Source organism: Mirounga angustirostris, unplaced genomic scaffold (assembly GCF_029215605.1).
Source record: "Mirounga angustirostris isolate CCGP_5_RB_7025 unplaced genomic scaffold, mMirAng1.0.hap1 SCAF_12, whole genome shotgun sequence".
In the NCBI taxonomy this organism is placed as follows: Eukaryota; Metazoa; Chordata; class Mammalia; order Carnivora; family Phocidae; genus Mirounga; species Mirounga angustirostris.
The window spans coordinates 90,549,903-90,621,991 of record NW_026991720.1 but is presented as its reverse complement, the minus strand read 5'-3'; positions in this window follow the sequence as shown (position 1 = coordinate 90,621,991).

Genomic DNA, 72,089 nt, shown 5'->3' with positions numbered 1-72,089 from the left:
ATAAGGCATGCAGTACTTATTAAATCAAAGTTGACCAAACGTCAGAGGGAAAAATTAAGCTTATGTTTGGGAATCCAGTGTCTCAATTTTAAATGTGTGATTGAATGGAATCACTTATCTAGAATGCATTCATTTTGTATTTTGTCAACTATTTACTTTTAACTGTTTGTGTTAATTCCTTAAGCATTTTTCTAGCATACAGTAAGCTTATGATTCTGTGAACAGATTGGCATTTTAATAAAAAGTTTTGTTCACTTGAGAAATAAAATTAACTTCTGATTTTAAACCTATTGGAAATACGGTTGCAATTTACATTCTCCTTGCAATGGTCTACAAAATTAGCTCTGAATAATTTCTTCCTGTTTTGTTATTCCTAGTGGAATTAAACACTTTAAAATACAGAGAATTTAGATTTGACTTGATATTTCAAACTACTTAGAAAATGGCTATGATTACAGGTTGAATAATGGTAATATACATAATTTTGCATGACATGAATAAAAACATCTAGGTGAAATTTCCCAAATCATTTGCCCTTTAAGCAAATGATTACACGTGTTTGGTCTGTTGAGTTATGCAGTCAACTAGAATTAATCATTAACTTGCAATCTTATGGACTTGAAGTAGGAGAAAAATATTTGAGGTTGGAATTTGTTTATATGAATATTTTTGTAAATTGTGGAGTCAGCTTAAATGCCTGAAGTGGATTCTGACACTGACACTTTTCTTCCTCCCTGCTGATTTGATTCACAGGGCCAGTAGCACTTAAGTGGCCACATAGTGAGGTTACAAGCAGTCATTATTAAGGTAAGCAAAGCCTCACTCGTTGCTTGTGGTCAGACATCTGATTTTAATTGTGGGGGAGGTAGATAAACACTGATGCTATGGTGAGATAGAAGCTGGTATGCCATTTCTAAGCTCATTAGAGCTTATAGCTTGCCAGTTTACACATACACACACACAAGAGGGCTGAAATAAAGCCTAGTTTCTGTATTCTTTGTTTCTGTATTCTACTGATAATCTTCTAGAGAGATAAATACAGCCTCAAATGTAACCCTAGATTAAAAAAGCAAAAATACGCAAAGTAAAAATGGACTCGCTTTCAGTTCACATCCCTTCACACCCACCCTCCAACCCCAGCCTCTGGGTCTCACTGGGGCCACATTACTCGGTTATTCATTCCTAAATCACACAGTCCCATTTCTCTACCACTTATTTTCCCTAACTGCACTCTAACCCCTGCCAAAAACAAAAGACCAAAAAAAAGAAATGACATCAAAGAAAACCCCCACAGAGGTTTTAACTTCCTTTTCACCCCACTTTCCATCAAACAAATTCCTTAGAAGTCACATCATGATTAATAATGCTAGTTTTCAGTAGAATTTTTCTACTAATTTAACAAAAATCAGAATATAGAGGATTGAACATCATTCATGCATCTTTGTTTCTTCTGCATTTTATGCTATACTCCTAAAACACAAAAACGGATGTTTGCTAATGTGTCATCACTACATACGAAGCACATCAGAGAAAATTTCGATAAACTTAACTCATTTTATAGTAGACTCACTCAGCTTTACTATTGATGTTATTTTTCAGTAATTTTTTTTCCTCAACCTCCATCAAACTCAGTTTAAACTTACATGCTTACTAAATAGATTTGAATGACTTTTCACTTCTATTTTCTATTTCTTTACACTTTCTGTCATCCCACTACCCAAAGATAAGCCTGCAAAAGGCTTCAAAAGGTTTGGTGATATTGATTACCTCCTATAAATTGAGGAAATAGCCAGGAAATATATTTCATGCCTCATAGCCTTTAAGTAACCACATGCACAACCAACCATCAGTGAAGGAAGACTCAGGATCCTGGAGACAATAGGTCACATGTGGTTACAGGCAGCATTTGAAAGCTCAAACCAGCTTTGAGTTGCCATGGGCAAGCTATTTAACATAAATCTGCTGTACAGATCCCACCTGCTGAATAGGGCTGTTCATGTAGCTCTATGTAAAAGATATCAATGGGAAGCAACTAAACTATTACAAGAGCTAAAATTAAAAACAACAACAACATTTGCCAATATAATGCATGCTTATTCCCATCTTGACATCTATTTCTTGGGGAGTAGCCAGTAAATTTTATAGTATGTGAATTATAGCTCAAAAAAAAAAAAAAAAGCATAGTGCCTGCCATATAGTAACAGCTCCATAAAATGCTATTTTTGATAGCTCTCAAAAGCCAGAACTATTACTCCTATGCAAAAATGACAGCGAAGAAGATTAAATGACAATGAACATGATTTACTTTGAGAGCTTAAGTCATTGTTTAAGAATTTCATTGCGATATTTGAATTCACTTTAACTCTTTGACCAAAATAAGGAACTTAAGGGTTTCCAATAAGGATTCAGTACATGGGTGAATTTAATGAAGCTTTAATGGTTCAAAATAAATTATTTAAGTAAAAATTTATTCAAAAATATTTAAGAACTCTTTTCCCCAAGAATTAGTTAGAAAATTGTTCAAATAGCCAGAATCTATAATTTGCATGTTTTCTTTTTTTAATTTTATTTTATTATGTTATGTTAGTCACCATACAATACATCATTAGTTTTTGATGTACTGATCCACGATTCATTGTTTTTGTGTAACAGCCAGTGCTCCATGCAGTACGTGCCCTCCTTAATACCCATCACCAGGCTAACCAATCCCCCAACCCCCTGCCCTCTAAAACCCTCAGTTTGTTTCTCAGAGTCCATAGTCTCTTATGGTTCATCTCTCCCTCCGATTTCTCCCTCTCATGGTTCATCTCTCCCTCCGATTTCCCCCCCTTCTCCTAATGTCCTCCATGCTATTCCTTATGTTGCACAAATAAGTGAAACCATATGATAATTGACTTTCTCTGCTTGACTTATTTCACTTAGCATAATCTCCTCCAGTTCCATCCATGTTGATATAAAAGTTGGGTATTCATCCTTTCTGATGGCTGAGTAATATTCCATTGTATATACGGACCCCATCTTCTTTAACCATTCATCTGTTGAAGGGCATCTTGGCTCTTTCCACCATTTGGCTGTTTTCTTTTCAAACTGCAAAAGTAATACTTTTGTGTAATAGTGAAATAACATAATGCAGTTCAAAAGTGGTCAAAGCTGCAATGACCCACCCCAGCAGCCAAATCCTATTAACCCACCCCATCGTAAGGTCAGCCCCTGAAGATCTTATTGCGTATCTTTCCACATCCTTATTTTTTCTCAGGCAAACCCATATAGCCATAGATATATCTGTATAGAGGTATGGTTTATTTCCTTTATCCTGAAACAGAATCAGAAGGTACCCATTACTTCTTTCTTTTTTCTGTTTAATACATAATGGACATCCTCGTAAGTCAGTAGGTAAAGACCCATCTTGCTCTAATTTTTGTAAGCATATATATACACATATAATTTCATACACATCATATCCTATTATGGATTCTTCATTAGTAGTCTTTTCTCAACTTTGATTTTCTTTTCTTTTTTTTTTTTTTTTTTGCCAGTAAAATCAAATTTATTCAACAATAGCAGAGAAATGAGGATAGTAAAGTCTGGAGAACAAAGAAGGGGAGCATCCTTTCATAGAGAAAAGGAGGAGATTTGGGGAGTTATTTTGAGCAAAAGTTCATTAGAGGAAAATGAGAGTTTGAAGTATTGGTGGTTTCTGATTGGCTGCAGGTGGTCAAAGTGGTGGTGGCCTCTCATTGGCTGCTTGTGAGGGCAGCTTGCTGTTGCCTGGCCTAGAGGAAATCTTCCTTCTTCCTGCTGGACTATGTAAGACATGATGAGTGGTGCATGCTTGGCATCCCTCCCTTCATGGCTTTCTGAATCAGGTTTGGGTTGTTTCCTTAATACATTTTGACAGAAGTTAGTTGCCAGCCTTATTGTTCCCCTCTTGAAAGTAATCACTCTTTTCTTTCTGGATTCATTTATGATTTTGAATTTGTCTTTGATGTTCTGCAATTTCACTATGGTGTGGATAAACTTGGATTTCACTTTTTTTTTTTTTTTTGGTCTTACCTTAGGCTTTCTGAATCTGAATTCATCTTTCACCAGTTCTAAAAAAAAGTATCAGACTTGTTTCTTCAGACATTACCTCTGCTGTATTCTTTCCCTCCTTTCCTTCTCTTCCCTCATTTAGCAAATTATATGTTTGGTAGAACTTCTTACTTTTTCTTCCACTTTTTTTATTAGTTTATGTTAATCACCATACACTACATCATTAGTTTTTGATGTCATGGAACACTACATCGACTTTGATTTTCTGCTTACCTCACTTCCCCACCCTATCCTTTGCTCTCATTGCCCTTCCCACACCCACATTCTGTATCCTTTTGTAATTCAATGTACCTGCACATTCCATACACCTTTTTGTCACTGTTTATTTTACAAAAGTGGAATATTAAATACTCTTCCTTACAGGTCAATTTCCTCATTCAGCTCATTTTGGAATACCCCCAAGTCCCATGTCAGTTCACATAGCTTAATTATTCCTTAATAATAGTTGCTAATGTTGCATAACATTCCATGAGTTATTTAAGTGTTTTCCATTTGGTTGGCATTCATCTGGCTTCCATTTTACTTTTTTTTTTTTGCCACTTTAAACAATGCTGCAATAATTTTTTATATATTTTCCTTTATATATTCTGACATTCCGACCCATAGGATAGATTTCCAAAAGTAGACTATTGGGCTGAAGTGTATGCAAATTTTTAATTTTAATATGTATTTTTAGTTGTTTTCCAAAAAAATAGTAACCGTTTATATTTCCACTACATCCATGGCATCAATAATAGATATCACTCATTTTCTATTTTTATAGTCATATAGGAGCTGTTGAGAACTGTCACAATTTCTGAATCTTTGATAACTATGAGTGGCCTTTAACCGCTAGAGATGGTAGTGAACTAAGACTCCTTCCTCCAAACCTCACAGTGATCTGTTACAAGGAAAACGTCTTAAACTGAATTTTCCATGTGTGCCTTTATTAACAGTCACCAAAACAGTTTAGCTCTTCCTCTAGACAGTCTAAAATTTCTACTCTTTGTCCTTACCACACTCTGAGAGCCCCTTGCTTTACAGGTTTTCCAAGGGAGATGCAGGAAAAACTTTGGCAACAAGATCGCTTCTTTTTCAATCAGTAAAGATGACAAAATCCTCCATTAAGTGGTTGTGGTGGAAGGGTGGGGCTGTGGTGGGAAATATAGTTATAGCCCTAAATCTCTGTTTGCTGTGGAAGTGTTAGTATGTTGGGCTCACCAGATTCTTATGCCCTATTTGTGGAAGGGCAAAGGAGCCCACATTAATATCCTTGCTGATCACACATCTTGATTATCACTCATTTCACCAATGAAAACTCATATCTAGTCAGCAAATGCAATAATGGAGATTTAGACCACAATTTAAAGTATTTTATATATTCTCTTCTGGAGAGTGGACTTGATAGGGTCTCTCAAAGGCTAACTGACCACCATAAAGTGTGAATTCAGGAGTAGGGAAGCTCAAATGTTAACCAACTTCTCCAGATTGTAGATTACAGATAACTTTAACACATACATTATATTATCCAAACTGGAATATTGTCAAATAAATACAGTATAGCAGGTATAAGGCAGCAGCTTGATGTTGCTGCTTTTCCAATAGCAAGTGACAACAAAAAGCAAAACACATTTCTCTATTTTACTGAATATGCTTCAGTAATTTTAAGGCATCAGTCATGGGGCCTCCATTAGCCAAGACTATAGGAGGAGAGAAGAAAGAAAGACAGCAGCCAGAATATGGCAGCTGAGTGGATATGTTCATAAGCTCATGGGTATAGCATTAATGCTTAGAGAAAAGGCCTTGGGAAACCTATATTTGCAGGTGGGAAGCAAATATGGACAAACTGTGCCTGCATCGTAATGTTTGACGTATTTATCTTCACAACTCCTCCTAATGGTCAAAGCAGTTCATTTAGGGTTCAGAATACTCAAGGCTACACTATAAGTGGTAACAAATATCTTGGACAAATTCTTTTTCCATGGAACACACTCATATTTCTTCAAGGGAGATTCTGAAAACATAGTAACAAAGTTAGAAATAGTTCTACCATTTTTCAAAGTATGGGAAGATGTTCAAAAGACATGTTGATATAATTATGGAACTTAAGTAGTAGGTCTAATATGATAAGCCTTGAGGGTATGCAGGGATGAAATACTTTCCCAAAGATAATGGGATAACTTTGAGTAACAGCCATTTGGTTGCCTTTGTTTTTAACACAGTGGTGGGAGCATGTGATGGTCACTGCAGTTTGATAAATGACCTTCCCATCATCCTCATTTTGTGGGTTTAGGTCGGACACCCATATTGTGACTTGGTTGGTGTGGAGGCTGGTGTTTCACTGTATTTTTAGAATATTTAGCCTATTTAGAAAGTTTACATAATTTTGGTTACAGTGACTAAAATGACTAGGACTAAAATAAGACTGGCTGTTACAAAAACAAACTCTTCTAGTATTCGGAGATGGCAGTGTGTGCCAGTGTTCATCCAGAGTCCTTCTGATTCCAGGTTTGATGCTTAAGATTACAAATAGGGATGCACATGGATGAATGAAAAATACTTTGTCTCTGTTTTTTGTAGGAACAGTTTCTAAAAAACAAAATGAAAAATGTCTGTTTTATCATGCTGCTTGGTCTAGAGTAGAGATGACAAGTAAGTTTCATTCGTCTTGCCAGCTCTGAGGAATTGACAGTAGCTGCCTGGAGCACTCTGTGGAAAAGAATTGGGATAGCGAGTTGGTACCCTGCTAGAAAAGATGCTAAATATTCGTGATAACTGCCCAGGACTGAGTGTGAGAGGAGAGTTGGGACATACGTGACATGTTTGATATTTCTAGACTAATGGGAAGTGAGAGGGGTATGGCCAGATACCTCATATCTAGTTGATATTTCTGGGTAGTTTATATCATACATGAAATCCACTGAATCAGGAATTCTTTGTGGGCTGATTTTTAAAAACCATTCCAATATTTATAATTTATAAAAGTATAAAATAGACATTCACAGCTATTATACATACATTATATGCACACACACGTGTGTGTGTATGATTCTTAAGCACAATAAAGACTGAGTTTTAATTAAATTAATTTTGATTAATTTTAATTTTTTAAGAATGGTGCTTGAAATCTAGTTGAAATGGAGCCACATTTTGCTTAATAGTTAAATAATATACTACAAATATTTTTAAGATGATTTTTTTTAATTTTATTTTATTGTTATGTCACCATACAATACATCATTAGTTTTTGATGTACTGATCCACGATTCATTGTTTTTGTGTAACAGCCAGTGCTCCATGCAGTACGTGCCCTCCTTAATACCCATCACCAGGCTAAGCAATCCCCCCACCCCCATCCCATCTAAAACCCTCAGTTTGTTTCTCAGAGTTCATAGTCTCTCATGGTTCATCTCTCCCTCCGATTTCTCCCTCTCATAGTTCATCTCTCCCTCTGATTTCCCCTCCTTCTCCTAATGTCCTCCATGCTATTCCTTATGTTCCACAAAAAAAGTGAAACCATATGATAATTGATGTTCTCTGCTTGTCTTATTTCACTTAGCATAATCTCCTCCAGTCCCATCCATGTTGATGTAAAAGTTGGGTATTCATCCTTTCTGATGGCTGAGTAATATTCCATTGTATATACAGACCACATCTTGTTTATCCATTCATCTGTTGAAGGGCATCTCAGCTCTTTCCACAGTTTAGCTATTGCGGACATTGCTGCTATGAACATTGGGGTGCATATGGCCCTTCTTTTCACTACATCTGTGTCTTTGGGGTAAATACCCAGGAGTGCAAATGCTGGGTCATAGGGTAGCTCGATTTTTTAATTTTCTGAGGCACCTCCACACTGTTTTCCAAAGTGGCTGTACCAGCTTGTATTCCCACCAACAGTGTAAGTGGGTTCTACTTTCTCCACAACCTCTCCAACATTTTTGCCATTCTAACTGGTGTAAGGTGGTATCTCAATGTGGTTTTGATTTGAATTTCCCTGATGGCTATTTTAATGAGGATTGAAATCATGGGAAAAGTATAAAGAAATGTAAATAGATAAAATATATAAGTGGTGGTCTATATTCAGAGTATGAAAACCAACAAACACCTTTTCTGGCTAAACTTGTATGTATCTTGGTGGTATAAAAAGTTTTAGATACTTATCAATTTATTGTAAATTATCTTTAAAAGATTTGTATTCATGCTGTAAATGATACCTCCTCATGACTTTTGTTTCCAAAATGGAGGTTTTCATTTTCCTTATTGCTCTATAAGCTTATATATAAAGTTTATATATATAAATTTCTAAATATATAAGTATATATTATATATAATATAGACAGATATATCTATATTATCTCTATATAGATATATCTCTATATGTCTCTATGTATCTCTAGAGAGTAGAGTTTATATATATATGTAGAGTTTATATATATATGTAGTTACATATGTATGTTATATATACATATATGTAGAGTTTATATATATAAATTTCTAAATGTATAAATATATATTATATATAATATATATTTATGTAGAGTTTATATGTATATATGTAGAGTTTTTATATATATACACATATATATGTATATGTGTATATAGAGTTTATATATATACACATCTATATGTATATATATGTAGAGTTTATATGTATAAATTTATAAATATTTTATATATAATATATAATATATTTATATGAATAGATATATTTATACAAATATAATTATATACTTATATATAATATTATATATAGATATATATAATATAGAGAGATATAAATATATCCATATATTATATGTAATATTATATATTTATACATTTATTTATATATATATCCTGGATACTAATCTTTTGAGGTCGTATGAATTCAACTATGTTTTTCTAGTTTGTGAATCACTTTTTCATTTTGTTTATGTGACTTTTGTAGACAAGAAGTTCTTAATTTTAATATAGTAAAACTTATTAATCTTTTCCTTATGGTTTATGCTTTTCTGTGTCTTATTTAGGAAATTCTTCCCTTCTCCATGTTGTCATCTGAAAGTTTTATAGCTTTGTCTTCTACATTTAAATCATTAATCCACTTGGATTTTATTTGTAGCAAAATTAGCTGTCTTATTTCCTACATTTTTATAGTAAGTTTTGATATCTGATAGTGCAGTCCCCCTCAACACCATCACCCATTTCCCAATTTTGTTTATGTTTAAGAATTTCTTGATTATTCTTGGATTTTGCACTTTAATATAAATTTTGGGATCAGTTTCTCAAGTTCCACAGTAAATCTTTTTATTCATATGTATTGTCCCATATTTTCTTCTTTTTTTAGTTTTTAATTCCAATATAATTAATGTGCAGTATCATTAATTTCAAGTGTACAATATAATGATTCAACAATTCTGTACATTTCTCAGTGTTCACCACAATAGAGTAATTTTGAATCCCAATCACCTATTTCACCTATGCGCCCAACCATCCCCCCTCTGGTAACCACCAGTTTGTTCTCTATATTAAAAGTCCATTTTTTTGTTTGTCTCTTTTATGTCTGTCTGTTTTGTTTTTTAAATTCCACATATAAGAGAGATCACATGGTATTTGTCTTTCCCTAACTGACTTATTTCCCTTAACATTATACCCTTTAGATTCATCCGTGTTGTTGCAAATGGCAAGATTTCATTCTTTTTTTATGGCAGAGTAATATTCCAGTGTGTGTGTGTGTGTGTGTGTGTGTGTGTCTGTGTATGTAAATATAGACAACTCAATATATGCATACAAACATACATACAACATCTTCTGTATCCATCTATCAATGGATATTTGGGTTCCTTTCATAATTTGGCTATTGAAATAATGCTGTAGGAAACATAGGGGTGCACATATCTTTTTAAATTAGTGTTTTCATATTCTTTACTTAATATCCAGTAGTGGAATTACTGAATCATATGGTAATTTTATTTTTAATTTTTTATGGAACCTCCATACTGTTTTCCACAGAGATTATACCAGTTTGCATTCCCACCAACAGTCACGAGAGTTCTTTTTTCTCCACATCCTCACCAACACTTGTTTCTTGTGTTTTTGATTTTAGCCATTCTGACAGGTGTGAGGTGATAACTCATTGTAGTTTTGATTTGCATTTTCCTGATGATTAGTGATGTGGAGCATCTTTTTATGTGTCTGTTGGTGATCTGTATGGGTCTTCTTTGGAGAAATGTCTTTTCATATCTTCTATCCATTTTTTTTTTAAGATTTTATTTATTTATTTGACAGAGAGATAGAGAGAGAGCACAAGTAGGCAGAGTGGCAGGCAGAGGGAGAGGGAGAAGCAGGCTCTCCGCCGAGCAGGGAGCTGGACATGGGCCTCAATCCCAGGACCCCAGGATCATGACCTGAGCCGAAGGCAACCACTTAACCGACTGAGCCACCCAGGAGCCCCCTTCTGTCCATTTTTTAATTGGATTGTTTGGGTTTTTTGGTATTGAGTTGTATCAGTTCTTTATATGTTTTGGATACTAACCCATTAACCAATATATTCCAAGTATATATACCAAGTATATTCTCCCATTCAGTAGGTTGTCTTTTTGTTTTGTTGATTGTTTCCTTTGCTGTTTAGAAGCTTTTTATTTTGTTGTAGTCCCAAGAGGTTTTGTTTGTATGTTTTTGCTTTTGTTTCCCTTGCCTCTAGATATATGTCTAGAAGAATGTTGCGATGGCCATTGTCAGAGAAATTACTGTCTGTGTTCTCTTCTAGGATTTTTATGATTTCATGTCTCACATTAGGTCCTTAATCCATTTTGAATTTATTTTTGGTGTGGTGTAAGAAAGTGGTCCTGTTTCTTTTTTTTTTTTTTTTAAGTTTTATTATTTTTTTATTATGTTATGTTAATCACCATACATTACATCATTAGTTTTTGATGTAGTGTTCCATGACTCATTGTTTGCATAAAACACCAAGTACTCCATTCAGTACGTGCCCTCTTTAATACTCATCACCAGGCTAACCCATTCCCCCACCCCCATCCCCTCTAGAACCCTCAGTTTGTTTCTCAGAGTCCATAGTCTCTCATGGTTTGTCTACGCCTCCATTCCCCCCACCCTTCATTTTTCCCTTCCTGCTATCTTCTTTTTTTTTTTTAACATATAATTTATTATTTGTTTCAGAGGTACAGGTCTGTGATTCAACAGTCTCACACAATTCACAGCACTCACCATAGCACATACACTCCACAATGTCCATCACCCAGCCACCCTATCCCTCCCACCCCCACCACTCCAGCAAACCTCAGTTTCTTTCCTGAGATAAAGAATTCCTCCTATCAGTAAGATCATATGATACATGTCTTTCTCTGATTGATTTATTTCGCTTAGCATAATACCCTCCAGTTCCATCTACGTCATTGCAAATGGCAAGATCTCATTCTTTTTGATAGCTGCATAATATTCCATTGTATATATATATACCACATCTTCTTTATCCATTCATCTGTTGATGGACATCTTGGCTCTTTCCACAGTTTGGCTATTGTGGACATTGCTGCTATAAACATTGGGGTGCATGTACCCCTTCGGATCCCTACATTTGTATCTTTGGGGTAAATACCCAGTAGTGCAATTGCTGGCTTGTATGGTAGCTCTAGTTTCAACTTTCTGAGGAACCTCCATACTGTTTTCCAGAGTGGCTGCACCAGTTTGCATTCCCACCAACAGTGTAGGAGGGTTCCCCTTTCTCTGCACCCCCGCCAACATCTGTCATTTCCTGACTTGTTAAATTTAGCCATTCTGACTGGTGTGAGGTGCTATCTCATTGAGGTTTTGATTTGGATTTCCCTGATGCCGAGTGATATTGAGCTCTTTTTCATGTGTCTGTTGACCATTTGGATGTCTTCTTTGGAAAAATGTCTGTTCATGTCTTCTGCCCATTTCTTGATTGGATTCTTTGTTCTTTGGGTGTTGAGTTTGATCAGTTCTTTATAGATTTTGGATACTAGCCCTTTATCTGATATGTCATTTACAAATATCTTCTCCCATTCTGTCGGTTGTCTTTTGGTTTTGCTGACTGTTTCTTTTATCTTGATGAAGTCCCAATAGTTCATTTTTGCCCTTGCTTCCCTTGCCTTTGGTGATGTTTCTAGGAAGAAGTTGCTTCGGCTGAGGTCAAAGAGGTTGCTGCCTGTGTTCTCCTTTAGGATTTTGATGGACTCCTGTCTCACATTGAGGTCTTTCAACCATTTAGAGTCTATTTTTGTGTGTGGTGTAAGGAAATGGTCCAGTTTCATTTTTCTGCATGTGCCTATCCAATTTTCCCAACACCATTTGTTGAAGAGACTGTTTTTTGCCATTGGACATTCTTTCCTGCTTTGGCAAAGATTAGTTGAGGGTACATTTCTGGGCTCTCTATTCTGTTCCATTGATCTATGTGTCTATTTTTGTGCCAGTACAATACTGTCTTGATGATGACAGCTTTGTAATAGAACTTGAAGTCCGGAATTGTGATGCCACCAGCTTTCCTTTTCTTTTTTAACATTCCTCTGGCTCTTTGGGATCTTTTCTGGTTCCATACAAATTTTAGGATTATTTGTTCCATTTCTTTGAAAAAAGGGGATGTTATTTTGATAGGGATTGCTTTGAATGTGTAGATTGCTCTAGGTAGCATTGACATCTTCACAATATCTGTTCTTCCAATCCATGAGCATGGAATGCGTTTCCATTTCTTTGTGTCTTCCTCAATTTCTTTCATAAGTATTTTATAGTTTCCTGAGTACAGATCCTTTGCCTCTTTGGTTAGATTTATTCCTAGGTATCTTATGGTTTTGGGTGCAGTTGGAAATGGGATCGCCTCCTTAATTTCTCTTTCTTCTGTCTTGTTGTTGATGTATAGGAATGCCACTGACTTCTGTGCATTGATTTTATATCCTGCCACTTTACTGAATTCCTGTATGAGTTCTAGCAGTTTTAGGGTGGAGTCTTTGGGGTTTTCCACATAAAGTATCATATCATCTGCAAAGAGTGAGAGTTTGACTTCTTCTTTGCCAATTCGGATGCCTTTGATTTCTTTTTGTTGTCTGATTGCTGTGGCTAGGACTTCTAGTACTATGTTGAATAGCAGTGGTGATAGTGGACATCCCTGCCGTGTTCCTGACCTTAGGGGAAAGCTCTCAGTTTTTCCCCATTGAGAATGATATTTGCTGTGGGTTTTTCATAGATGGCTTTTATGATATTGAGGTATATAACCTCTATCCCTATATTCTGAAGAGTTTTGATCAAGAAAGGATGCTGTACTTTGTCAAATGCTTTTTCTGCATCTCTTGAGAGGATCATATGGTTCCTGTTCTTTCTTTTATTAATGTATTGTATCACATTGATTGATTTGTGTATGTTGAACCAACCTTGCAGCCCAGGGATAAATCCCACTTGGTCGTGGTGAATAATCCTTTTAATGTACTGTTGGATCCTACTGGTTAGTATTTTGGTGAGAATTTTTGCATCCATGTTCATGAGGGATATTGGTATGTAGTTCTCCTTTTTGATGGGGTCTTTGTCTGGTTTTGGGATCAAGGTAATGGTGGCCTCATAAAACCAGTTTGGAAGTTTTCCTTCCATTTCTATTTTTTGGAACAGTTTCAGAAGAATAGGTATTAATTCTTCTTGAAATGTTTGGTAGAATTCCCCTGGGAAGCCATCTGGCCCTGGGCTTTTCTTTGTTGGGAGATTTTTGATGACTGCTTCAATTTCCTTAGTGGTTATAGGTCTGTTCAGGTTTTCTATTTCTTCCTGGTTCAGTTTTGGTAGTTGATACATCTCTAGGAATGCATCCACTTCTTCCAGATTGTCTAATTTGCTGGCATAAAGTTGCTCATAATATGTTCTTGTAATTGTTTGTATTCCTTTGGTGTTGGTTGTGATCTCTCCTCTTTCATTCATGATTTTATTGATTTGGGTCATTTCTCTTTTCTTTTTGATAAGTCTGGCCAGGGGTTTATCAATCTTGTTAATTCTTTCAAAGAACCAGCTTGTTGTTTTGTTGATCTTTTCTACTGTTCTTTTGGTTTCTATTTCATTGATTTCTGCTCTGATCTTTATTATTTCTCTTCTCCTGCTGAGTTTAGGCTTTATTTGCTGTTCTTTCTCCAGCTCCTTTAGGTGTAGGGTTAGGTTGTGTATTTGAGACCTTTCTTGTTTCTTGAGAAAGGCTTGTATTGCTCTATACTTTCCTCTTAGGACTGCCTTTGCTGCATCCCAAAGATTTTGAACAGTTGTGTTTTCATTTTCATTTGTTTCCCTGATTTTTTTAAATTCTTCTTTAATTTCCTAGTTGACCCATTCATTCTTTAGTAGGATGCTCCCTAGCCTCCATGTATTTGAGTTGTTTCCGACTTTCCTCTTGTGATTGAGTTCCAGTTTCAAAGCATTGTGGTCTAAAAATATGCAGGGAATAATCCCAATCTTTTGGTATTGGTTGAGACCTTATTTGTGACCCAGGATGTGATCTATTCTGGAGAATGTTCCATGGGCATTGGAGAAGAATGTGTATTCTGCTGCTTTGGGATGGAATGTTCTGAATATATCTGTGAAGTCCATTTGGTCCAGTGTGTCATTTAAAGTCTTTATTTCCTTGTTGACCTTTTGCTTAGATGACCTTTCCATTTCAGTGAGGGCGCTGTTAAAGTCCCCCACTATTATTGTATTGTTGTCGATGTGTTTCTTTGCTTTTGTTATTAATTGCCTTATATAATTGGCTGCTCCCCTCATGTTAGGGGCATAGATATTTACAATTGTTAGATCTTCTTGTTGGACAGACCTTTTAAGTATGATATAGTGTCCTTCCTCATCTCTTATTATAGTTTTTGGTTTAAAATCTAATTTGTCTGATATAAGGATTGCCACCCCAGCTTTCTTTTTGTGTCCATTAGCATGGTAAATGGTTTTCCACCTCCTCACTTTCAATCTTTGGGTCTAAAATGAGTATTCTGCAGACAGCATATCGATGGGTCTTGTTTTTTTATCCAATCTGATAGCCTGTGACTTTTGATTGGGGCCTTAGGCCATTTACATTCATGGTAACTATTGAAAGATATGAATTTAGTGCCATTGTATTGCCTGTAAGGTGACTGTTACTGTGTATCGTCTGTGTTCCTTTCTGGTCGATGATGCCTTTAGGCTCTCACTTTGCTTAGAGGACCCCTTTCAATATTTCTTGTAGGGCTTGTTTTGTGTTTGCAACTTCCTTTAGTTTTTGTTTGTCCTGGAAGCTTTTTCTCTTTCATTCTATTTTCAATGACAGCCTAGCTGGATATAGTATTCTTGGCTGCATATTTTTCTCGTTTAGTGCTCTGAATATATCCTGCCAGTCCTTTCTGGCCTGCCAGGTGTCTGTGGATAGGTCTGTTGCCAATCTAATGTTTCTATCATTGTAGATTACATATCTCTTCTCCCGAGCTGCTTTCAGGATTTTCTCTTTGTCTCTGAGACTCATAAATTTTACTATTAGATATTGGGGTGTTGACCTATTTTTATTGATTTTGAGAGGGGTTCTCTGTGCCTCCTGGATTTTGATGCGTGTTTCCTTCCCCAAATTAGGAAAGTCCTCTGGTATAATTTGCTCCAATACACCTTCTGCCCTTTTCTCTCTTTCTTCTTCTTCTGGGATCCCAATTATTTTAATGTTGTTTCATCTTATGGTATCACTTATCTCTCGAATTCTGCCCTCGTGATCCAGTAGTTGTTTATCTCTCTTTTTCTCAGCTTCTTTATTTTCCATCATTTGGTCTTCTATATCACTAATTCTCTCTTCTGTCTCATTTATCCTAGCAGTTAGAGCCTCCATGTGTGATTGCACCTCATTAATAGCTTTTTTCATTTCGAGTTGGTTCAATTTTAGTTGTTTTATTTTTCCAGAAAGGGTTTCTCTAATATCTTCCATGCTTTTTTCAAGCCCAGCTAGTATCTTTAAAATCATCATTCTGAACTCTAGTTCTGATATCTTACTAATGTCTGTATTGATTAGGTCCCTGGCAGTCGGTACTGCCTCTTGTTCTTTTTTTTTTGAGGTGATTTTTTCCATGTTGTCATTTTGTCCAGAGAATAGATGAATGAGAGAACAAAATGCTAACAGGGTATCAACGACTCCAGAAAAATATACACTAAACAAACCGGAAGAGACCTGAAACCAGGGGAAAAGAAAGGGAAAGAAAGAAAAAAGAAAAAGAAAAAAAAATTAAAAAAAAAAACAAAAAACAGAATATGATCAAATATGATCAGGCTGGTGCATAGATCAGTGCCACACACTAGATTTTGGGCGTATTTTGGTCTGTTAGAAGAAAGTGCTTCCCAAAATTTTAAAGAAAGAAAAACTTATATATGTACAAATAAGGGTTAATACGATGAAGGGGTGGAATATGACTATAAAGGTGAAAATTATAAAAGATTTTATAAAAAGAATTGATAAGAAGTTGGTTGAAAAAGAAAGAAGAGGGTTTAAAAAAAAAAAGGGAGAGAATGTGACCACACAAGAGACTAGAACAAAGCCATACACTAGAGATTTAGGGTATATTCTGGTCTGTTAGAAGAAACTGTATCCCAAAATTTTAAGGGGAGAACAACTTATACAAATATACCAAAAATAAGGTTAACTACTATGAAGGGATAGAATATGACTCTGAAATAGAAAAATAAAAAAGATTGTTTTAAAAAACGATTTGATAAGATGTTGGTTGAAAAAGGGAAAAAGAAAAATTAAAAAGAAAATTAAAAAAACTAACTTTGAAAGACTAAAGAATCATGAGGAAAAAGCCATGAATTCTATGTGCTATATTCCCCTAGGGCTGGAGTTCTGCCATTCTCATCCATCAGTATACTTGGTCTTGGCTGGTTGTTCTTGCTGATCTTCTGGGGGAGGGGCCTGTTGCCATGGTTCCCAAATGTCTTTGCTGGAGGCAGAATTGCCCAGCTCTTGCCGGTCCGGGCTAAGTAATCTGCTCAGGTTTGCTCTCAGGAGCTTTTGTTCCCTGTAAGCTTTCCATACAGCTTTGGAGGATGAGAGTGAAAATGGCGGCCTCCCAATCTCCACCCTGGAGAAGCCCAGAACTCGGGGCCACACTCCTCAGTGAGCCCCCAGAGAAAAGCAATCAATCACTCCCGTCTCCCCAGTCTCTGGCTGCACTCCATGCTCACCTAGCCTGTGACTGAGTGTTTCTGTCTCTGGCACCCGACCCCGTGTGGAGTCTCCAAACCCAGCAGATCCCTGTGGTGAGCTCCCGTGCCACTCCTCCCGGGGGAGGTAGGGGAGTCTCCCTGGATCTGCCACTTGTTGGGTCCCTGCTGGAGGAACAGTGGCCCAACTGTGCCTCGGATCACCGTTTATGGCAATCCCGAGCTAAGAGCCCACTCTTCAGCTCTGTCTCTGTAGCCAGCTTCCCCACTCTGATACCTGGGAGCTCTGCTGCACTCAGGAACCCCCCATCTTCCTGTGACCCCGAGGGTCCTGAGACCACACTGTCCCTGAGAGGGTTCCAGCTCCCCGCTTAGCCACTGGAGTGACATTCCTCAGTGGAGCTGACTTCTAAAAGTTCAGATTTTTGTGCTCTGTGGCTCTATCACTTGCCAGAAGCGGCCATCGGAGGTCCCCTCCCCCGCCGTCTATCTTCCTGAATATCGCCTGAGATTCACTTCTCCGCACGACCTACCTTCCAGAAAGTGGTCGCTTTTCTGTTCAGAGAGTTGCTGCTATTCTTTTCTTTGATCTCCTGTTGAGTTCGTAGGTGTTCAGAATGGTTTGATCCCTATCTAGCTGAATTCCTGGGACCAGTCGAAATTTAGGTCTCCTACTCCTCCACCATCTTGCTCCTCCTGAAAGTGGTCTTTACATGTAGCGGTCCAGTTTTCCCAGCACCATTTATTGAAGAGACTGTCTTTTTCTCAATGCTTATTCTTGCCTCCATTGTTGTAGATTGACCATATAATCATGGGTTTATTTCTAGACTCTCTATTCTGTTCTATTGATCTATGTGTCTATTTTTGTGCCAGTACCATACTATTTTGATTACTACAGCTTTGTAATATATCTTAAAATCTGGGATTGTGATACCTCCAGGTTTGTTTAAGATTATTTTGGCTATTCAGGGTCTTCTATGCTTCCATACAAATTGCAAAATTATGTTTTCTAGTTCTGTGAAAAATGCTATTGGTATTTTGATAGGGATTGCATTAAATCTATAGTTTGCTTTGGGTAGTATAGATATTTTAACAATATTTGTTCTCCCAATCTATGAGCATGGAATATCTTTCCTATACAATAAATCTTATCTTGGTCTGCCTGGGTTTTCTTGGGAAATAGACTCTGAGATGGGGATTCATGTGCAGGAGCTTATGCCTTGCTGTCTATACCTGAGAAGGAGCAAGACAAGCAGGATGGGGCAGAGGAAGAAGTTTAATTGTGGTTTAGCTTGTTAGAGGCCTCAGGGGATATCATAGGGAGCCCTGGAGCTAGGGTGTCCTTCAGAGATATCCCAAATTGAGGTAAAGGAACCAGGCCTTTTAATGCCCACATCTACCAAATGTTGCACATAGACTACTTATGCAAAGGGAATATAACATTGGGTAAGGCAGTTCCCTTCAGCCAAAAGCAATTCTTACAGAGAGAGCCAATTATAAACTGTCAGTGCTCAATACTCCAGCAGTGTGGGGGAATGAGTGCCTTTGTGGTTTTAGGTAGTATACTTCAACATCCACTATAGCTGAGCCCTTTAAGGATTCTGCTTGTCCTCTTTTCTGAGGGAATTCCCAAAAGGAAGACTAATGAAATTGACTATAGACTGTGCTAATTATTCAACTATTTAAGTTACTTGAAGATGTAACTTATAATTCCCTTTCTCCACCATCTTTTCTAGATTCCTCTCCTCCTCTGCTAGCACCTCTGCTAGTCTAGGTGACTTACGGAAAATATCACTCAGACCCTTATCCATAAATATTTGAGACTGTGATTATCAAGGCCTTCCTAGGACGTGGCTCCTATGCTTGTCCATTTACTGTCAAAACTGGGTAAGTGGGTTGCAAAAGATTATAGAGTGTTTTACCTAAGTGCAAACTTGTTCTTTCTTGAATGTATAACAGCAGCCCTACCTCCTCCTGAATATGATTAAAGTTGATTATGCTTTTTTCTTGTCTGCTGTTGTCTTGACACAAGAAGTCAGGAACTGGGCAGTAGCCATAGTTTAAAGTTGAATTGAACTCTAGCTGTTTGTTTTGTAATGGAAACTCCTCCTCTGGGAAACAGAAACTCTAGACCTACGAGTTGCAGAGATATATTATGGAAGATGGCATTCCATCATTTGTAGGTATCAACTTCAAGTTCATGCCTCAGCTGTACCTTCAAAAGGCCATTCAGTTGCTCTACTAGACCAGTCTATTCTGGAGAGTGTATTTTGTGATAGGACCCATAGATCCCATGGACATGTGTCTACTGCTGTAAAGTTGAGCCCTTGGTCCAAGACAGTATTAGGTAGTATTCTCTGTTCTGTGCTGCTCAGTCACTGTGAGCCTTCAGCTGTGCTGGCCAAAGTCCTGCAGGCAGGAAAGGTAAACTATACCCATAATATATATCAATTCTAGATGAGATAAACCGCTGCCCCTGCCAAGGGTGAAAGTGGTCCTGTGTTAGTTTTCTAGGGCTACAGTAACAAATTATCACAAACTGGACTTCTTAAAGCAACAGAAAATTATTCTCTCCACAATTCTGCAGGCTACAAGTCTATAATCAAGGTATTGCAGGGCCATGGCTCTCTCCTATCTTCTTTTTTTTAATTTTATTTTATTATGTTATGTTAGTCACCATACAATACATCATTAGTTTTTGATGTGGTGATCCACGATTCATTGTTTTCATATAACACCCAGTGCTCCATGCAGTACATGCCTTCCTTAATATCCATCACCAGGCTAACCCATCCCCCACCCCCTCCCCTCTAAAACCCCCAGTTTGTTTCTCAGAGTCCATAGTTTCTCATGGTTCATCTCTCCCTCCGATTTCGCCCCCTTCATTTTTCCCTTCCTTCTCCTAATGTCCTCCATGCTATTCCTTATGTTCCACAAATAAGTGAAATCATATGGTAATTGACTTTCTCTGCTTGACGTATTTCACTTAGCATAATCTCCTCCAGTCCCATCCATGTTGATGTAAAAGTTGGGTATTCATCCTTTCTGATGGCTGAGTAAAATTCCATTGTATATATGGACCACATCTTGTTTATCCATTCATCTGTTGAAGGGCATCTCAGCTCTTTCCACAGTTTGGCTATTGCAGACATTGCTGCTGTGAACATTGGGGTGCATATGGCCCTTCTTTTCACTACATCTGTGTCTTTGGGATAAATACCCAGGAGTGCAACTGCTGGGTCATAGGGTAGCTCTACCTTTAATTTTTTGAGGAATCTCCACACTGTTCTCCAAAGTGGCTGTACCAACTTGCATTCCCACCAACAGTGTAAGAGGGTTCCCCTTTCTCCACAACCTCTCCAACATTTATTGTTTCTTGCCCTGTCCATTTTTGCCATCCTAACTGGTGTAAGGTGGTATCTCAATGTGGTTTTAATTTGAACTTCCCTGATGGCTAATGATGATGAACATTTTTTCATGTGTCTGTTAGCCATTTCTTTGTCTTCTTCAGAGAAGTGTCAGTTCATGTCTTCTGCCCATTTTTTGACTTGATTATTTGTTTTTTGGGTGTTGAGTTTGAGAAGTTGTTTATAGATCTTGGATACCAGCCCTTTATCTGTAGTGTCATTTGCAAATATCGTCTCCCATTCTGTTGCCTCATTGTTTTGTTGACTATTGCCTTTGCTGTGCAGAAGCTTTTTATCTTGAGGAAGTCCCAAAAGTTCATTTTTTATTTTGTTTCACTAGCTTTTGGAGATGTATCTTGAAAGAAGTCGCTGTGGCTGCCGTCAAAGAGGTTATTGCCTATGTTCTCCTCTAGGATTTTGATGGATTCCTGTCTCACATTGAGGTTTTTCATCCATTTTGAGTTTATCTTTGTGTATAGTGTTAGAGAATGGTCAAGTTTTATTCTTCTGCATGTGGCTGTCCAATTTTCCCAGCACCATTTATTGAAGAGACTCTTTTTTCCATTGCATATTTTTTCCTGCTTTGTTGAAGATTATTTGACCGTAGAGTTGAAGGTCTATATCTGGGCTCTCTATTGGTTCCATTGGTCTATATGTCTGTTTTTGTGCCAGTACCGTGCTGTCTTGGTGATCACTGCCTTGTAATATAGCTTGAAATCGGGCAGTGTGATGACCCCAGCTTTGTTTTTTCCCAACATTTCCTTGGCGATTCGGGGTCTTTTCTGATTCCATACAAATTTTAGGATTGTTTGTTCCAGCACTTTGAAAAATGTCATTGGAATTTTGATCGGGATGGCACTGAAGGTATAGATTGCTCTGGGTAGCATAGACATTTTAACAAATGTTTATTCTTCTGATCCATGAGCATGGAATGTTTTTCCATCTTTTTGTGTCTTCAATTTCTTTCATGAGTGTTCTGTAGTTCCTAGAGTATAAATCCTTTACTTCTTTGGTTAGGTTTATTCTGAGGTATCTTATGGGTTTTGGTGCTATTGTAAATGGAATTGTTCTTCTAATTTCTCTTTCTACAGTTGCGTTGTTAGTGTATAAGAAAGCAACTGATTTCTGTGAATTGATTTTGTATCCTGCCACATTACTGAATTGCTGTGAGTTCTAGTAATTTGGGGTTGGAGTCTTTTGGGTTTTCCACATAAAGTATCATGTCGTCTGCGAAAAGAGAAAGTTTGACTTCTTCTTTGCCAATTTGAATACCTTTTATTTCTTTTTGTTGTCTGATTGCTGTTGCTAGGACTTCTAGTACTATGTTAAACAATAGTGGCGAGTCTCTCTCCTATCTTCTTGTGATTGTTGGCAATCCTTCACGTTCTTTAGTTTATGGCTATATAACTCCTAATCTTTGCCTCTGTCATCACCTGGCCATCTTACCCCCATGTGTCTTTGTCTTCACATGTGTTCTCCTCTCTGTGTCTGCCTCTGTGTCTCTTTTTCTCTTCTTATAAGGATATCAGTCATATTGGGTTAAGGACCCACTCTACTCCACCTCGTCTTAACTTACCTCTTAATTACACCCTCAAAGACCATATTTCCAAACAAGGACACATATACAGATACCACATGTTAGAACCTCAACATATATATTTGGGAACCACAATTCAAGCCACAACAGATCCACTGTAATCAATTTGCCTCCAAGTGGCTGCTTGTTCCTCATGATATGTTCTCCATGAATTGGGGGTTTAGGATAGCTCTCTGTTGCTAAAAGGTTGAACATCTGGTAGCAGCAGTAGCTTGCCCACCCTTGGTGAGTAAGAGCACTTGGTGTTGGACCCATGCACAGCCTCCATCCCTGCCACCACAAACTACTTCATTCTTGAGTCCATTACACTAGCACTGAGGTGACCAATGGCAGAGGCTGGCTGGGTCTGTTGTTTACACCATTCATCTGTTGGCCATTAGCATTTCTTATATTGGAAATGCTCACTGATAGGTGTTATCATGTGAATTTAAAATACCATGTACAGGGGTGCCTGGGTGGCTCAGTCAGTTAAGTGGCTTTGGCTCAGGTCATGATCCCAGGGTCCTGGGATCAAGCCCCGAGTTGGGCTCCCTGCTCAGTGGAGACTCTGCTTCTCCCTCTCTCTCTGCTGCTCCCCCTGCTTGTGCTCTCTCTCTCACTCTCAGATAAATAAATAAAATCTTTAAAAGATAAATAAAATTTAAAAATTTTTTAAAAATACCATGTACCTAAGGCAAAGATACCTCATCCGACATAGCACCTGTGACTGGGAGTACCCCTTGGTTGAGTTTGCAGTGGACTATTGTCATCCACCAAGATCCATCTAGTTTTTGTAAGGACCACAAAAGTGAATTAAATGAGGGTATGGCAGGGGTGCCTGGCAGCCTCAGCCAGTTAAGTGTCCAACTCTTAATTTCTGCTCAGGTCATGATCTCAGGGTTTTGAGATTGAGCCCCGTATGGGATTCCACTCTCAGCAGGGATTCTGCTTGGGATTTTCTCTCTCTCTCCCTCTCCCCCTTCCCCCATAAAATAAATAAATCTTTAAAAAATGAGTGTATGGCAGAGACCAGCAACTCTGCACACTTTAGGACTTTAAGGGCAGCACTCATGTCTGGCATCCGCCCTCAACTCTAAGACACAATATTGTTTGTAAGTTGTTATTTTGGTGGGAGAAAGGAGAGAACATTCAGAGGTTTCAACTTGGCCTTCTACAGATCAAAAAATAGAGTGAAGGTTAAGCCAACTACCAAGTACACTGTTTCCATTTTAAATTCAGGACTGAGAGAAATGATCACTGACTGAAAATCCATAGACTCAGTGGACACTCTGTGAGCTGGACCTGGGTCAGGATTCCTCTTATTACTTAACTTTTGTATACCCTCATCCCAAGAGGAGAACTATTTACCACTTCATGTCAACTCAGTCCCTGTGCCCAACATTCCTCTATATGTTTGGGTTTTCTCCTTACCCCACTGGTAAATGGCTTTTACATCTTTTGAGGCAAGACTAGAAAAATGACTACTGAGTGCTGTGGTGGTGTAGGATCCTATCTTCTAGTCACCCAGCCTCTACTTAAGCCCAATATGTCTGGGTCAGAGTAGTGTCCATCTCTTGGGCACCTAGGAAGACTGTTTTCTATTAAATATCTCCGTGGCTGCTCCTGGCTGTCACTGTAACCTGCCATTGTTTGTGGTAACTGTGCCCACCTCCATTCTGATGGTTAAGCCACACCTCATGGCCTCTAGTATTTTGGGATCATCCCCATTGTTATATGTGAGCCCAGGTCTGTAATGACAACTTCAAGCTTAAAGAGAAAGAGCTCCTCAGTGATGCTGGTGTCTATCTCATTAGCACATTCTTTATTGTTCTAATAAATGGAGTGTCCTCCAGACCCTCCTGTAGAATAGTCAGCTGATAGGATTTTTGGTCTTTATACTATATCTACTTTTGAGTGTCTACTCCTGTGAACTTTTGACCACTTTCTCCACTTCCTGCTATGGCAATTCTGGCACATCTACCTCACTTGGTAGGTGTTGTTGGTTTTTCTAGGCATCCAAGAATTATCCTAGCTGTGTATTAACATTGTCTCCTAGAGTCCTTGTTAAGGGATTAGGTTGTCTAAGGTAGAAATGTGTTCCCAAATTAAAAAACTCTCTCTTATCAAATTCTATAATCTGACTCACTTGATCCAGCACCTTCAGAGTCCAGTTCCATGGGTCTTCTACCACCTCCTACTGATACATCCTGACTTGGCCCTGCAGCCCCACAGTGCCATCTACAATCATTTTCGTGATTTTTATTGGACGTTCACTGCATCTATAGCTATTTTATAGCTATAAAAATATTTTTTAAATCGTGTATGCATAATAAATATTTTTATCAAAGTATAATTAACATGCAATGTTATAGTAGTTTCAGATGTACAACATATCAGTTCAACAATTCTATACATTACTTAGTGCTCACCACGATAAATGTAGTCATCTGTCACAATACAACATTATTACAGTATTATTGACTACTTTCCCAATGCTGTACTTTTCATCTCTGTTACTTATTTATTTTATGACTGGGAGTGTGTACCTCTAAACCCCCTTTATCTATTTTGCTCAGCTTCCCACCCTCCTCCCCTCTGGAAGCCACCAGTTTATTCTCTGTATTTAGGAGCCTTTTTGGATTTTGTTTGTTTGTTCATTTGTTTTGTTTTCTGGATTCCATGTATAAGTGAAATCATATGTCATTCATCTTTCTCTGTATGACTTATTTCACTTAGCGTAATCCCTCTATTTCCATCCATGTTGTCACAAATGGCAAAATCTCATTTTTTATAGCAGATTAAGGTTCCATTATATATATATAATATATACTAAATCTTCTTTATTCATCTATCAGTGGACACTTGGGTTGCTTCTATATCACAGCTATTGTAAATAACACTGCAATAAACATAGGGGTGCATATATCTTTTCAAATTACTGAATTACTGGATCATATGGTATTTTTATTTTTAATTTTTTGAGGAAACTTTAAACTGCTTTCTGGAGTGGCTGCACCAATTTCCATTCCCACCAACAGTGCACAAGTGTTCCCTTTTCTCGACATCCTCAGCAACATTTGTTATTTCTTGATACTTGCCATTCTGACTGATGTGAGATGATACCTCATTATGGTTTTGATTTACATTTCCCTGATGATTAGTAATGTTGAGCATCTTTTTGTCATCTGTATGTCGTATTTGGAAAAATGTCTATTCAGGTCCTCTGTCAGTTTTTTAATCAGATTTTTTTTTTTTTTTTTGGTGTCGAGTTGTGTAAGTTCTTTATATATTTTGGTATTAATCTCTTATCAGATATATCACTTGTAAATATCTTCTTCCATTCACTAGGTTTTCTTTCTGTTTCATTGATGGTTTCCTTTGTTGTGCAAAATCTTATTACTTTGGTGTAGTCCCAGGAGTTTTATTTCCTTTATAAGGATAAGAAGACTTATCCATAAATATGTCGCTAAGGGTGATGTCCAAGAGATCACTGCCTATGTCTTCTCTTAGAAGTTTTGTGATACCAGCTCTCACATTTAGGTCTTTATGGATATTGAATTCTTAAATGCTTTTTCTTTTTCTTTTTTTTTTTTTTTAAGATTTTATTTATTTATTTGACAGAGAGACAGCGAGAGAGGGAACACAAGCAGGGGGAGTGGGAGAGGGAGAAGCAGGCTTCCCGCTGCGCAGGGAGCCCGATGCGGGACTCGATCCAGGGACCCCAGGATCATGACCTGAGCCGAAGGCAGTCGCTTAACCAACTGAGCCACCCAGGCGCCCCTTAAATGCTTTTTCTGTATCTATTAAGGTAATTATCTGTCTTTCTCCCTTTAACAACTTGATAAATTATATTAATTGATTTATTATTAAACCAACATTGCAACCCAAATATTAACTTTCCTACCTTATGATGTTTTCACTTCTTATATCTTACTATACACAGATTGCTAATATTTTATTTAATTAGTAATATTTTGCATTTTTGTTCAAAAGTGTAGTTGTTATGTAATTTGTATAATTTGACTGTTCTGGTCAGGCTTGAACATCAAAATGCTCATCATAAAATGAGATGGGATGTATTTTCTCTTTCTCTATTATCTTGGAAGAGTTTTGTGAAAGACTGAAATTATTTTTCCCTTGAATGTGTGGTAGAACTATTCTGTAAAGTTGTCTGGGTCTGATGTTTTCTTTGTGAAACAATTTTTATTGACTTTGAATCATCTTTACTCAAGGAAAATTGGTATTTTCTGAGACACTAATTCACTGGCAGGTGAATCATAATAGTTTTACTTTACCAAATTATACCAACATCATTATCTACGGGAGAGAATATACTTACTGAATTTCCACCAACAGTGGTTAGAGATTACTGAATATTTCTGCTTCTATAGCAGAATTCCTAGCATCTTATTAGAAATTACTTGACAGGGGACACCTAGGTGGCTCAGCCCACTAAGTGTCCGACTCTTAATCTCAGCTCAGGTCTTGATCTCAGGATGGTGAGTTCAAGCCTTGCACTGGGCTCCACGCTGGGCATGGAGCCTACTTAAAAAAAAAAAATCATTTCACAATGACAGACAAATGTAATTACTAAGAATTTCAGAGAACAGGATTCTGATAACAAATATATAATAAAAATATAAGTAACATACAGGGCTCAGAGAAGATACATCTATTTTTAAATTATGTTCAATTAGCCAACATATAATACATCATTAGTTTTTGATGTAGTGTTCAACGATTCATTAGTTGCATATAACACCCTGTGCTCACCACCACATGTACCCTCAAGATACATCTATTTTTTATCAGAAGAGAATAAAGAAGGATACATATAGTTAATAGGTGCTTTGGAGCTTGGGATCCTAGAGAGGGACAACCATGGTTAGTAAGCCAACTCTGCCACTTCTAGCTGCCACTTACTAGTGACCTTCAGAAACTAGCTTCCACATCTGTAAAATATGGATAATAATGGTTCCTATCTCAAGCATCATTTTGATGATAGCTACTAGAACGTAGTAAGTGCTTAATATATCAATTACCCAGAACAAATAAGGAAGTCATGTTATAACTATATTCTGAAAGACAAACAAAATGACAGTGATGACAGGCAAGTAGGATGGTTAAGGAGGAATGCTAAGTTGGGAGTAGAACATCATTTCCAAAAGTATTCAGGATCAAGTTGCAGTTGGACAACAAGCTTTAAATGGGCCAAGTTGTCTTGATTATGTGGATTTCCAGGAGCACACAACTGGATGGATCTGAGATTTGGGATGGTAGAGTGAGCAGTGTTGAGGGTCTGTATAGGGAACTCCCAGGAAGGGAATGGGCAGTCAGTTGTTTCATTCTTCCCAATTTATTATCCAGTAGTGCTTTTCAAGGACACTGCAAAATTCTATTGTGAAGAAAAATGAAAACTTAGTCTATAGACAACTCAAAATAGGTTATGACCCAGAGTGGTAACATTTTAGGAAGAAAAAGTAACCATTAACTAACTAGTAAGAGAAGTTACCCAGTCAGAGGTCTTAGCTATTTAAGGTCTTAGCTAGGTCCCTCATCAAGGTCACCTGTTTCTTTGACATAACATTAAATAATAGGTCATTGTTTTGGGGTCCAGGACCCAAAAATGCTACCATTTATTGCTAAACCACCTTAGTTACTTTTTAAAAACCTACCTGTTACCTCTTAGTGGATGTCTTAACCAATTATGGATGCTGGCCCAAAAGTCAGGAGAGAGTCTAAGGGAACCTAACAATTTTTGAAAACATGATGTTAACATCATGTTACTCAAAATCAAATGTATTGTGGAAAAAAGCTTATGTTAGATCCTCTGGGGTCATGGGTACATTGTGATATTTTAGAACCTATTAATGTGACTTTCTTTTTTTCCTTTGCTTTTCCTTGTTCATGAATTTCCCCAATCCATCTATTACCTTGGAGAATATTAGGATGGTTGTGATGAAACATTCATCAAAAACAGTGTTCAGCACTGACTTCTAAAACAGACTCCTACAGCTGCCTGGAAGAGCATATCAGTTAATCATAAGTATTTGGTAGATTATCTTAGCTGGGAGAGAGAAAAAGATGGAGGAGGTAGGATGGATGCCTATGATGGACCTTCAAAACTTGGAGGAAAGGAGCAAAATCAGTATCTAAAGTCTGCTCAGCCTTTGCTCCATCAGCACCATATAGCACCATGGAGTCCTTTGTGAGCTGACCTAAGGATGTCCATGGGTCATCCTTCCCTTCAGGTAAGCACCCACTGCAAGGTGACTATATTGCCCATTTATTGTCCAACAGGACAATGCTTCCTATGTCCTATTTTGTGCAAAATATTTGAGTGCGTGGTTTTTCTCTTATTCTTTTACATGATAAAGAAGGTCTACATTTGAATATGTCACTCAATGTGCATTAGGTACATTGTACACCAGGAGATAGAAACCACAAATATGTCTGTCCTATGTCCTTGAGAATCGTATAGTACAACTGGAGAGTCTTACCCAATACTTTCCACACATGCAGCCGGCACTGGAAAAACAGGAGACAAGAAGATTCAAATCACTATTTGCTTCTTGATTCTTCCTGACATACATCTTAAATCCAAATCACCATTTTCAAAAAGGCACAATCTATAAATGCCTTCTCCTCATGCCTTTTCAAGAATATTGCAATAAAGGGTAGAAAGAAAACGTATAAAGAAGAGTAATCAGGACAGAAGAAACAGAACCCGGGCCTGCATCTATAATTTATTCACCACGTGGTTGGTCAAAGCCACAGCTTTGAGGAGAAAGACAAAGAGGAAGAATACTCTAATTTTACCAGGGCTAAAATCATGAAAGTGTCTCCTGCTGAGGAAAAAAAAAAAGGAAGGAAGGAAGGAAGGAAAGGGAAAAGGGTGGCATTATATCTTACTTGCTAATTTGTAAGTGCAATTAAGGTTAAAGTCATACTTCCCTTCACAAGAAAACATGACCAAAGGCATTATGAGCAAGAGAGCTTTGTTTGTAAAGAACTTTTCAAGATGCTGTTTTTCTCCTGGAAAATGTGGTTTATCTAATTGACGGCTGAGGAAAACCATCTTTTTAAACTTCCCACTCAGTGAGTCAGCCCGGGGTGTGTCTGCCTTGTAGCATCCTGTGAGATCCAGTAATCTAAAGTGGCATGACCGATGCAGCCCCAACCTCATGCGTCAAGCGAAGCTACCGGCGCTGGGAAACCAGAGGGAGCCCGGTTTTCTAAACAGAGTGGTTTACAAAATTGCATGTTATGAAATGGGGTTTCATCCTTTAAAGATCATTGCCTATTTTTAAAAGAACCTGTTGAATGATTCCTCTCAACACCCAAAGGTCTACAATTGGTAAAGGCCAGGTAATTACTCCAACTGAAGGGCAAGGCCTTAGGGTTTATTCATGTTTACCTGGAAGAGAATTTCCATGACACCACCAGCTGCATGATGTGGAGGCGAAGTGGAGAATTTGGACAAGTTCTTTTTCAAACATAACTTGAGACACTGATAAAGCATTGTGAATATTGAGGCCAACTACTATTGAAATACCAAAAACTGAGGGAAAAAATTCAATAGTCACCTAAAATGCTGCCCTGTACCATAACTTTCTTTCCATAAGAAGAGATGTGTGTGAACAGGTGATTTAGTGGTGCTTTTGAAGAGAGCACGGAAGATAAAGGGTTTGAAATAATGTCACCTTTGTTGAAAAATATTCTACCTTCTCTATTATAGATAGGCCAAAATGGGCATTTACCTAGATATGATAAAAAAGAATGTGACAGGATTGGATTTGGGATTCTTTAAATTTTATCTCATCAAACTTCCAGAGTTAGTTTTTTGCAAGAAAATGTAGAAGCTGTAAAATGAGCAAGCAAATTGTAAGTGTTACCTCAGACAGAAGAGCCTTTACTCAGATCTTCAGGGATCAATATATGACATATATTAAGATCTTGGGAAGAATAGATGGGACACCAGATAATGGAGGTGCCTAGGGTTGTATGGGATTTTTATTTGGCGGAAGCAACAATGTCTACAGATTTACTTTAGCTTTTTAAACTTTCCTTACATGATTAACACTAAGAAAAAATAGACTCCAGGTAACACAAAGGTAGAGAAGGAAGTGAGTGGCGATACAGCAGTATTTTAGATAAAAGAGGTATGGCAGGAAAAAAGCTTAACATCGGAATGAGCTAAATAAGATTATCATGACTTTAGATTTCCAGGAGCCTTATCAAGAAATGTGAATTATGTGCCCCTACCCACTTTTGGCAGAGGTTTCAGCATATTGGGGTGTTTAGAATGATCACCACATTATAGATCTAGGAGGATTCTCCAGAGGTTTGAGCCTGAGAAAACAGATGTTTCTTGGTTGTCTGGTGTTTTCCTGACTGCTCATTAGCAACAGTGTAATTTTCACTGCTCTACAGCCCAGGAAACATCACAATTATATCTCTAGATCATGATGATCAGCTCTGGTCAGCTCCAGATGGGAAAAATCATGGCCACCCATGAGAGACTGTGAAGTCCTTCTCTATTCATAGTAGGGTCTTAGAAATGAAGACAAAGGACTGATACACCACCCTATTGTGGCTACTAAAAGAATTCCTTTACGACACTGAGTATCTAATGAATCCTTTATGCTAGTTTTTGGACCTCTTCCTTAATACTTCTAAAAAGCATTATCACTGCAGATTCTCTAATTTTCTCCTCTTTCTTTTTTAAATTTCAGCTTTATTGAGGTATAGTTGTATATAAAATTATGAGATATTTAAAGTGTGCATCATGGTGATATATGTATACATTATGGAAAGAATTCCTCCATCTAGGTAATTAATACATCCATCACCTCACACACTTATCTTTTTATTTTTTTTAAGACGCCACATGTGGGACACCTGGTTGGCTCAGTCAGTTAAGCGTCTGACTCTTGATTTCAGATCAGGTCATGATCTCAGGCTCCTGAGATCAAGCGTTGTGTCAGGCTCTGCACTCAGTCCAGAGTCTGCTTGAGATTTCTCTCTCCCTCTCATTCTGCTCCTCCCCCAGCTCTCACACTCTAAATACATACATACATACATATGTACATACATACATATGTATATACATACATACATAAAATCTTCTAAAAAAAAGATTCCACATATAATTGATACCATGCAGTATTTTTCTTTCTATGTCTGGCTTATTTCACTTGGAATAATGCCCTCAAGGTCCAACCATGTTGTCACATATGCCAAGATTTCCTTCTTTTCATGGCTGAATAATATTCCATTATATATACCACATCTTTCTTAGCCACTCATCTGTTGACAGACACTAAGGTTGTTTCCACATCTTAGCTACTGTGAATAATGCTGCAATAAATATGGTATATATTTTCAATAACTTGTTTTTACTTCCTTTGAAAGTATATCCAGAAGCGGGCTTACAAAATTATATGGTAGTTCCATTTTTAATTTTTTGAAGAACCTCCACACTGCTTTGCAAAGAGGCTATATCAATTTATGTTCCCATCAACAGTGTACAAGAGTTCCCTTTTCTCTCTATCCTTGCCAACATTTGTTACCTCTTGTCTTTTTTTTTTTTTTTTGATGATAGCCATTCAACCAGGAGTGAGGTGATGTGTCATTGTTTTGATTTGCATTTCCCTGATGGTTAGTGATGTTGAGCACCTTTTTATGTACCTGATGGCCATTTGTACATCTTCTCTGGGAAAAATGTCTATTCAGTTCCTCTGCCCATTTCTTAACTGGTTTGTTTGTTTTGCTATTGTGTTATATGAGTTCTTACATATATTGGATATTAACTTCTTATCAGACATATGGTCTGCAAATATTTTCTCCCATTTGGTAGTATGCCTCTTCATCTTGTTGATGGTTTCTTTTGCTGTGCAAAAGCTTTTTAGTTTGATGTAGTTTCACTTGTTTATTATTGCTTTTGGTGTTAAGTCCAAAAAATCATTGCCAAGACAAATGTCAAGGAGTTTCCAATGTTTCCTTCTAGGAGTTTTATGAGCTTAGTTTTTATGTTCAAGTATTTAATCCATTTTGAGTTGATTTTTGTGTAGGTATAAGATCATGGTTCAATTTCACTTTTGCATGTGGCTGTCCAGTTTTCTCAACACCGTTTGTTGAAGAGATTATCCTTTCCCCATTGTATACTCCTGACTCCTTTGCCATAAATTAATTGACCATATCTGTATACATTTATTTCTGGACTCTATTCTGTTCTATTGATCTCTGTGTCTATTTTTATGCCAAAATCATACTGTTGTGATTACTACAGCTTTGTAGTATAGTTTTAAATCAGGACATGTGATGTCTCTGGCTTTGTTCTTCTTTCTCAAGATAGCTTTGGCTATTTGGGGTCTTTTATGGTTTCATACAAATTTTAGGATTATGTTTTTTTATTTCTGTGAAAAATGCCATGGGAATTTTGATAGGAATGCACTGAATCTATAGATTGCTTTGGGTAATATGGACATTTTAACAATATTAATTCCTCCAATCCATGAACACAGAATATCTTTCCATCTATTTGTGTCTTCTTTAACTTCTTTCATCAATGTCTTATTGTTCTCAGTGTACAGACCTTTCATTTCCTTGGTTTAATTCATTCCTAGGGATTTTATTCTTTTTAATGTAATTGTAAATGGGATTGTTTTCTTTTTTTTTTAAGATTTTATTTATTTATTCATGAGAGACAGAGAGAGAGAGAGAGAAGCAGGCTCCCAAGGAGCAGGGAGCCCGATGTGGGACTCGATCCCAGGACCCTGGGATCATGACCTGAGCCGAAGGCAGATGCTTAACCATCTGAGCCACCCAGGCGCCCGGGATTGTTTTCTTAACTCATCTTTCCAATAGTAATTGGTGTATAGAAATACGACTGATTTTTGTATATTGATTTTGTATCCTGCAACTTTACTGAATTTGTTTATTAGTTCTAACAGTTCTTTTGTGGAGTCTTTAGGTTTTCTATATATAAAACCATGTCATCTGCAAATAGAGTCTTACCTCTTCCTTTCCAATTTGGATGCCTTTTATTTCTTTTTCTTACCTAATCATTCCAGCTAGGATTTCCAGTACTCTGTTGAATAAAAGTGGTGAGAGTGAACATCCTTGTCTTGTTCTGGATTTTAGAAGAAAAGTTTTCAGCTTTTCCCTGTTGAGTATGATATTAGCTGTGGGCTTGTCATAAATGGCTTTTATTATGTTGAGGTATGTTCCCTCTATCAGTTTGTTGAGAGTTTTTATTATAAATGGCTGTTGAATTTTGTCAAATGCTTTTTTTGCATCTATTGAGATGATCATATGATATTTATACTTCATTTTGTTAATGTGGTGTATCAAATTGACTTATGGATATTGAACCATCCTCTTCTATTTTTTGGAAGAGTTTGAGAAGGACTGGAATTAATCTTCTTTAAATGTTTGATAGGATTTACCGGTGATAACATTATTTAAAAAAATCAAAACAAACTAAAGTGAATTTTATTAGACTCACCAGAGAACTAAGGTCACAGAGCAGACTGCCACTCTAAGACAGAAATCTTGAGAGACAGGTGAATATAAAGAATCACAGCTGAAACCAACTCTCTAAGAAGAGAGCTGTATGCTACAGCTGTATGCTAGTAACAAGATCAAAATGTTAATTTTAACAAATTGCTGGAGGCTGAGATGAACTAGCATGAGAGTTAAAAAAATAAAAAATCCTGGCAGTCCAGTCTTAATGGCTTCCCCCACACTTCAGGAGTTTTAACTCCAGGATCTCCCCAAATTTTGCACAATGAAGATTTGACAAGAAGAATCATATAATATATTCATAGATGAAGAAAAAGCATTTGACCAAATTCAACATGCATTCATTCAGTAAAAAAAAAAAAAAAAGCAACAAACAAACAAACAAAAAAACCTTTCAGCAAAGTAGGAATAGACAGGAACATCCCCAGCTTGATAAAAAAACATTTACCAAGATCGTGGCTCACCACATCAGAAACTAATGATGTATTGTATGGTGACTAATATAACATTAAAAAAAAAATTTACCAAAAAAAAAAACAAAACCCTACAGCTAATATCATACTTAATAGTGAGAAATTAAATGTTTTCCTCCTAATCAGGAATGAGGTAAAAAATTTCTCTCACCACTTCAATGTAGTACTAGAAGTCCTAGGTAGCTCAATAACACAAAGAAAGAAAAGTATATCTATTGAGAAGGAAGAAATAAAACTGTCTTTGTTCACAGATGACATGATTGTCTCTGTAGAAAATCCAAAAAAAAAAAAAAAAGAAAGAAAGAAAAGTCCTAGCACTAAGAACTGGTTATAGCAAGTTTGCAGGGTACAAGTTAATATGCAAAAGTCAATTGTTTTCTTATATATCAGCAATGAACAATTGGAATTTGAAATTAAAAACAATACCATTTATAATAGCACCCTAAAATGAAGCACTTAGATATAAATCTAAGAAAATATGTATAAGATCTCTATGCTGAAAATTATAAAACTCTACTGAAAGTGTTTTGGGGCATCCACAATGTCAATATCTATAAGCATTTTTTTTCTTTATCTAGTCATAAAAAATCATCCCTAAAAATAAAATTTTCAATCCTCTATATACAATGTATAAGGAGAGATAATAGATCCTGGTATGTAGTCAAAGAGAAGACCTCCAGGTTTCACCATTCATCATGTTAACTTTCATTTAAACCTCCTGTTTTCTGTACAGAAACTCACTTTTCTTTGACCGTGGCTGGGGTGCAATGGTCTAAAACCTATTTGGTTCATTCTTTCTAAAGAATAAATATCCAGGGGGTGCCTGAGTGGCTCAGTTGTTAAGCGTCTGCCTTCGGCTCAGGTCATGATCTCAGGGTCCTGGGATCGAGCCCCGCATCAGGCTTCCTGCTCCGCGGGAAGCCTGCTTCTCCCTCTCCCACTCCCTCTGCTTGTGTTCCCTCTTTTGCTGTGTCTCTCTCTGTCAAACAAATAAATAAAATCTTTAAAAATAAATAAATAAATATCCAGTCCCCTGCTCGGTTGAAAGATACCGTTTTAGACTGGATTCCCCCAAAAGAGGAGACTAAAACTAAGGCATAAATAAAAGGTTCAGAAAACAAAAGTATTATGGGACTCAGGCAAGGATACAGGAGAATAATAAGCAAGGATGAAAATATAAATTGGACAATTAATAGCAAAAAAGCACATCCAATACACCAAGGTTAGACTTAATGATGAATTCTTTGTAATGTTTATGCAATAATTTCAATGTTGAGGGGCGCCTGGGTGGCTCAGTCAGTTGAGCATCTGACCCTTGATTTTGGCTCAGGGCATGATCTCAGGTTCATGAGATTGAGCCCTACATCAGTCTCCAGTCTCAGTGCAGAGTCTGCTTGAGATTCTTTCCTTCTCCGTCTGCCCCTCCCCCCCATTCAAGCTCGCATACAGTCTCTCTCTCAAAAACAAATAAATTCTTTTATTTTTTAAATTTTATTTTATTATGTTATGTTAGTCACCATACAATACATCATTAGTTTTTGATATCAACTGCATCAAAATAAAATCTTAAAAAAATAATTTCAATGTTGAAAATGTTGCTGAATATAAAAATCTGGAAGTTTCCTACTTATTTCATGAAGCTGGCACAAATGACATAAAGGAAGCTGGATATTAAAAGAATGAAAATATGAGGGGCACCTGGGTGGCTCAGTCGGTTAAGCATCTGCCTTCGGTTCTGATCTCATCCTGGGGTCCTGGCATCTAGCCCTGCATCAGGCCCCCCACTGAGTGGGAAGTCTGCTTCCCCTTCTCCCTCTGTCCCTGCCCCCAACTCGTACTCTCTCTCTCTAATAAATAAATAAAATCTTTTTTAAAAAAATAATGAAAATATGGGCGCCTGGGTGGCTCAGTTGGTTGGGCGACTGCCTTTGGCTTGGGTCATGATCCTGGAGTCCCTGGATCGAGTCCTGCATTAGGCTCCCTGCTCGGCGGGGAGTCTGCTTCTCTCTCTGACCCTCTCCCCTCTCGTGTGCTCTCTTTCTCATTCTCTCTCTCTCAAATAAATAAATAAAATCTAAAAAAAAATAATGAAAATATGATTATGTAAAGATTTACTACTAAAATGGTTTAGGATTAGGAATTTAGCACAATGTATAAGTCAATCAAGATCCTAAAAAGGCCTTTGAGGGCGCCTGGGTGGCTCAGTTGGTTGGGCGACTGCCTTCGGCTCGGGTCATGATCCTGGAGTCCCTGGATTGAGTCCCGCATCAGGCTTCCTGCTCGGCGGGGAGTCTGCTTCTCCCTCTGACCCTCCCCCCTCTCATGCTCTCTCTCATTCTCTCTCTCTCAAATAAGTAAATAAAATCTTTAAAAAAAAAAAGGCCTTTGATAAGACAAACATTCCTTTTGTAAACTTTATACAAAATGAATGGAGAGCTCTTTTCTTAACATGATAAAGAACCAGTCAACATTTAATATTATCCTTAACAATAAAATATTGGAAATATTCCCATTGAAGGTTGGAATAAAATATGAATGCAGGCCATGACTAAAACTTGATTTGGGTCTGGGAATTCTGAAGAATTCGTGGATTCTTAATCACTACGTTATTAGAAGGTAACTGGAAGGTAATCAGAAGTGCCAGCTTCTTCTGATCGTGTAATTACTTTGCTGCTTAGGAGCTCATTTTCATTGAACCAGATTCTGTGAACTCTCCATAGCTTTCTAAAAGTACAAAGGAAAGGGGTGACATTCAGAAATTTACCAAAGTGCTGTTTACAGAGTAGAGTAGAAGGTCATCATGTGTCAAGACTGAGAGGCTAGCCACAGTAATTCCATGATTGTTGGCTTTATAAACACACTCCAAATAGCTCCCCAAGCCCTACTGGGAACATGATTAGAGGCATCCCCATGTGATAGAAAAGCATTCTTCATTGGAGTTGTGACTTGTGGGTAGTTTTCATGTATGCTTAAAAGAAATTCTTAGGGGAATTTTTTAAAGGTAGAGTAGGGAAATATTAATGCCTCTTTCAGTGGATTTAAATATGAGTTGTCAGCAAAATGGAAACAAGATCTGAAAACCACTATCAGTAGTGGACAGATCATGAGATCTTTGAGTTAGGAGCTCTATGTTCAAGACCAACCATTATTTGCTATCTAATGTCAGATAATTAAGTTATTGCCCTTTCTTGGAGGGGTTATCAGGTAAACATTTGCCTCACAGAATCTCTAGAATCAATGGGAAGAAAAGGCTCCTCTAACTGAAACTTTATATGCTCATATTTCTGAAAAAAAAAAAACAAAAACAAAAACAGGACACTTCTCATCTGAAATGTTTTCTTCTTTGTCACCACCAATGTTAACAGAGTTTTCAAACTTTTGGGAGTCCTGGGTCAGAGCTAGGTCTGCTGAGGCTATAGAAGTCTGTAGTGTAAGATCACAAGGTGCTCTGCCTACCTGGATGGACTAAGATCTATAAATTAAGGAGGAAGGTCTTTGGGTTAAGCAATAAATCAAAGGGCATAATGATTGTGTACAGGTGGACGCACTGACACCACAACTCATAGGTTGGGCCCATGCTAGATTTTTTCCATGAAGTCCAACAGTCCTTAAAGGAATAGTGATGATTACAACCACCATTTATTGGACTGCCATATGAGAACTTTTAGCTTCAGATCCAGTCCCTTCAATTCTGAGTTTCATGCTCTGAAACCCTAGTAGATGTGGACCATCCACTGAAATTGAAGAGTAGAGACAGAACACAGGTCATGTGGATATGGCGTGTGTAGACCTCTTCACAGGGAGAACTAAAGAAGCATGAAGCATAAAAATAGTTCTAGTTAAGTATATCCAAAAGATTCTATTTTGAATATGAGACTATTTCTGTGAATTAATATGTTAATTTTTGTATGCCATCTTAACAACTCTGCCAACCTCATTTCCAAACTATAACCACAGTAGCAAGATTTAGGATGCATAGGCTGAAGTCTAAAATGTGAAATATGACATACTAACTTAAGAAATTTTTTTAGAGGTCACATTTAGTTAGTACTGTCTTGGTTGATATATTGTATCCTGAATGGCTTTTTTTTAACTTGGGTAACAATTTCTTTTTAATGATCTTTAGCAATTTGCTCAAGGTATGGTTCACCTAGACTTTTAGTAATGCAGAGTAGAAAATGATCATTCAACACTTGCTGTAGAGTGGTTAGGGCAAACAGTATGAAATGACTCCAGAAGGCAATTTTACTGTGAAGATCATATTGAATAAACAAACTGCCAAGATCAATTAAGTCAATATATAACAGACAATGTCAAGCTGTGTATAGTTTTGTTTAAGTTAAAGTCTAGGAACGTATTTACACCAAAATAAAATTTTTACACGTTTGTCCATTGCTTAGTTTACTTTGATCTATAGAGACACAAATTATGTTTCATGTTGCTATAGTCCCTTTTAAAAAATCAATGTACAATGAAGGGGGGGAAATCGGAGGGGGAGACGAACCATGAGTGACTGTGGACTCTGAAAAACAAACTGAGGGTTCTAGAGGGGAGGGGAGTGGGGGGATGGGTTAGCCTGGCGATGGGTATTAAAGAGGGCACGTTCTGCATGGAGCACTGGGTGTTAAACGCAAACAATGAATCATGGAACACTACATCAAAAACTAATGATGTAATGTATGGTGATTAACATAACATAACAATAAAAAAAATGTACATGAATATCTCTGCGGAAGTCTTTCTCCTACATGGACCCCCTAAAATATTTCTGTAGAAGTCCTTGACCCTAAATTGAAGCAAACTGTAAACAAAATAAAGATATGTAAAGCCTAAAAAAAATCAATGTACATATAAATTTAGTAATATGATATCCATTCTTTCTAAATGTTATTTTATACTGTTCTAATTGAAGTGAAATCACTGCATCTTATTTTCAGTATTAACATTCCTCCAGAAGGTATTTTAATTTCAAAATCACCTGCGTATTACATATGTATGTATGTATATACATCTTCCATTCTGTACTTAATGTTTCAGTAATTCTCTCATATAATAGAAAATGAGGTACTGTCCTACTTTAGTAGACTGAGAAAGTACCTAAATATTCATTTTGAGGCTGCTAGAATAATTTTTAATTATTTTTAATTTATCAAGATTTTAAATCATAATAGATTTTAAGTAGTTAAATTCAAGTGTGCAGTGAGTGTTACTCAAAACCACTGGAATTTGTACATCTATAGGAATAAAATACCCACAAGTTAAAAATACTTTTCCTTTATTTTTGCTCAGATTTTTAAAATTGAAAAAAAATATTGGCCTTATTCACAGAAAAAACACACACATGCATCATGCTTTCTTTGTGGTAATTCTATAATTAGCATATTTTACTCTGAATTCTGGGTGCATTTTATTCTTTAACTGACTTTAAATAAAACTGTTTATCACAAATATCCACATTAACTCAATTTACAGTCAATTCAGATGTTTCCCACTATTTTCCAGATATTTAATTTCATTTATAGACTCCTTGTATCTTAGGGGTTTTCCACACCATAGTTTGTAGCAGACAGATCATTTAACACCAACAACAGAATGCTACATCCTAGAATTAAACACTACTAGTTTTATTAACTGCTGGCACTCAATATTCTTCATACCGCTTTAGTTCTCTTACATGGTCAGGGCCAGGAGCCCTGGGAGGGAGCTACACTTCCAAGACTCCCTTACCAACGGGGTATTGAATTTGTTCAAGATTCCACCAATGAGATATACTTTCATGCTCTACTCTGTGAGCATGCGTGAAGGTGTGGATTTCCCAAGCATGAGTTTTTGTAGCAGTTTCTGCATTCTACTGCCATTCACCATTCTAGATGCCATGAAGTAGCTCTGAAACCTGTGGCAGATTTCTGCAGATTGCTGTGTGGGTGGCAGCAACTCTCTCTCTCTGTAGCAGCAAACCTAAAACCACCAACTTTTTCTACTTTAGGCTTTCATTGGTTTCATAAGCACTTAATTCTAACCCAGAGTAGTTTTTTTTTTCCTTGTTAAACACTAAACAAAAGTGACCATGAAAATACTACGTACTGAGTAACATTTAGTGCTAGAGAAGTCGATCATGTGAAACAGCAGATCAAGTTAAGGCAGAGAGAAGCTAGCAGACATGGAGAGTTTAGAGTCTAGAAGTCTAAGGAAAAATTGGGGTGGTGAGCAAGGTCAGTACACTCTGATCCAGTAGAGGTAGTTAGTTTTCTATCCATTTATACTGTATGCAGCATATGGACTGCCCATTATTATAGAAAATAAATGCCAATAAGTAAATTCCACTTAATTCCATGGGTGAGAAAAAGGCTTAGTTATCCTCCTACTTCTGTTAGTTCCCAGATTTCCACTCAGTAGGTCAATCACATCCCCCCCCCATCCATCTGGCAGCATTTTTCACTTAATAAGTCACTTAATAAGCAAGTCACTTAATCTGAAGGTGATTCCCACCACCTAATCAGGGATTTGTGATTATCAAATGATTTCTGGTATGTGAAAGTGCCCAGCATAGAGCAAATCCAAAGCAAGACAAAACTACTCAGGAAACCTAAGCAGGTAAGTTAATTTAGTTAACCTAATGAATGCTGGGTTTTATAGGGAATTCCACGACCTTGAGGAACTAGGAAATCCAGATCTGGCTCTTGTCACTACTTACAGTGTAGAAAGCAAAACATTCAAATAGTTTTAGCTTCTAGAACTAAAATGTCAATTTTTTACTTGCAACTGACTCTGGCATGCAACACTGTTCACTTCATTCTTGCTTTTATGTTGTGTCATGTTATTAAAAAAATATTGGACTAAGACAAAGTACATTCCACCCTATCTCTCCAACTGAATGCACTCATAAAACTTGTACAGAATGTCTGCAGCAGCTATTTGAAGATACTGAAAGTAGAAAATAGCAGGGAGATTGGGGAAGACCAGAATTTGAAACACTACAAAACCAGTAGTGAGTTTACCATTTTTTGTTTTCCACTATCCCACAGTCTGGACTCAAGACAGCCTGAAACCCAGAGGTGGATGTTGACACAGAGAGAGCTACAGGAAAAGTCCTCCAGTTCTGGTCTAAGACATGAGAAATGGATGTCTGAGAGCTCAGAGGGAGTTGAGAAAATCCCTTACTTTTCTTTCGGTTTTATTTTTTTTCTCTCACACCCCATCTCTATGGCATTGGCAGTAAGGACAGCCACAGCAGCAGAGGCCTGCAGGTGCCTTCAATTCTGAGGGAAGAGGATGTTAACTCTCCAATGAGAAGACCCATGGCTTCGAGGGAGTGAGGTGAACTCTCATTGCTTTTTTCTTCTTCTCTGTTCTCCTACCTCTTAGCTGAAATACAGGTGTAGCTATGGAAAGTGTGCAGCAGAGCAGGGCGGATAAAACCCTAGATTTCTGTCTGGAAGACTGAAAAAGGGAGCCACAGGAAACCAAAATGTGACAGATAGGTCATGGAGGTAGAGGAGCTTGGGTAAGTGACCCCTGTAAATTTATAAACTCTTGGGCTCACTCCCACCCTGCACATACATGAATCTGATTTAAATAGCCCACCAACAGTTCAGTTAAGAACTGAAAGAAGAGATAGTCCACTGCCCATGTCCCAGATTGGCCACTGGGTGGCACACATTCAAGACAGATCTAAAGAGCTTTGCAAAGGCTTTATTTATTTATTTATTTTAATGATTTGAGATCTTTATTCCATGGAAATTGTGTGTTAAAAATTATTTGCAGAACAAGGGAAGTGCTATGTGTAGTGTGAGAGAATTTTGGATTTTGCCACTACTGCTTTGTAGAATAGCACTGATCCCCATTAATGGGGATTTCTAAAACTTAAACACTGCCAGGAAGGGTGCTTGCTACTCTTCTTGGGACTGCTTCTTTCTTTCTTTCTCTCCTTTCTTTCTTTCTCTCCTTTCTTTCTTTCTTCTTTCTTTCTTTCTTTCTTTCTTTCTTTCTTTCTTTCTTTCTTTCTTTCTTTCTTTCCTTTCTTTTCATTCTTTCTTTCTTCTTTCTTTCTTCTTTTTCTTTCTTTTTCTATGTTATGTTAGACACCAGACAATACATCATTAGTTTTGGATGTACTGATCCATGATTCATTGTTTGCATATAACACCCAGTGCTCTGTTCAGTACATGCCCTCTTTAATACCCATCACCAGGCTAACCCATCCCCCCACCCCCCTCCCCTCTAAAACCCTCACTTTGTTTCTCGGAGTCCATAGTCTCTCATGGTTCCAACACCTGTGTCATCTCAGCACTGGCCTCTGTTGTCTTCCCATGTGAGTTAAACAGGATAAGCCAAAAAAATCCACACCTAGGCACAACATAACCAAGTTTTGTAAACTAAAGGCAAAGAAAATGTCTTGAAAATAGCCAGGGATGAACAGTGCATCATATACAAAGTAACAGTAATTTTAATAATTGGATTTCTCATCAGAAACCATGGAGAAACCACAAAAAAAGTGGCCCAACAATTCTTAAGTGCTGAAAGAAAAGAACTGTCAATCCAGAATTCTACATGCGCAAAAATATCTTCCAGGAATGGAGATGAAGTAAGGCATTGTCTGCTGAGAGAAAACTAAGAGAATTATTACTGGTAAACCTGCACTAAAAGAATTGCTAAAGAAAATTCTTCAGATAAAAGGAAAATAATAACAGAAGGAAACTTGGAACTACAGGAATGAAAGAAGAGCAACAGAAATGGTACATATCTGGGTAATTCTAATTATTTCTCTTCTCTTGAGTTCATTCAAACATGTTTGATCGTTGAGAGCAAAAATTGTAATATACATCTCTCTCAACTTATGATGGAGTTACATCCTGATAAACCTATAAGTTGAAAATATCATAAGTCAAAAATGCATTTAACATACCTAACCTACACCACACATATAACTGCTTAGCCTAGCCTACCCTGCACATATTCAGAACACTTACATTAGTCTACAGTTGGGCTAAATCATCTAACACAAAGCCTATTTTCTGATGAACTATTGAATATGTCATGTAATTTATTGAATATTATACTGAAAGTGAAAAACAGAATAGTTGTATGGTTATGGAATGGTTGTAAGTGTATTGGTTGTTTACCCTTGTGATTGCATGGCTGACTGAGAGCTGTGGCTTGCTGCCACTGCTCAGCATTATGAGAGAGTGTTGTATCATATATTACTAGCTGTGAAAAGATCAAAATCCAAAATTCTAAGTATGGTTTCTACTAAATACATACTACTTCCACACCATCATAAAGTCAAAAAATTGCATGTTGAACCACTGTAAGTGACAGACCATTTATACTGTCTGATGGAATTTTCAGTATGTATAGATATAATACAAAAGACAACTACAATGTAAAGAGAGGAGGGTAAAACCCATATTATTGTATTGTTTCTACTTTTTACTTGATGTGATAAAATACTAATTTTACGTAGACTTTGAAAAGTTAAGTATGTATATTATAATCCTTAAACTAGCCAATAAAAAATTCTATATGAAGAGACATAGTAGAATTTACAATACGTAGAATTAAACACCAAAAAAAATTCACATAACCCTAAGGAAATGGAAAAGAGGAAACATGTAATAAAAAGGTAACAAACAGAAAATAAACAATGAAATGGCAAAAATACCACCATTATATTAAATGTTAATGGTCTAAGCACACAAATTAAAAGACAGAGATTCTCAAGGTGGATAAAAATATGTGACTCAATACTATATGCTGTCTATAAGAAACTTCAAATACATAGGTTAATAGTAAAAATATGGAAAAATAATATCATGCAAAATCCTAGCTTCAATGGGAAGATGTTGTTTCTAGTGAACAATAGCCTTCAAAGAGCTTGGGGATAAGAAGATGGAAATAGCAGGAGCTCCAGAGGTTGAATGGTTAGTGAGAGCCATGGTCGAAGCTGAGATCGCATAAAACTATGACCCATCACCTTATGCTATAATTACGTGGCCATGTGAAGCTGAAAGCTGGCTGAAATAGATGGTTTAGCCGTGGTCTCCAGAGAGTAAACCAATTTGGACTTATTCCCACCATCTCATCTTTCCAAAAGATTGCCCCCTTGAAGATAAAAAACCTTTATTTCCCCCAAGATTTGAAAAACTAGTATATCCATGGAGAAAAAAATGCTGTTGCACCCAGTCCCCTTCACTCCTGCCACACTGAGCCTATCATGTCTGTTTGCGTAAGGCATTTCATTTTAATATGGCTTCCCTCTGCAGAGGCTGTGCTACCTCTTTCCTGAAGTTTATTGTTACCATGCTTTGACTCCATTCCCCTCTATATTTTTGTACCTCATAGTTACACCTCTATCTTCTAAGGAGAAAGGCCACTCTGTATTAGTGAGAGAGCACAGGACCCTCTTAGGTCCTTTCCATCTTCCTCCCCAAAATGTCTTGTCCTAGGTCTTGCCTCATTCAAGATTCTAGGAATGATAGGCATTTTAAGCAGTTCAGAGTAGAATATCAGTGTGGTAACTGGGGTAACCTTCTACTCTCACAGGGCAACTATTCCTGAAAACATTAGAAACAAAACACAAGAGGCACCTGGGTGGCTCAGTCAGTTAAGTTTCTGCCTTCGGCTCAGGTCATGATCCCAGGGTCCTGGGATCGAGCCCCGCATTGGGCTCCTCCCCGTTGTATTCTCTCACTGTCTCTCCTTCTCTCTCTCTCAAATAAATAAATAAAATCTTAAAAAAAAGAAAGAAAGAAAGAAAGAAAGAAAGAAAGAAAGAAAGAAAGAAAGAAAGAAAGAAAGAAAGAAAGAAGGAAAGAAAGAAAACACAAAACATGCTTCCTGGGGAGGAGGAGAGAAGCCTCAGCAAGACCATTCCTAGTTCTGACATTCTTCACAAGGTCCAAAAGCTGGGACACAGTTTAGGTTTAATGGGAGTAAAAGAATGAATGGCTACAGAAAAACAAAACCATACAAAACAAACAAACAAACAAACAAAAAAACCCGATATACTTAAGAAATGCTTTTGCTAGCGATCTGAACTGTTAGGAGTTCTTAAGGTTTGAGCTTGAATAAAATTTTGTCAGAGATGTTGGTAGAAATCATAAAGATGAAAAAACTTACATCAAAACAAATTAACCAGCTAATAAAAAAACAGCATTAGCATGGACTCTTGCTTTTTCCAATGACAGTTTTACTAAAAGCATTGGTCATTTAGACATGGAAAGTAAAGTAAACTACCTGCCCTTTCTAGCCATTTGTACTGACATTACCCTGATTGGAGCCTCTAAGCTTCTGGTCCAGCCTTAAGATCCTGGCCTGAATTTTTACAATTATAGGGCTGGATATTTGGAAGGGAGTGAGGGAGAAGGTCATGAGCTGTACACATAGTCTCAAAATTAATCTTCTTAAAAACTCATTAATTCCTTGCTCAACTCCCACTGGCTTCTCACTGAACTCTGAAGAATGCCTATATTCTTTAAACTGGCTTTCCCCCAAAGCAAACTGGTTTCACTGTCCTTTGAGGAGGTCATGCTCGTTTGGAAGTTTGTTCTCTGTTTCCCCTCTATTCCCCCCAACTTGGAGAATCTGGTTTTCCTTTGTCTTTCCCCAAATCTTATCCATTCTGCTTCTTTGAAAAGTTGACCTCCTCTACACTGAGTCACAATATTTTTTCTTTCTTGTTTTTTATAGCACTGGTATATACCTGCCAAAATAGGAGGCACAGACTGTCTAAGGTTAATTACCTATTGTCTGTGTGTATCTTGGGTCTGCAAGTGGATTTTAAATCCTTAGAAGCCATGAGCTCTGGCTTACATTTGTTTTCCTATTACTAAGGCAAAATAGTTGAAATTTATCTTAACAAAGTTCAAAAGCAAATGTGATCTTATTTGTGAATACTTTTCTAGCCCATAAATCATAGTGTTCTTTTGAATATGCACATTGATGCTACTGGCATGCTTCTACCTTGATCAAAATGCATGCTCCATATGCAGAGTAAAAGCAATGATTTTCTTATTAAAACATGGAAAGTTGACACTATGACCATGTCATGGCTACTATCTGTGATTAAATGGAAAATTACAAGTATAGATAAAGACTTTTGGTGAATAGACTTTTTATTATGAACAGCTGCTAATCCTCTCTTAATAATTGCCAATAAAATTTTCTATATTCTTGTAGGCATTTTAGTTGACAGATAATATGCCGAATAATTTGCTGCGTGGATTGCATCAGATTTGAATTACTACCTTAAGATGTCTATTGGTTATACGTAAATCCAGTTTTGTTTGTTTGTTTGTTTCAGGGAAACATTTGTATGAATGAGCTTTTAATAAAAATGGATGCTTTAATTAAAATGCTAATTATAAAATATTAGACATTATAGAAAGATGTACAGAGTAAAAAGCATCCTTCTCCTCAACCTTTGCCCCAGAGGCAACCACCATGAAGAGTTTAGCACAGGCACTGACAAGCTACAGCCTGGCACCTGTTTTTGTAAATAAACTTTACTGGAACACAACCATACCTGTTCACTGATGTGTTATCGAGGCCTGCTTTTGTAGTACAATGGTGAAACTAAGCCGCTGTGACAGACACTGTATGGCAACGTCTAAAATATTTACTGTCTGGCTTTTTAAAGAAAAAGTTTGTCAACTCCTAATTTAATATGGCTTATACGGTTCTAGATTTTCTACATATGTGCAAATATGCATATGCTTTTTAAAAATCTTACTGATGTGTTACAGGCATACTAAAATCTCCACAAATGATTGTGCAACTTGGTGAATTTTCAGAAAGTGAATATCCCCAAATACCCAGCACTCAGTTCAAGAAACAGAAGATTAACAGCACCTCAGAAGTCTCCCTCATGCTTCTTTCTTGTCACTACCATCCCTTAATGGTAACTTTATCTTGATTTCTAATCGTGTAAGTTAATGTTGCTGATTTTGAACTTATCTAAAGTGGAATATAGGGGCACCTGGGTGGCTCAGTCGGTTAAGCATCTGCCTTCGGCTTGGGTCATGATCCCGGGGTCCTGGGATTGAGCCCCACGTCGGGCTCCCGCTCAGTGGAGAGCCTGCTTCTGCTTCTCCTTCTCCTCCCTGCTCATGCTCTCTTTCACTATCTCTGTCTCTCTCTCTCAGATAAATAGTCTTTAAAAAAATAAATAAAGTGGAATATACATGATGTGTTTTGGACCTGGCTTCTTTTCTTAGCATTATGTTTTAAGAATCATCCATATTTCTGCATATGGTAGCATTGTTCATTCCCATCACCTACAGCATTTCATTAGGTAAATATGTCACACTTACCCATTCTATTGTTACTGGACGTTTGTGGCATTTTCAGTTCCGGGTTATTTTAAATAATGCTGAAGTGAACATTTTAACATGTCTTTCAGTGAACATATCCTGGCATTTCTCACACATGTGTTTCTGAAACTGTTACATAAAGCAGTTCTGTAACTACCTTCTATGTCAGGCCACATAGAATTGCCTTATTTTGTTATTACTGAATAATAGTTAAATATATGATATTCTATACCATATTTCCCTCTTGTTGGTCATTCAGTAATGTGGCAGAGACTGCTAGTTGTTTCCTTAAGTCCATTCTCCTTTCTTTGTATTCTCACTTTTTCCTCCACATTTTTAGCTAGGCACTTGACTTCCCAGAATAAAGATTATAATGTCCAGTCTCTCTTCCAGCTAGATGTAGCCATGTGACTAAGTATTGGACAATGTAGTGTAGGTATAGCATCAAATAGCAGATTGTAGGACCCTTTCTAGGAGACAGAATGACTATACGTGTACCTCTGCCTTTCTACCTCCCTTCTTCCATCCTGCTGCCTATAACTGCATGTTGCCATCTTGTATCTTGAGGTTGAGGCCCACCCAGTGGGGCCACAAAATATAAGGAGTCTGGTCCCTGATATGATCAAGAATTAGACTTACCCTGGGCTGTCTACCTGGGCTTTTACATGAGAGAGAAATGAATGCTGGTCTTATTTGAGCTACATTTGTTTTTCTGCCACTTATAACAAATGAATTATAACAAATGCAAGTTAGTTTCCAATTTTTGTTATTACACATCATATGACAGTGAACATCTTTCCACATATCTTTATACTTTTATGCGTCTTATGTAGGAAAAATTACTAGAGGTGGAATTGCGAAGTTAAAAATTAAGAACATTTTAAAGTATAGATACTGCCAAATGTTCTTCAAAAATGTTGTACCAACTACATTACCACTTACATTATGAGTGATATTTCCTCACTGTCAACTTGCCAAACCTCTTTTTTTTTTTTAAAGATTTTATTCATTTATTTGACAGAGAGAGCGAGAGAGCACAAGCAGGGGGAGCAGTAGAAGGAGAGGGAGAAGCAGGCCTCCCGCTGAGCAAGGAGGCTGATACGGGGCTCAATGCCAGGACCCTGGGATTATGACCTGAGCCAAAGGCAGACGCTTAACCATCTGAGCCATCCAGGTGCCCCTTGCCAAACCTCTTGTATTAAAGAATCAAAACAAAGCAAAAAAAAAAAAGTGATATACTTGGATTCCTCTCTCTTTTTTTTTTTTTAATTTTCTGTGTATGTATTACTGATTTTTGATTTATGGTTACCATTAGGTTCATATACAACATCTTATGCATATCACAGTCTACATTAAGTTGATGGTCACTTAAGTTTGAACACATTCTAAGGGCACTAAATTTTTACTCCCCAACCATGTTTTATGTATATGATGTCATACTTTACATCCTTTTATTTTGTGAGTCACTTGACTGATTTTTATAGATTAATTGATTTTTCTGCTTTGTGCTTTAACATTCATACTGGTTTTATAAGTGATTTATTTCCCACTTTTATTATGTTTGCATTTACCTGTGAAATTTTTTCTTTCATAATTTTCTTACTCCTAATTATGGCCTTTTCTTTCCGCTCGAAGAATTCTCTTTAACATTCCTCATAAGGCTAGTTTAGTGGTAATGAACTCCTTTAACTTTTGTATGTCTGGAAAACTCTTTATCTCTAATTCCATTCTGAATGATAATCTTGCTAAGTAGAGTATTTCTGGTTGCAGGTTTCTTCCTTTGAGTACTTTGAATATATCATTCCACTTGCTTCTGGTCTGCAATGTTTCTGCTGAAAAATCAGCTGAGATCCTTATGGGGTTTCCCTTTTATTTAACGGTTTTCTTTTCTCTTGATGCTTTTAAAATTCTCTTTTTATTACTACTTTTTTGCCATTTTATTTATTACTTGTTTTAATGTGGACCTCCTTGGGCTGATTTTGTTGGGGGCTCTCCGTCCTTCCTGGATCTAGAGGTCTCTTTTCCCAGGTTAGGAAAATCTTCAGCTATTTCTTCAAATAAATTTTCTGCCCCCTTCTCTCTCTCTTCTCATTCTGGGATCCCTATAATGAGAATGTTATTACACTTGATGATGTTGCTGAGTTCCCTTAACCTATTCTCATTTTTTATTATTCTTTTTTCTTTTTGCTGTTGAGCATGGTTGCTTTCCATTACTGTCTTCCAGCTCACTGATCCATTCTTCAGCCTCCTCTAATCTGCTATTGATTCCCTCCAGTGTATTTTTAATTTCAGTTATTGGTTATTCATCTCTGATTGGTTCTTTTTTGTATTTCCTATCTCTTTTTTGAAGGTCACACTGAGATCCTCCACTCTTTTCTCAAGTCCAGTCAGTATCTTTATTACCATTACTTTGAATTCTTTATCAGGCATATTACTTATCTCCATTTCACTTAGCTCTTTTGCTGTGCTTTGTCCTATTCTTTCATTTGGGGCATATCCCTCTGTCTCTTCATTTTGTCTAATTCTCTGTGCTTGTATCTATGTGTTAGGAAAGTCAGCTATGTCTCCTGGTCTTGAAAGTAGTGGCCTTATGAAGAAAAAGATTCTGTGGTGCCCTGTAGCATAATGTCCCCTGTTCACCATATAGGTGCTTTAGAGGTGTCTCCTTTGTGAGTTGCATGTGCCACACTGTCTGGCTGAGACACATTTGCCTTCAGTCCAATCTGTCGCAATTGCCCACTTTGCCTTTAGTAGGCACACTGGGCAGGTTTGGTCCCTGTGCTGTTCAGGGGCCAGTCTTGGATTGCCATGGGTTTGTAGTTGTGTGGTATTAGCAATGAGACCATATGCCTGTCCTCAGGCTATCTGCCAGGTCTGAAATCACACCAAACTTCAGGACACTCTCCCTGCACTGTCCCCTCAGAGGCTTTCATTCATGGGTAAGGCCTGCAGTCAAATCAGATGCTTGCCTCCAGTCCATCTGTTGGGGCTGTAGCATCATGGACCTATAAGGTACTCTCCCTGTCTTGTCCCCAAAGAGGCGTTTGTTGATGGCCAAGGCCAGAAGTCAGACCAGATGCCTGCCCACTGTCTGACCACTGGGGCTGGAGTCACCCCAAACCACCAGGCTCTCTCCCTGTGCTACTCCCTGAGCGGTTTTTTTGGTGGGTGGGGCTGGCAATCCAACCAGATGCCTGTCCCCAGTCTGTCTGCTGCAGCTGCAGTTGCACTGGTGTGTGTGGTTATCTTCCCTTCTCTCCAGGGCAGGAGCTACTTTGGAGAGATGCCTCCTGAGTGGGGCATGCTGGATGGAGCAGATCCACAGAAGAATGCCAGGGCAGGGTGTATGGTGTTAGCAAGATCAGTGGGGAGTGTCACTGCTGGTTTCCACAAGTATCCAGCCATCTAGGCTGGGGATGGGAGGTAGGGGAGGAGAAATGGCATCCACCAGTTCTTTTGTTATTGGAGAAGTCTCTGCCAGAGATCCCTGCCAATCCAGGGAATGTTCTGAAATTAGTAAATAAATCTTCATGTATACCCCCAGGCACTTTTCAGACTGCTGCTTTTATGCTGTATCTTGGCAGGGTTATTTGTTATACTGGCTCTTAAAGGGTGGGGATTCAGTTTCTTATCACTGTCTGGCACTCCCAAAGCTAAGTCCACTGATTTTTTAAAGTACCTGGGTTTAAGCCCTGATGGTTTCCAAAGCCAGATGTTATGGGAGCTCATCTTCTCAGTGTAGGTCCCCCCACACCTGGGGTGCCTGGGGTGGGGTCTGCTCCTCTCTCCTCTCCATGCTTGTGGAGTCCCTCCCATTTGTGGTTAATCTGTCCAGGAATATGGTTCCCAACTGAGTCTCCACCCCATCTACCCTTTTTCATGTGGCCTCTCCATGAAAAAGTCTGTCCTGTCAGTCTTTGGGTTGTTTTCTGAGTTAATTGCACTGCCATGGCTATTATTATAAAGGTGTGTCCATGGGATGAGGGGACCCTGCTACTCTAACATCTTCCCAGAATTCTGAAAACTGAGTTTTGTATTATCCTTTTATCTGTTCCCTTAACTTACTGCTTTTTTTCACAGTCTGGCAAATAATCAGTGGCAAATAATTGGCAAATAATTTGTTTAATTCTAATATATACCTTATTTTTCTTGTCATATTACACTGGGAATAAAACCAGAACAATATTGAATATGAGTGAAAGTAGTCATAATTTTTCCTCTTACAATGGGAATTCCTTTAGTAATTCACCATTAAGTATGATGTTTAAAGCAAGCTTTTATTCAGTTTTAAATCAACATAAGTTTAAAATGCTTAGTCTTACTTTAAAATGTTATTTTTAAATATAAATAAAAAGTGGTTTGTCTTTAGTAGTAATGGGAGAATTTCCTGTACTTGGGGTTGCTAAGTAAACAAAGGGGCCTTTATAAAACCTGGAAGTGAGGACACTTTCACTGGCTCTGAGTTTTAGAATGCTTAGTGAGTGACCTAATTTTGGGATGGTTTACTTTTGAGATCCAGCAGGAAATAATTCTGAAATGTACACCCGTTGTACAATGTAATGTCTCTGTTTTAGGAGGGATTGTTTAAATTACAACATTATTTGACAACAGTTTTACTATATGAGGTATGTTTTTAAAATAAATCTAAGACCTGGCTAAAGCATGTTAACAATATATTCTTAATAATCATATATTAATTATTTATAGTTTACTTTATTATTTTTAGTTTATTTTTTAGTTTAGCAAGAGACTACCCAAAACTAAATCATCTGGGTTACCTAATGTATCTTATTACTAGCCCAGTTACCCAGAAGCCTTAGTCAACTTTGTTTCCTTTTCCTCTTCAGCCCACATTCAGAATGTCATTAAGCTCTCTCATTATTTTCTTTTCTCCATTCCTACCACCTTAGTTAAAGCTTTTATGTCTCAACCATGCTTCCCATAAAGACCAATAAAAATGGTATAAATAATAGACACAGGCTCCCATGTCTGGCCTCTGGGAGAAAATCTAACTCAGTAGGCCCAGCATAATGCTATCAATTGGTAGAGTGCTTAGGCCATCTTGAAAGAGCCTAACCCAAGTCTTGAGACAAAAATTGAAAGTCATTATACTGGGATATACTGTAGTACTCAATAGTCTAGAAAACTCTGCAACAGAAAGCAATGTGATTTGGAAATTGCTTTGCAGTCACAAAGAAAATATTTTGTCCATTCGAGGGATGTTCCAAGCACTACTTTGTGTCTTCCCCTTGCTGCATAACCCTTTCAGGTCAGCAGAAAGGTCAAAAAACTGGCCAGAGTTCAGACTGAACATGCTTTTGAGATTTGTGAAAAGGAGAATTCAGATCTAATGTCTGTAAGAACAGACCTTAGACATTCTGGCCATGATTCATTTGTTATTGATACCATATGATTGCAATGACATTCAGTGTTGTAAGGGCAATACTTGCTGCCAAGACAGAAAACTTGTATGGAGTTTTCTGGTTTTGGCCACTCATGTAACAAAGATGTAATTTTGGTTATTTTCATTTTTTATTCCTCCAAGGGCCTTGTCATTCCTCCCTTCAATCTCCACCTATTTTATGTCCAAATGGTCAAGATAAAACTTTTTAGATTTTCAGAAACTATCTCCCTTAAGATTACAAGAATATGGAAAAAAAACCATTTGTCCTCTAATTTATCATACAGGTAAAACTTTATTTCTTATTTTTTCTAAATTGTACCACCAGAATATAATTTTAAAGTTCTAATGGTTGAGAAACTTGCCCATAGAATTTGTTTGCTGCTGATGCTGTGGGGGTCTCCTCCTAATCCAGCTTACTCCATTTCAGAGATGGAAAATGCTTTTGTTTTCCCCAGGAGATGTAAGAGTAAGTTATATTCACTTACTAAGGATAAATGAAGTACTTAGAACCATCTAGCCCTCTAGTGGCAATGATTTACTGAATTCCATTAGTTGAAACAAGCAACTCTTGGCACATACACTTATGCCAGCAGTTGGATTATTCCCTGATGCTAATGTTTTGACTTTGGTAACTAATAGTCAAATTAATCCTTACTTGTTATTCAGATGGCTTTGTATCCTTCTGAGGGCCACAATTATCATTTGATTTTTGTCACAAAAATCCTAAATCTTCATGTATATCAATTCCACCACAAAATCAGGAGATGGGGAAAATGAAAGGTGGTCCAGGGCGCCTGGGTGGCTCAGTTGGTTAAGCGACTGCCTTCAGCTCCGGTCATGATCCCAGAGTCCTGGGATCAAGTCCCACATCAGGCTCCCGGCTCAGCAGGGAGCCTGCTTCTCCCTCTGACCCTATCCCCTCTCATGCTGTTTCTCTCTCTCTCTCTCAAATAAATAAATAAATAAAATCTTAAAAAAAAAAAAAGACAGGTGGTCCATTGTTGGACCACTGGGTGGGTGTATAGAATTTGGATGGGCCTCTCCTCTGATTAACCATTTTGCTACAAGGGATAAGGAGACTGCTACTTCTTGGGAGTATTTGGTAAGGGTGGAAAATTATCACATCACATTTTATTACAATTTTGGGACTATTTCTAAAGAAGTTCTTTAACAAGAAGTAATGTCCTACCAGTGTCCTTTATATGGATGAGATAAGGGAAACAATTAATACACAACAGCCTCTTCTTGCTAGCATCCAAGGACATGAAATCTGGGCAGCATCCCAGACCCCTCCCTCTCCCATCCACATTTAATCAGTTACTTCATTATGTTCCTATTGACCACACCCACTACCCATGTACATTGTGGAAATGTTAGAAAGTAGAGATAAGAAAAGACAAATTCACTTATCTCACCACTCAGATGATTTTAAGTGTTGTACAGAGTCAAGCATTTCTGTTCCAGTTACTATTGCAAACCATGTGTTTATCACGTGGGAGCTCAGCAAACCACCCCAAACTTAATGGCATATAATTGTATTAAAAATAACGATTGTGGGCGCCTGGGTGGCTCAGTTGGTTAAGCGACTGCCTTCGGCTCAGGTCATGATCCTGGAGTCCCGGGATCGAGTCCCGCATCAGGCTCCCTGCTCGGCAGGGAGTCTGCTTCTCCCTCTGACCCGCCTCCCTCTCGTGCTCTCTCTCATTCTCTCTCGCAAAAAAAAAAAATAAATAAATAAATAACGATTGTATTCACAGATTTTTGTCAGTCAGTAATTTAGTCCAGGCACAGGGAAGACTGCTTATGTTTGCTACACCATGTCTGGGGCATTAGCTGGGAAGACTCCAAGATTGGGATAAGTTAACAGCTTATCATCTGGATACATCTTCACACAAACATCTGGCGGTTGATGTTGCTTATTGGCTGGGCTACTGGACAAATTACCTATGCATGGCCTCTGCATGTGGGCTAATTTGGGCTTCCTCACAACATACATAGCAACTGGGTTTTAAGAATACCCATCATAAGAAGGCAAGGCACAAGTTTAAGACATTCTTATTATCTCGCCTCAGAAGACATATGGCATCACTTCCATTATACTCTATTGGCTGAAATAGTCACAAAGTTCTGCCCAGCTTGACTCTACAAGTATTTCTTTGGGGGTTCAGAATAAGAAGACAGAAAGCTTCTTCCTATTCATCTCTCATTCTCAGAGGATGTTTTATGGTATATACAAAGGAAAATTCAGGGATATCGTCCTATTTCCCAGGAACCAAAAAAGAGACCATAAAGAAGGAGTTACTGGTATCTCACTATAGCAGTCATAAAAGTACCCTGGAGCGGGGCACCTGGGTGGCTCAGCCGGTTAAGTGTCTGCCTTCGGCTCAGGTCATGATCCCAGGGTCCTGGGATCGAGCCCCGTATCGGGCTCCCTGCTCCGCGGGAGGCCTGCTTCTCCCTCTCCCACTCTCCCTGCTCGTGTTCCCTCTCTCACTGTGTCTCTCTCTCTCAAATAAATAAATAAAATCTTAAAAAAAAAAGTACCCTGGAGCAAAAATAACTCAGGCAAAATTACTCTTCCCAGACTGATTTGGGAGATGGCAGATAGGACATCAGGCAGGAGTGCCTCTGTTGCTATTGACTACAAAGCAACAAGTTTGAAAAGTCTAACCATGTGTTTATCACATGGGAGCTCAGCAGTCACTCTCACAGTCTTGTGGATATTTGGAGAACAAGTCTTGTGCAGAAGGCCCAAAAACCAAAGAGACAGCTCTTCAGATCCAGCTTACTGGGGATATCACTCAGACAAGATGCGCAGAAAATCCAGGTTTATCAAAGGACCAGAGGCCTTTAAATCACTTCCTACAGAAGTCATCATGAACAGCAACAAAGCAGCCTCAGTTCTTTAATCCCACAGCAGGATTCAGGAGCACCTCTTATCCCTGGGGGTTTAAGAGCTATGCAATCTCAGAATGTAAGTACAGGTGCTTAAGCCAACCAGGGAGATGGTTATAACACCTATGTCAGGGTAAAAACTACATGTAAGCGTCTGTGAGGTCCTTGAGTGGCCATATGATGAATAAGGCAATAGTTATCCTGGAGGAAACTCTGGACTAGAGAATGGCAGGTGGATTAGAAACACTAAAGATAAAAAGAGAAGGCAGAAAATTTTTCTAATAATAATCAGGCCATATTGTTTTGCACAGTTCCAAATAGGCAGACTTCAGTTACCAGTTTAGTTAAATGATACCAGTCTCCCAATATCACAGTTCAGATTCCAGTTACCACTCTGAGTAATTGCATAAAGTAGAAATTTCTCTGCTATATTGTCAATACAAAAATCACTACATATTAATAAATGCATATCATGATCATGACCAAACACATCATTTCTTGCAGAGTCTATCCATGATTGGCCACCACATATTTATTAATATATAATAATAATTATTATATTCACACAGATAGCAAAGCATGCTGTTGTGTTGCCTCCTTGTCTTCCAGGGATAAACCTATATAATGTTTGAAAAAAATGGATACCCAAAAAAGGAAATTGGCTAAGACAGGAAGTGCAACAAAGAGGCAATTGATAAAACTGCAAGTGAAATTCAAATTGAACATAAATGGAGATATGGAAGAAATCACTGTCTGTGGGAATTTTGACACTGCCACTGTTTGAGAGACTCCCATATGTGCAACCAGAAGAACTCAGTAAAGGCAAACTTAGTGACACAATGAGGATGAAGATGTCCCAGAAGAAAGCATACTGGGAAAAAGAAGAACAAAATACAAAAAAACTTGCTTTGAAGAAACTCCAGAGGTATTTCCTGAAGCTGAAAGTTTGAAAGCCAATCTAAATTTAGAAAGGAGTATGAGAGCTCACGAAGGCTTAATGATGATGCTCACTCAATACTGTATGCAATACAGTGAGAACAATGGGGTAAGCACTGTTTATACTACTCAGTAAGATTTCTACACAGGAAAAAAAACACTTTATTGCTAAGTATTTCTTTTTTTTTTTTAAGTTTTGTTAATCACCATACATTACATCATTTGTTTTTGATGTACTGTTCCACGATTCATTGTTTGCATATAATGCCCAATGCTCCGTGCAGTACATGCCTTCTTTAATACCCACTACCAGGCTAACCCATCCCCCCACACCCCTCCCCTTTAGAAGCCTCAGTTTGTTTCTCAGAGTCCATAGTCTCTCATGCTTCATCTCCCCCTCTGATTCCCCCCTTCATTTTTCCCTTTCTGCTATCTTCTTTTTTTTAACATAATGTATTATTTGTTTCAGAGGTACAGGTCTGTGATTCAACAGTCTTACACAATTCACAGCGCTCACCATAGCACATACCCTCCCCAGTGTCTATCACCCAGCCACCCTATCCCTCCCACCCCCCACCACTCCAACAAACCTCAGTTTGTTTCCTGAGATTAAGAATTCCTCATATCAGTAAGATCATATGATACATGTCTTTCTCTGATTGACTTATTTTCCTCAGCATAATACCCTCCAGTTCCATCCACATCGTTACAAATGGCAAGATCTCATTCCTTTTGATGGCTGCATAATATTCCATTGAGTATATATACCACATCTTATTTAGCCATTCATCTGTCAATTGACATCTTGGCTCTTTCCATAGTTTGCCCGTTGTGGACATTGCTGCTATAAACATCGGGGTGTATGTACCCCTTCGGATCCCTACATTTGTTTCTTTGGGGTAAATACCCAGTAGTGCAATGGCTGGGTTGTATGGTAGCTCTAGTTTCAACTTTCTGAGGAACCTCCATACTGTTTTCCAGAGTGGCTGCACTCCCACCAACACTGTAGGAGGGTTCCCTTTCTCTGCATCCCCGCCAACATCTGTTGTTTCCTGACTTGTTAATTTTAGCCATTCTGACTGGTGTGAGGTGCTATCTCATTGAGGTTTTGACTTGGATTTCCCTGATGCCGAGCAATGTTGAGCACTTTTTCATGTGTCTGTTGGCCATTTGGATGTCTTCTTTGGAAAAATGTCTGTTCATGTCTTCTGCCCATTTCTTGATTGGATCATTTGTTCTTTTGGTGTTGAGTTTGATCAGTTCTTTATAGATTTTGGATACTAGCCCTTTATCTGATATGTCATTTGTAATTATCTTCTCCATTTTGTCGGTTGTCTTTTGGTTTTGTTGACTGTTTCTTTTGCCATACAAAAGCTTTTTATCTTGATGAAGTCCCAATGGTTCATTTTTGTCCTTGCTTCCTTTGCCTTTGGCAATGGTTCTAGGAAGAAGTTGCTGTGGTTTGAGGTCAAAGAGGTTGCTGTCTGTGTTCTCCTCAAGGATTTTGATGGATTCCTGTCTCATATTCAGGTCTTTCCACCATTTGGAGTCTATTATTGTGTGTGGTGTAAGGAGATGGTCCAGTTTCAATCTTCTGCATGTGGCTGTCCAATTTTCCCAACACCATTTGTTGAAGAGACTGTCTTTGTTCCATTGGACATTCTTTCCTGCTTTGTCAAAGATGAGTTGACCATAGAGTTGAGGGTCCATTTCTGGGCTCTCTATTCTGTTCCATTGATCTATGTGTCTGTTTTTGTGTCAGTACCATACTGTCTTGATGACGACAGCTTTGTAATAGAGCTGGAAGTCCGGAATTGTGATGCTGCCAGCTTTGCTTTTCTTTTTCAACATTCCGCAGGCTATTTGGGGTCTTTTCTGGTTCCATACAAATTTTAGGATTATTTGCTCCATTTCTTTGAAAAAAGTGGATGGTATTTTGATAGGGATTGCATTAAATGTGGAGATTGCTCTAGGTAGCATTGACATCTTCACAATATTTGTTCTTCCAATCCATGAGCATGGAACATTTTTCCATTTCTTTGTGTCTTCCTCAATTTCTTTCATGAGTATTTTATAGTTTTCAGAGTACAGGTTCTTTGCCTCTTTGGTTAGATTTATTCCTAGGTATCTTATGGTTTTGGGTGCAATTGTAAATGGGATCAACTCCTTAATTTCTCTTTCTTCTGTCTTGTTGTGGGTGTGTAGGAATGCCACTGATTTCTGTGCATTGATTTTATATCCTGCCACTTTACTGAATTCCTGTATGAGTTCTAGCAGTTTTGGGGTGGAGTCTTTGGGGTTTTCCACATAAAGTATCATATCATCTGCAAAGAGTGAGAGTTTGAATTCTTTGCTGATTCAGATGCCTTTTATTTCTTTTTGTTGTCTGATTGCTGTGGCTAGGACTTCCAATACTATGTTGAATAGCAGTGGTGATAGTGGACATCCCTGCCGTGTTCCTGACCTTAGGGGGAAAGCTCTCATTTTTTCCCCATTGAGAATGATACTCGCTGTAGGTTTTTCATAGATGGCTTTTATGATATTGAGGTATGTACCCTCTATCCCTATACCCTGAAGAGTTTTGACCAAGAAAGGATGCTGTACTTTGTCAAATACTTCTTCTGCATCTATTGAGAGGATCATATGGTTCTTGTTCTTTCTTTTATTAATGTATTGTATCATATTGATTGATTTGTGGATGTTGAACCAATCTTGCAGCACAGAGATAAATCCTACTTAGTCGTGGTGAATAATCCTTTTAATGTACTGTTGGATCCTATTGGCTAGTATTTTGCATCCATGTTCATCAAGGATATTGGTCTGTCATTCTCCTTTTTGATGGGGTCTTTGTCTGATTTGGGGATCAAGGTAATGGTGGCCTCATAAAATGAGTTTGGAAGTTTTCCTTCCATTTCTATTTTTTGGAACAGTTTCAGAAGAATAGGTATTAATTCTTCTTGAAATGTTTGGTAGAATTCCCCTGGGAAGCCATCTGGCCCTGGGCTTTTGTTTTTTTGGGAGATTTTTGATGACTGCTTCAATTTCCTTAGTGGTTATAGGTCTGTTCAGGTTTTCTATTTCTTCCTGGTTCAGTTTTGGTAGTTGATACATCTCTAGGAATGCATCCATTTCTTCCACATTATCTAATTTGCTGGCATAGAGTTGCTCATAATATGTTCTTATAATTGTTTGTATTTCTTTGGTGTTGGTTGTGATCTCTCCTCTTTCATTCATGATTTTATTTGGGTCATTTCTCTTTTCTTTTTGATAAGTCTGACCAGGGGTTTATCAATCTTGTTAATTCTTTCAAAGAACCAGCTCCTAGTTTCATTGATCTGTTCTACTGTTTGTTTTTTGGGTTTTTTGTTGTTGTTGTTGTTTTGTGTTTTTTTTTTTTTTTTTTTTGGTTTCTATTTCATTGATTTCTGCTCTGAACTTTATTATTTCTCTTCTTCTGCTGAGTTTAGGCTTTATTTGCTGTTCTTTCCCCAGCTCCTTTAGGTGTAGGGTTAGGTTGTGTATTTGAGACCTTTCTTATTTCTTGAGAAAGGCTTGTATTGCTATATACTTTCCTCTTAGGACTGCCTTTGCTGCATCCCAAACATTTTGAACAGTTCTATTTTCATTTTCATTTGTTTCCCTGATTTTTTTAAATTCTTCTTTAATTTCCTAGTTGACCCATTCATTCTTTAGTAGGATGCTCTTTAGCCTCCATGTATTTGAGTTGTTTCCAACTTTCCTCTTGTAATTGAGTTCTAGTTTCAAAGCACTGTGGTCTGAAAATATGCAGGGAATGATCCCAGTCTTTTCATACCAGTAGAGACCTGATTTGTGACCTAGGATGTGATCTGTGGCTTGAGGATGAGATCTGTGATCTATTCTGGAGAATGTTCCATAGGCACTGGAGAAGAATGTGTATTCTGTTGCTTTGGGATGGAATGTTTTGAATATATCTGTGAAGTCCATTTGGTTCAGTGTGTCATTTAAAGTCTTTATTTCCTTGTTGATCTTTTGCTTAGATGATCTGTCCATTTCAGTGAGGTGGGTGTTAAAGTCCCCCGCTATTATTGTATTGTTGTTGATGTGTTTCTTTGCATACTTATTTGGCTTATGTAATTGGCTGCTCCCATGTTAGGGGCATAGATATTTACAATTGTTAGATCTTCTTTTTGGATAGACCCTTTAAGTATGATATAGTGTCCTTCCTCGTCTCTTATTATAGTCTTTGGTTTAAAATCCAATTTGTCTGATATAAGGATTGCCACCCCAGCTTTCTTTTGGTGTCCATTAGCATGGTACATGGTTTTCCACCCCCTCACTTTCAATCTGGGGGTGTCTTTGGGTCTAAAAGGAGTCTCTTGCAGACAGCATATCAATGGGTCTTGTTTTTTAATCCAATCTGATAGCCTGTGTCTTTTGTTTGGGGCATTTAGCCCATTTACATTCAGGGTAACTATTGAAAGATAGGAATTTAGTGCCATTGTATTGCCTGTAAGGTGACTGTTACCGTATATTGTCTGTGTTCCTTTCTGGTCGATGTTGCTTTTAGGCTCTCTCTTTGCTTAGAGGACCTCTTTCAATATTTCTTGTAGGGCTGGTTTTGTGTTTGCAACTTCCTTTAGTTTTTGTTTGTCCTGGAAGCTTTTTCTCTCTTCTTCTATTTTCAATGACAGCCTAGCTGGATATAGTATTCTTGGCTGCATATTTTTCTCATTCAGTGCTCTGAATAGATCCTGCCAGTCCTTTCTGGCCTGCCAGGTCTCTGTGGATAGGTCTGTTGCCAATCTAATGTTTCTACCATTGTAGATTACAAATCTCTTCTCCCGAGCTGCTTTCAGGATTTTCTCTTTGTCTCTGAGACTCGTAAGTTTTACTATTGGATGTCGGGGTGTTGACCTATTTTTATTGATTTTGAGAGGGGTTCTCTGTGCCTCCTGGATTTTGATGCCTGTTTCCTTCCCCAAATTAGGGAAGTTCTCTGCTATAATTTGCTCCAATATACCTTCTGCCCCTCTCTCTCTTTCTTCTTCTTCTGGGATCCCAATTATTCTAGTATTGTTTTGTCTTATGGTATCACTTATCTCTCAAATTCTGCCCTCGTGATCCAGTAGTTGTTTATCTCTCTTTTTCTCAGCTTCTTTCTTTTCCATCATTTGGTCTTCTATATCACTAATTCTCTCCTGCCTCATTTATCCTAGCAGTTAGAGCCTCCATTTGTGATTGCACCTCATTAATAGCCTTTTTCATTTCGACTTGGTTCAATTTTAGTTGTTTTATTTTTCCAGAAAGGGTTTCTCTAATATCTTCCATGCTTTTTTCAAGCCCAGCTAGTATCTTTAAAATCATCATTCTGAACTCTAGTTCTGATATCTTACTAATGTCCGTATTGATTAGGTCCCTGGCAGACGGTACTACCTCTTGTTCTTTTTGTTGAGGTGATTTTTTCCATCTTGTCATTTTGTCCAGAGGAGAACAGATGAATGAGAGAACAAAATGTTAACAGGGTAACAACAACCCTAGAAAAATATACACTAAACAAATCAGAAGAGACCTGAAACCAGGGGAAAAGAAAGGGAAAGAAAGAAAAAAGAAAAAGATAAAACAAACAAACAAACAGAATATGATCAAATATGACCAGGCTGGTGCATAGATCAGTGCCACACACTAGATTTGGGGCATATTTTGGTCTGTTAGAAGAAAGTGCCTCCCAAATTTTTAAAGAAAGAAAAACTTATATATGTACAAAAATAAGGGTAAATATGATGAAGGGATGGACTATGACTGTAAAGATGAAAATTATAAAAGATTTTATAAAAGGAATTGATAAGGTAAGAAGTTGGTTGAAAAAAGAAAGAAGGAGATTTTAAAAAAAGAGAGAGAGAGAATTTGATCAGGCAGGAGACTAGAACAAAGCCATACACTAGAGATTTAGGGAATATTTTGATCTGTTAGAAGAAACTGTATTCCAAAATTTTAAAGAGAAAACTTATATATATATACCAAAAATAAGGTTAGCTACTATGAAGGGATAGCATATGACTCTAAAAATGAAAAACAAAAAAGATTTTTTTAAAAATGGATTGATAAGATGTTGGTTGAAAAAAGGAAAAAGAGAAATTCAAAAAAAAAAAGAAAAAAATTAAACAAATTAACTTTGATAGACTAAAGAATCATGGGGAAAAAACCATGGATTCTATGCGCAGTGTTCCCCTAGCACTGGAGTTCTGCCATTCTCATTGATGGTAAACTTGGTCTTGGCTGGCTCTTCTCGCTGATCTTCTGGGGGAGGGGCCTGTTGCATGCTTCCCAAATGTCTTTGCTGGAGGCGGAATTGCCCTGCCCTTGCTGGTCTGGGCTAAGTAATCTGCTCGGGTTTGCTCTCAGGAGCTTTTTTTCCCTGCAAGCTTTCCATCCAGCTTTGGAGGATGAGAGTGAAAATGGCGGCCTCCCAATCTCCGCCCTGGAGGAGATGGGAGCTCAGGCCCCAGTCCTCAGTGCACCCCCGGAGAAAAGCAGTCACTCCCATCTCCCGGTCTCTGGCCGCACTCCATGCTCACCCGGCCTGTGACCGAGCGTTTCTCGAGCGCTTCTATCTCTGGCACACGACCCCATGTGGAGTCTCCAAACCCAGCAGATCCCTGCGGTGCATTCCTGGGCAGCTCCTCCCAGGGGAGGAAGGGGAGTCTCCCCGGATCTGCCGCTTGTTGGGTCCCTGCTGGAGGAGCAGTGGCCCGACTGTGCTGCAGATCACGGTTTATGGCAACCCTGAGCTGAGAGCCCACTCCTCAGCTCCGTCTCTGCAGCTGGCTTCCCCGGTCCAATATCCAGGAGCTCTGCCACACTCAGGCTCCTCCAGTCTTTCTGTGACCCTGAGGGTCCTGAGACCACACTGTCCCGCGAGGGTTCCACCCCCCGCTTAGCCACTGGAGTGACGTCCCTCAGCGGAACCAGCTTCTAAAAGTTCCGATTTTGTGCTCCACGGCTTTATCACTTGCCAGAAACGGCCGACAGAGGCCCCCTCGCCCACTGTCTATCCTCCTGAATATCGCTTCGGATTCACTTCTCCGCACGTCCTACCTTCCAGAAAGTGGTTGCTTTTCTGTTCAGAGAGTTGTTGCTATTATTTTCTTTGATCTCCTGTTGAGTTCGTAGGTGTTCAGAATGGTTTGATCCCTATCCAGCTGAATTCCTGGGACCAGACGAAATTCAGGTCTACTGGTCCTCCTCCTCCTCCTGCTATTTCTAATGTTTTAAGTTACAGTGCACTAAAAACATAAATGAATAAATTACAGTGTTCTAAATAAATATTGGTTTTGCTACTCTTAAATTTCCCTATATGTTTATAACCTACAGCAAAAGATTTTTAATGTGTTGCCAAAAAAAAGGTCCCAGAATAATTGTAATCCCCCCCCCCTCCTTTGATTAGTAAGGTTGCTCTGCACAGTTTTTGTTCATGCAGTCATTTTTATGGTCATTCATTACCATGCACAGCAGGGACCACGTGTATATCTGAGCCAGGATGGTGGCAGTGAGAAGAGAAACAAAATGGTAGACACGAAATGAAGTAAAACTCTAATGACTATGATTGAGTGGTTGTAAAGAACAAGGTTGGAGATAATGGTGGGTGTGCTTAGCAGGGAGCAAGAATAAGCACCAAGTTATCAGAAGAAGAAAATTGGTAAGAGAACCTTTGTGTGGAGACAGACTCCGGGAGAGATTTGGTTTAGAAAGAGCTGCCTTCGGAAACAGTATGATTATTTAGGAAAGATTCAAATATGCTGTGACAGTGCACCAAAATTTGACAATTTGTGATATGTTGGGGAGAACAGGCACTCAAACTGTTGTTGATACAAGTAAAGGAAATACTTCTCATCCTCATACCATTTCATGCACCAGTTACCATTTATTTCATGGGACAAATTTACTTTCTAAAGCCTCCCTTTAAAAAGGGCCTTGGAAGAGTTTCTGCATTTTCTAAATCTGGCTGATTTAGGCATGATTTTTTTAAGGCAAGTTATTCTCACTGAGGATTTGCCTTTTTGATGACAAGTGTCACTTTCCTGTATCTTAAAGCGATGTTATTTCAGAATTGAAGCCAACAAAGGCAGTTAGAGGAGGAATGTATGTCAGGGTGTCCTAGGGGTCAGGAGAAAAGAAGAATTTGTTCTAGGGGAGGAGCTATGAGCAAGAGGATCCAGCCAGCTGACATAGAAGACTGCCCAGCAGGAGGGAACTGGAACTGATAGATTCCTGCCCTTTCCAGAGGTTTAACTAGGAAGGCTATTGTTCTGTAGTGTGGAGAACAGACATCATTCACCACAGCTGGTTGACATAATTTATTAAGTTGAATCAAGTACAGAAGAGGTCTTTATGATAGGCCAGATTCCATGACTGGGAATTCCTTGGAGTCAAATAGGGAGAGAATACGCCCCAGTGTTAAAAGATTTTCCAGAGACTGCTTCCATTTCACTTTCCACCCCTCCCAAAATCATTCGCCAAAGAAATACTTTGCTGGACACTGAAGTGGCCACAGCTGTGGTCATAAGAAAACATCAGGATATAAAATGAATCATTCTCTCTTTTAGTTAACTTTTTTTTTTTTTTTTGGAGTATGCAGGCAGGGTAAAGGACAGGTGCTATTAAGATAATAAACATCATTAAAGTGTTTGGAAGTGCTACCCAGTTTCCATGAACAAAACTTTCCAAAAGAACCGTAATTATTTGTAAGGTCAATGAACTAAAATTTTCCCTGTATAAGTTTTAAGAAAAAGGTCATTAATGCTTTAGGGGACTGTAATGAGTCTGGAAGAAATTGACTGGATCCTCCCCTTGTACAATTCTCTATCAGATCACCCTGTAATCCTCCTTAACCACCAGACTCCTGGATGGCTGGAGTTGAGCCAGTGATGGACTCCCTGACCAGCCATGCAGGGCCTGCAGTTACCCTCCACCCAAACTGGCAGTCTTCCATGATTTTCATAGTCTCATCCTCACATGAGGACCACCACCACCCCCCACTAAAAAAAAGCCCAAGGTTAGTCCTCTGTGCTAGCTGTGAGAAAGAAGAGGTAACTATGGTCTTTTACTTTATAGGTGTTGGAAAAAATCTGCAGGAGTCCCAAAACACCTAGGAATGCAGGTATGGAGACAAGGTCCTTCAATCATAAAAAAATTTCAGTTTTACCCCCGAAAAAAAAGAGAGAGGACAGATCCACACATGCTGCAGGTATTTGGACCCCCATCTTGTCCCTGCATTTGGGGTTGTCTTCTAATTCTAAAGGGCTAACTTTGATGACCCTTTTGCCATAAATGGGCATCTCTCAGGAACCTGATCATAAACTGCAATGTCTTGAACTTGTGTTACATCCAGGATGTGTGTGTGATATTTTGTTATTTAAATCCCACCAACTTATAATGTGGGTGTGATCTTCATTGAACCAATGTTGATAAATGAGACTTCCTGATTTTCTCAAAGCCACCAATTTAAGCTTGCCTGACTGCCAACACTTCCAGGCAATGAGGATTCAGGTTCTTTCAGGAAAATTCCCTATCTTTAGCTCATCAACTTCCAGTTACTGATCACGCTGTTCTTTGAACCTTTCCTGATAAGATCCTAAAAATCTGCTTCTGAGCATATCCTGAGCTTTTCACCCACAACTCTTACTTCCCATTTCAGCCCATCTAATGTAGGAAGTCATAGACATTTCTTCAGGAAAAGAAATGCCTGGCTGCAAATAATTCCTTTCAATTGATTTGTAGTTAGCTCCATTAAAATAACCCATGTTTTGAAGTTACATATTTCAAATTAGACCCAGTGATCAGACAGTACTCTTCGTCAATTTGTCTTTGTTCTCAATAACAGTATATATAAACTAATATTAAGTAACTGTGCTATCCTTTTAAGAATTTGCTTTTAAAAAAAAGAATTTACTTTCATGTATGAATACAAATAATAGAAAAATTTATCAAACAGGTTTCTTATGTAAGAAATTCATTATGAAGGAACATAATGATAAAAGAAACTCATCAACGAGTTTGTACATTTCATGAAGTAAGAGTGACATAATCCAAATGCATATTGTTAAGTTAAATATTATTTCTGCCACAAGAGAAATACTCACCCCCCCTTTCCCTGATGTTAGGCTCTGGACTTGGCTTCCACAGCTGCCCTTGGCTCTGCAGTCTTCAACTCACCACCCTCAGGGTTCCAAACACACACCCTACCTCACAATCCCATGCAGAGTCACCGCCTCTGCGCCCACACAGCTGAGCTCCATGGGGTGTTTTAGCAATCACAGGATCTAATTCTCACATCTTGTTCTGAGAACTGAGATTTATGATCCCAATAAAGATTTCAACAGAAAGATGAGGGTAAATTGCTCAGAGGAACTTAGTTTAAAATATTGTCCTGAATTCCCTACTCACCATCCCATCTATCATGGGTCAAAATAAAAACACATATGAGCCAATAATACAAGGTCTAACAGGGTGAAAATGTTTTGGAATTAGTAGTAATCTCTTCCTAACAATGTATTATCTCTGAAATGCCTTTTTGGAACAATGATCTTGATTTGAAATTTTAAAATATAGCAGTCAAAGCTGTTAACAAGACAAGTACTGAGTGAATAAGGATGCTCTGAAAGCAGACATCAAGGACCTCAACTTCTAAGAGACACTTACTTTTAACCGTTTTAACAAGCAAACTTTAAAATATTTCTGATGTCAGAGGTATTTGGCTCATCCCTGATGGAGCCTCACTCAGCATTCCACTGAGTGAGTGAGTGATGTTTATTAAAGGAAACACAAGAGGTGACTCTGGCCTAGAAACAGAGTAAATCCTAAGGCCTGAAAAGGGGGAAAAGATATTTTGTCTTGTTCCTCGTTTCCACAGAAAATTGGACTGCTCTTCATCTGTTGCATGGACAGTGCTTTCTGAGACAAGTGCTTTTCCAGAATGATGTCTCCATGCTTTTTGTGATTCCCCACTCACTTCTCATAAATCATAAGCACCTGTCTTATATATTGTATGTCCTGCTTTTCACCCTTCCATACAGCTTTAAAAGGCTAATTATGGAAATAATATATGCCTATTAGGGAATCAGAAAACTGCAACAAAAAAAAAATCACCAGAGATAGCCAACATCAACAGTTTATCATACCGTACCATCAGTTTGTATTTTCACATAGCCCTTTAGAGGCCTTGGTGCTGCCCGTCAGTTCCAGCCCCTTCACAGAGGATGATTTCACACTCTCTTCTTTCCCCAAATCTCTGCATCCCCTCTCTGCTTTCTAACCTCAGCTGAAGACGTTGAGTCTTATACAGAAACAATCAGAATGGATTTTTGTCCAAAATGCATCAGTTCGCCTTCCATCTGCTCCTAGGACAAACCCTCCACTTTGCAACAGATCCCATTCCCCTCTCCTCCTCAAGGACTTTGCTCCTGTAATTATTTCCACTCCTGCCTCATCACTTCTCCCCTTCTTTAGTGGGTCATCTCCGAGAGAAAATATATGCCATATCTCCATTTTAGAAAAGCCTTGACTTGACCCCATATCTATCTAGGCTCCTGTTCGGTTTGAAGCTTTCCCACTCACAGGGAAGGTGCTCGCCAGAGTTGTTGCACAGCATTTGCTCTTACTCTCTTCTCTTTTTCTTTCTACAACGCCGTACAACCTGAGCAACAATCACACCCAAGGTGTGAAATCCAGTGATCCCTGTTCAGGCCCAAAATAACTTGATCTTGCAGCATCTTTTGAGACTGTTGATCACTGTGTTCATCTCCATACAACTTCTTTATGTGGCTTTTATGAAACCACTGACATGCTTGCTTGGTTTTCAGTCTACTTCATTGGCTTTTGACCTTGCCGAATCCTCATGTTCCCAACCAGGACCTGTTGCATAACTTGCAGGGTGCAATACAAAATGGAAATGCTGGGCCCTTGTTTAAAAATTCATTAAGAATTTCAAGACAGTGAGACAGAACTTTAAACCAAGCACAGGGCCCTTTTAAGCATAATGTCCTGTGTGACTACACAGGTTGTGTGCCCATGGATCTGGCCCCGTTTCCATTCTCACAATGTTTCAGTGCCCATGGCTTAGGGCTCACCTATGTACACTTGTACACTCATCTATGTACATCTTATCCAATCCAGTTGGCTTTAGATGCCACATACAGCAACAAATCCCATTTTATCTTCATCCCTAACCTCTCCATTCAACTCCCAATTCAGATATTCAGCTGCATATTCTCCAAGTCTATTTGATATGTTAAATGCATCTCAACTTAACATGTCCAAAACAGAACTCTCATTTCTGACCCAAATCCTTCCCACAGTCTTCCCCATTCCAGTAAATATCAACTCCATTTTTCCAGTTGTTCAAGTCAAAATCATAGCCATTCTCAACTTCACAATTTCTCTCCAATCTACCAGCAAATCCTATAAGCTCCACCTTTAACATATTTTCCAAATCTGACCCACTCAGGACCTCCAACCACTTGTAACCCTGGTGCAATTCTCCATCATGACTCATCTATTCTAGGAGTGACTTAGGTCTCTCGATTTCCATATCTGTCTTTGACAGTCTATTTTCCACACAGCTATCTGTCATCCCTTTAAAATTCAAATCAGAGTTTATCACTCTCAAATGGCAAATTTGAAACTTTTGAAATGCTTCCCATCTCACCCATATTTTTTGGAAAGATTTTATCCATTTATTTATTTGAGAGAGATAGAGAGAAAGAGAGAGAGTGAAGGGAGGAGCAGAGGGAGAGGGACAAGTGGACTCTGCACTGAGTGCAGAGCCCGACGTGGGGCTCAATCTTATGACCCTGAGCCGAAATCAAGAGTCAGATGCTCAAATGACTGAGCCACCCAGGTGCCCCCTCAGCCATAATTTTTTTTAAGTCTCTAAAATAGTCTAAGAGGTTCTGTGCTGCTTTCTTCAACCTTATCTCCTGTCACTACCCCCTCAGTCACTTCACTCAACTACACTAAGTTTCTTATTTTTCCTCAAACTTTCTTTCACACTTATGGTTTCCTCAGCCTGGAATACTCTTCACTCAGTTATTTGAATGACTTGCTCTCTCAATTCAGTGAGACTTCAACTTAAATGGCACCTCTGTAAAGAGCCTTCTATATTGAACATAAACCTATGTCTCCTCAGATGCCCTTATTTCCTTTATTCTGGAGATGCCACCTATCTCCTGGACCATGCCACACCACTGCCAAATTTGTTGACCCCCTAGAGCTGATAGTAATCAGATGTAAATGTCCCAGCAGTTCCTCATCTCCACTCATTTTTATACTTAGATGAAGTGCCACCCACTACAGGGCATGGGCTCTGCTTCCTTGGCCAGCCATATAGGGACTCAATGATATATCCCTAAAGAGCAGGGGAGTTAGCTTTCCATGACCAGTGGAAAATAGGAGACTGCAGGAGTCAAGGAGAAAATGGAAGAGAGTAGATCTAGATACAAGAATACATGAAGATTAATTAGTACACCCTCTCTCCTCTTACTGTTTATTCTTTTTGTTGCAGTCTGATATTTATTATATATATGTACAAATGGATGTATGTAGGCCCTTTAATAGCAAAGATCCCCCTTTTATGTTTGTTGAGATATCACCAGTGAGTGACCAGTGAGCTGGTAGGGGAAAGAAAATTTCAAAGGAAGAAGACTGGCCATGCTAGACCCCTTTACCTGGAAAATAAGCAGGGCTACTTATTTATTTAGGGAAGTAAAAAGACTTGATGATTTTCAGAGAACAAAAGTTAGTCCTTATTATGTGAATACATTGAAAACAGTAGTTTGAGAGATACTAAAGTGTTTTTTCCCCTTTTTTGTCAACTGCAAACTGTGCATTCCTGAAAATGAAACCCAAATGAACCATTGAGCAAATTATTTCTAAAACAAGCTGGTGTCATCATCAGTGCTAAGTTATGTTGACAGTATGTACCTTTGATATATTGTTGTGAGAATGGCAGTTTAATGTGGTCTTCCCAAAATTCCAAACCCCCAGTCTAACTAGGAGGAAAACATTAGACAATCCCAACTTCAGGGACATTCTATAAAACAACTGGCCAGTACTCCTCAAAACTATCAAGGACAAGGAAACTCTGAGAAACCGTCAGCCTTGAGGAGCATAAGGAGACAAGATGACTAAATGTAATGTGGTATCCTAGATGGAATCTAGAACAGAAGAAAAATATTAGGTAAAAACTAAGGAAATTTCACTGGAATATGGGTTTCAGTTAGTAATAATGTATCAGTAATAGCTCATTATGTGTTACAAATGTTCCATAGTAATGTAAGTTATTAACAAAAGAGGAAACTGGGTGCTCATTATATGAGAACTCTCTGATCTTTTTTGCCCCTGTTCTGTAAATCTAAAACCATTCTAAAAGAAAAGGCTTATTTAAAACAAAGCATGAGGCTATGGAACAAGATAATTGGTGCAAGAAACTTTCACTTGACCTTTTTAATTAAGAAGTAACAAGTGAAAATTGAGATTTATTATAATGATAGTAGAGTGTTTCAAAGACTCCAATGGCAAAAAAGTGGCTGTACCTCAGGAATTTGTAACAGAGCCCTTAAAACCCAAGTAGGCCTCTATCTCCCATCCTACCTCAGTCTCACTCCCTGAAATATTAAAGAAGAAAATGTATGTATAAAACCAGATTGATATCCAAGACTTCTTTTCCTAAAAACTAAATCTGGATTTATTCATACTTTCTCTTTTCTAAGAAAATGTGGATAGTGACAGAGTAACTCTGAGAACAGAAAAATCAATCTCAGAGTTTCTCCCAAAATTCTGTCTAAAAGAATAATAATAGAAAGCATGAGAGAAAAATGAATAAATGAATGAATGCATATACACATACATACATATATGCATACATACATACATACATACATACATAAAACAAGTTGGTGGAAGTGCATAAGCTTCTAAGTGAGTAACATTAATTCTTTACATGTTTTATAGGAACTTAAATTCCATACACATGCAAAGCTATATGCTTATAATAACTATTTTTTTACTTATTACATAAAATTATATTTATTACAGAAAGTTTAGAAAACAGCCACCAAAAATGTGAATTAAAACAGAAACAACCACTGTAAACATTTTGGTATATAATGTTTCTGAATCTTCTAGCCAGAGCAGTTAGGCAAGAAAAAAATAAATAAAAGGCATCCAAATCAGAAAGAAAGAACTAAAATCGTCTCTGGTTGCAGATTACATGATCTTATATATAGAAAATCTTAGACTCCACCAAAACAACTGTTAGAACTAATAAACAAGTTAGTAAAGTTGCAGGATTCAAAATCAAAATATAAAAAT